Source organism: Myzus persicae, unplaced genomic scaffold (genome assembly GCF_001856785.1).
Source record: "Myzus persicae strain clone G006 unplaced genomic scaffold, MPER_G0061.0, whole genome shotgun sequence".
NCBI lineage: Eukaryota > Metazoa > Arthropoda > Insecta > Hemiptera > Aphididae > Myzus > Myzus persicae.
In genome coordinates, this window is record NW_019101384.1 from 47,207 (window position 1) to 119,295 (window position 72,089).

At 28.5% G+C, this 72,089-nt stretch overlaps 2 protein-coding genes across 10 annotated transcripts; one reads left to right on the plus strand and one right to left on the minus strand.

The window, feature by feature from the left end:
* Nucleotides 1-9,482: 9,482 nt before the first annotated feature.
* On the plus strand, nt 9,483-46,855 carry LOC111028915 (voltage-dependent calcium channel type D subunit alpha-1). Of its 9 annotated transcripts, none has more exons than XM_022307706.1 (40): nt 9,489-10,073; nt 19,445-19,800; nt 20,454-20,559; nt 20,644-20,783; nt 20,850-20,938; nt 22,000-22,152; nt 23,102-23,307; nt 24,642-24,745; nt 24,862-25,028; nt 25,404-25,500; nt 25,602-25,747; nt 25,851-25,924; nt 26,642-26,793; nt 26,855-27,065; nt 27,782-27,902; nt 28,514-28,599; nt 28,676-28,791; nt 28,867-28,949; nt 29,016-29,127; nt 30,177-30,306; nt 30,373-30,548; nt 30,599-30,701; nt 33,235-33,342; nt 36,734-36,786; nt 36,963-37,109; nt 37,190-37,391; nt 37,503-37,772; nt 38,939-39,022; nt 39,091-39,306; nt 39,407-39,512; nt 39,595-39,971; nt 40,104-40,308; nt 40,374-40,507; nt 40,573-40,674; nt 40,751-40,825; nt 42,353-42,391; nt 42,503-42,603; nt 45,300-45,481; nt 45,939-46,066; nt 46,293-46,855. In XM_022307706.1, the coding sequence occupies exons 2-40, from the start codon at nt 19,529-19,531 to the stop codon at nt 46,476-46,478; spliced, it is 5,559 nt and encodes a 1,852-aa protein (XP_022163398.1). In that variant the 5' UTR covers nt 9,489-10,073; nt 19,445-19,528; the 3' UTR covers nt 46,479-46,855. The 9 variants fall into 9 exon arrangements, 8 of the variants coding, with proteins under 8 accessions (XP_022163402.1, XP_022163400.1, XP_022163398.1 ...); XM_022307705.1 differs by lacking the exon at nt 33,235-33,342 and adding an exon at nt 35,009-35,116 and having other exon boundaries at nt 9,490-10,073; nt 40,751-40,855; XM_022307702.1 differs by having other exon boundaries at nt 9,490-10,073; nt 40,751-40,855; nt 46,293-46,478.
* A 5,907-nt stretch (nt 46,856-52,762) lies between these two features.
* LOC111028924 lies at nt 52,763-53,762 on the minus strand. The gene has a single exon (XM_022307725.1). The coding sequence runs from the start codon at nt 53,735-53,737 to the stop codon at nt 52,763-52,765; it is 975 nt and encodes a 324-aa protein (XP_022163417.1). The 5' UTR covers nt 53,738-53,762.
* Nucleotides 53,763-72,089: the final 18,327 nt, after the last annotated feature.

The window sequence follows — 72,089 nt, forward strand, 5'->3', positions numbered from 1 at the left end:
AACGTGAAAGTTCGAATACTGCAGGGAATTGTTGTAATACTTCACATAATATAATTATATTATATTATAATGTAGAAAAATACATGCATACTACCAAAGTTGGGCATTAACTTGTCAAAAAGTTAAAGTTAAATATTTTAAACTTTTTAACTTCACTAATCATTATTTTTGTTATAACTTACTTATCTACTTATTCAATTAAAATGTTTATTACTGAACAACCTATTTGAGAAACGACGTAAGTCCATAAAAAGTAATTATGAGAAAACAAGAAAAAATTGTTCATACGCTACCAGTAGTACATGGTTATATCTCTCTCATATACTGACTATTTACAGTGGTAAAATTAAATATTTTTTTTGAAAATGTTCACACATGGTACGTCTATCATTTGAAAACACATTCCATTCAATTTGAGATATTTTGTGACTTAAGTCGTTTCTCAAATAGGTAGTTATATTGTAACTTAACTTAATTAATTATAATTATAGCGCAGTTAGGTTAATTTTCTTTTCATATCAACGGACAATACCTGATTCGTTGACTTTTTCAATTCTGGTCATATATTTTCAAATAATACATCATAACAATCTGATGTTTGCAGTGTAAAACGTCTTAGTAAATGCTTGTGTAAATAATAATAATTGGGCACTTTATGACTTAAAAATATTTTTAGCTTATAAAAATAAAATAAATTTATTTTATTTTCTACCTTAACTTTAAGCTTATCAAGCTAAATTTTTTCTTTCTTGACTTTGTCGACTGAAGACAATTTTGAAGACTTTCTAAAATCAAAAGATTGGTTATGTAATTTCTTGTACTTCAAAAATAGCTCCCGAGAAAACAATTTAATAGTATTACATGAAAGATTACTAGACTGCGATCAATTGAGGCAAGACACGAGCGTCGCATCTCGCACGCAAACCCTGGGTGTTTAGCTTTTATATTATTATTTATCATAATATAGTAAAGGTTTGCGTAGGTATTGGTGGCATCGTCGTTTTAAAAATATCTGAAAATCTGTCCGTAACATTATAATCATCATATTACAAATTATATGATACCTACCCACACAATATTATCGGTAGTGCATTTTATTCATAATTATTTATATAATGTAGCAGGCTGAAATGAAAACATCACGACGGTGTTGTTATTCGAAAGTGCGAATAAAACGTATTTTACTTGGTAACAATAACCTAATAGTTTAATTGATCGTCTGAACTCTCCACGTAACGATCACAGACCATAATTTGTATTGTATAATATCGTGTACGACCAAATCGCTCGTTGCACACTCATCATGGCCGGTAAACGGACACCTTCGAAGCGATCGACAGTGAAACGGTCGGAAGCCAACCGTCGCATGGCGCTGTCGACGTCCGCGGTGACAGACGACAATAACCGGGAAGACGCTTTAGTACAAAGACGTAGCCGCCGTTCCTCGAATCGAAGGCAGTCGCGGCCGGACGTCCGACGTGCAGGCCAACACCGGAGCGGTGGCACAGGCGACGACGATTACACCGATGACGACGAAGACGAGTCAGACGACGAGACCGACGACGAAGAGTCGGACGACGAGACCGGAAACGCTTCGTCCTCCAGCAGCGCCAGAGTCGTGCTCACGGGTGCGGCAAGCCGGAGCAGCGGTTCTTGTGGCTGCCCGCCGAAGCGGAGAAGGAGGAGGAGGAGGAGCTGTAAGCCCGTGCGCAGGAAGTCTACGGGTTGCGTTAAGAAAAGGAGGAGGAGGAGACGCAGTTGCCGTGTGGCAAGTGGAGAGTCGACAATCGGCGAAATGACCGACGATTCGGCCCCAGCGGACAGCGGAACAGGATCGCACAGTCGCAAGGCAAGGAGTCGCAGCACACGGCAGGTTGCACGTTAACTATGAAGCTGTTCATCCGGCCCGAGTTCCGTATATGAACTGCACAACGAGCTCCGCCGCCTCACGTTCTCCGGACGTCACGATGTATTTTATTTCTCATAAACCGTTCAATAAATAAAAAATATCCTGTTAATAGTCGGTTTTTTTTTCGCAAAACTACGACCAGCTCAGAGTACACCGTTACACGGGTGTTAACAGAAATAACTTATAAATATGTGTACATCGAATATTGTCTGGTAAGAGTTATTTGGGTCGCGGGATACGATTGTGGTACTAAGGAAATCGCCCAAGACAGAAATTACTACCCCTTCTCTTCCCCCATGAGCCACACCAGCTACTTTTTTATATTTTACGCCTCTATCGATACTATTATGATAATCCGTAATGAACTTTTCTTTTAGCTTCTCGGTATCCATAGATTCACCCTCAACTCTAAGAGAAAAAAACGGAAATAACCGACTTACCAGGAAGTTATTTGATATATTACATAAAACGTTTATACTGTATACTGATTCTGCACGGCGTTTCCGAGACAAATTCAATGCGAATTGAACTTAAAAAAAAAAATTTACTCTAAACCTTAAAAGTAACTGTACTTTACAACCCACTACAGTAAAAAAATTCTGATACCTGTACGGAAAAATATAATTTTCTAACTCTAACTGGCATCGAAAATATTAAGATTTCCGTTTAACCGTGAAAAAAATATCATGAGTGAAACTCAATACATTTTGTACAGAAAAAATAAAAGTAATCAAAAAGCTTAATAATCTTAAATGTTTGTTACTGACCGTCTCTAAGGAGTTTAATATATAGATTATAGGTAATATTCTTTAAGGTAACTTTCAAAATAACTGGAAAAAAATAAAAGGTGGGCAAGTGCAGGGTACCGCTCTACTCTACAGTAATTAGCGAGCAAGCCATCATTGCAATGGATATATAATAATTAAATTCAACGTTAAAACATTGCAAAACAAATTCTGACCTTCAAATTTGATGGTTTAAAAAAAATTAATGAAAATAAAAAAAATCTCATTGTATAAAAATTCTCATTGCTATAAATAAAGTAACTTTCCGGTGAACTTTTTTTTTTAATCAAGGTAGGAAAACTTGTAAGGATTTTTCTATTAAAATGTCTTATGTTAGCTATGAAATGAAACTTTTATGAATATATAACTGGAAAATGATTTGTTAATTTTCGAGATTTCAATTTTTTCTTATGTAGACTCTTGCGTTAAATTGACAAGCATTTTTACTATATAAAAAAACCAGATGTTAATGACGGATAGAAAAAAAATCACACATTATTATAAATACAATACATACATAGCTAGGCTCAGAATTTAAAAATACAAGAAAAACGGAAAGCAAAACCAGAATTTGAAAAACCCAATATGTTTGGTTTAACTCAAAAATAAATAACTATATTTATATTTTCCGAAAACATTGCATTTGAAAATATTATTATGTCTATAAAATATAATTAAATTAATCCAAAAATAATATTTTTGAATCACAACAAAATAATTAAAATTGTTATTCTTTGTTCAAATAGGTAACTAATTTCATTCAAATTTTAACTTACCATATCTATAAAAAAAAACCTGCAATATTTTTAGATTTTTTGGTTTCAGTATGAATTACTTATAAGAAACCTTTTTATAACATTTTAATCCTTAGCTATAAAAATTAAACATCTTATAAATTACAACAATATAATAATTTCCGTTATTTTGATGAATTTTGTCGACATTTTAACTTTAAATACTTATAACAAAAATATGGCATATGTATTTTTAATAATTTTAACTGATATTATAACAACTTAGCTCGTATTGCATATTTATGTTGTTTGGCCCAACGAAAATTTCTCATACGTATAAATTGCTCAAAGAGAGTGAAATTATTCAGATATAGAAATATTTGCTGAATATTTCAAGTATCTAGGGTTATTCTTAAATATTATAATTTAAAATTAATTCCCAATTGAATACCAAAATGAATTGCACAACGCGTTCAATGAAATTGACTATAATTTTTATTTTATTGCTCATCAATGTGTTCTAATATGTTTGATTTTTGTATTATTATTCAGAAAATAGTGATAGTAAATAGTTATACATACATATTTTGTAAATTGATGTTCCCTTCTAATAAAGCGTATAAAGCTTTATACTAAATATCCCTATTATTGTAATATTATTACTACTATGTAGTATATGCCTACTGAATACCAAATCACGATTGGACAATTTTGTTTTAATTAATTAACTAATTCTTTATTTATTTGTATGATATTAATATTACATGATATTGATTAAAAATAGTAGAATAATTGTTCATGAAAAAATTGGATTTGGTTTTTTTAAATAATTTTGGTGGAGCTTATATTTGTTCTATGTTATAAATCCGTCCCTAAAATCGACTATCTACTTGAATATGAGTGGAATTTCTTGCTCTCCACCAATGTTCTAATGTTAAAATCTATTATAAAAATAGGACTATATTTTTTTTTTCTTCGGTAGTACAACTAGTGTAATAAATACACGCCCTCGGCCGCCTCGCCACCTCGGGACTCTAGAGAATCGAATCCAGGCGTGCACATTGTATAAGGTTAAACAATAATATTATAGTCAAATGCAGAAACGCACATAGTTATTATAATTTATAATACTGCTTAAGTTTCCAATATTCAATATCATATTTGGTTTAATATAATTATTCTAAACAATAATCTATATACGATTGTATGACTACTTAATATTCAGATTCATATATGACTATAGAACACGGATTTGTATGCAACAGCATATTTTTTTGGTTGTTTTTAAATGATCTTTACGAACTTTTTACTAATTTATTTTATTGACACAATTATAACTTTGCATATTTATTACAGATTTGAATACAATTGCATATATTTATATCATATTTCAATAGAAATTTGCTAAAAAAAACTCTGGCCAATAGTCAATAGTGTATCAGCTACTGCCCAAACAATATTTTTTGTAGAATAAATACTCACCCAAAAAGTGTACCTATAATCTTTATAGGTTTAAGTGTAACTATTCAGCCAAACAGACCACATTTTGTGTCAATTCGCCATAACAGTCTATTCCCGTTTAAAATGCAATAAATAAGTAGTTTTATTAGTTATGACTTATGACATACGTGAATTTATTTCTATTATTAACATAATAAAAAAGCAGAGGTATTTTCTTCAGATAGAAAAATAATGTTTAGTGGTGCATGGTGATAAACATAACTGTGAAACAAAATCGAAGGTAGATCAACATATACGAACACATATAGTATACCAACTATAACCTACTTAAAGTAAATAAATGAGTTGATGTCACGTAGGGATGATAGTAGAAATACAATACTAAGACAAATGGTCGTATAACAAACTGTGGGTGCCTACATAATATTATGTTTCTGTGCTTAAGTACTAAAGTAAATTTCCAAAACGACTGTGACTTTCGACTTCTTCCATCTCCAGCTCTACCAATGACCGTTTTTATATCCAAGTAAAAAAAGATACTCGTAAATTCTGCCCGGAAAAATAAATATTTTTAAAATAAGTGTTCCGTGACTGTAAGAAGCGACCGTACTGTTCGGGACGCGGCGTGTCATAAAGTATTTGGAAGTTCAAAATTTTCGAACATGGAACAGTCGTCAATCATGTCATATCTTATCAGTTATCACCTTTGACTACAATAATGTGGACCTAATTGTTTGAATCGCCTGAGTTTTGTTTAGAATTATGAGGTGTTTATGTTGAGTACACGTCCTTGAATCTAAAACAAAAACTGTTTTTGAGCGGAATTTGCATGTACCTTATTTTACCTGCAGTTCATTTTGGGCGGAATTTAGGTACATGCACCCGACAGAATACGTTTATCGTTTTTCATCCGTTCCTTTTAAGACATCATATACTTACATGTATATAAAGGTACCCTACAGCACGATTCAGTCTTTAAAAATAGGTCCAACGTCAAAATATTGCAAGAAAGTCTAACACAACTTATGGACTGAAACACTTTCATTACAGGGTCGTGTTTTAGCACGTGCAAGCGGTGCGTCCGCACTGGGCGGCAATTTCAAGTTGATAATTAAGTGTGGCATTTTAAACTTTAGATATTACGGAAAATGTTTAAAAACACCTAAGGCAGGCCCTTGAAACATCTTATAGGTATTCCTTTGAGATCCGTGTAAAATCGTTCACAATCCACGTACGACAAAGGCCATGGTTGCAGTGTTAAATTACAAAATTAAAAATATGATGTTGCCTCTACACAATTAGCATCTCAGGTCCTACCTATGTCAGTTGTTTACATACTAAAAAGGAAAATTATGATATTTATCAAAATAAAAAAAAATGTCTAGAAAATATGTACTTATGTTGTGGTTGATGTTTTGATGAGACCGCTGATTCATGTGGAATAAATATTATTTATTTACTTGTAAGTACCCCAAGTAAAGATTAAGCTAGGCAGCCTTATTTTTTGGCTCATAAGCAATTGATTTTAAAATAAATTACACAATTGTCAATTCATAAATGACTCTTTAGAATAATTATGAGCAGACGAAGGCACGAGATGACGCGTATTTCTCCTGTCGACGAACATGTTTACCTTTCAATTCATGAAAATCTTTTATATTATTCTGCTCTAACATGATACGCACGTTGCATGTAACTTGTATTGCCCACTCTTGCAACCATATTGTTGAAAAAGTTCTAGAATTATTTAAAATATTAATATTTGTATCAATTTAATGGTAAAAAAATATATAACCTAGCGGAATCTTAAATTGTTAAAGACGAAATAAAAAATATACCTTTAAAAGATATAGCCTAAAAAATATATCTTTATGTTTATCTCCCGATCCAGTAATTACATGATACGATGAAGTCGCTACCATATATTACGTAGAAAACTCTGTAAAACATCAAAAGATAATATTGAAAAGCTTGTGGAATACGACACTCAATCTTTTCAAAAAGCTCTTGACATTATTAAACACGGATTATTTATAATTTAGTAACGTTTGTGTCAACTCATTTGTAATTTTTAGTAATAACAATTAAGAAAATAGAAACTCAGAATATGCCTTAGATGAAAGTTTTACCTTAATTAATTAAATAATGAATTGTGAGAAAAATAAAATAATTTCAGGCCTAACTGCCTAAAGGATAGCAAAATTAAATGATATTTTATCTAAAACACAAGACTAATAGTATTATACACGTTATCTGGTGATGACGTTCAACTAAATAAAATTTACCAAGGCCCAGTATACATAATTATATTATATTGAGGTCATTTAAGTTTGTCCCAACAACTTCAATTAATGTTTAACAATAATTTCAATTAGTACCATAATTTATATGTCGAAAATATTGAATAGTAGTGATTTTGATAGTTAATAATGAAATATCATTTGAAATTTAAATATAAATGTTAAAATATATTTATTTATTTCGTAGGTATACGCTGCATATGTATACACTTTTTTTGGGGGGTTTTAAACATAAATGTAGAACACCTTATGTCCGCGTTGTGTCCGTCCCATCCGTAAGTAACTATAGTACCTACATAGTTACGATTGTTTATATTAAGATACGTATTTATTGATCATAGTTACTGTACATAGTTACAACTGTTTGTATTAAGATATTTAATTACTCGAATCTTTGGAGGTCATTATAGTTTAACATTAAATACCAAAGAAAAGCCATTAGCTATTAAACCATATGAAATAGTTAAATCAATGTCTCGTCGATCATCGTGGAGTACAACATTAGATTTTCTTTTAAACTACGTATAAGAGAAACTAAATCGTTAGAATTACAGAATTAGGATACTTGGGATTAAATAATTATTCTATATTCCTACCCGTTTTAGAAAACTAAAAAAAATTTAGTGGCACAAATATTATGACAGGGAATATGGTTGATTATTCTACTTTCGTTGTTGGATAGTTTCAAGAAGACTATGCGTATCGAGTGCTCTCTAAGAAATTCGTTAGATCATAGCAGTGGTGCCCAAATCACGGATAGCGTGTTATAGTAAGACCCAAAACATCTTAACTAGTCAACTAACATAATAATAGACGTATTGTATGAAGACAAAATTATCCAACACCAAACTTAATCTGACATTAATAAACATCAATACATTGTTTCACATTATACACACTATTACATTTTATTACGTTTGATATCTCATATTATTTACGGTAATTGAGATTTGAGAACCTTTTATTCTTTGTCTTGGTTCTTACAAATTTTTCATTCTACTGAAATACTGCAGTGTTTCTCACGACTACCTTATCGCTGAAGACCACCCCCGGATTATATTATTATTATATTTCATCATTAGTATCCTAAAGTCAACATTGAAAAATTGGTACACCAAAATATTAATGTTTCAATTCTTTTTGAATTGTACATGGAATTATAGCTTATTACGTTGTATTAAAATAGCAGGCTTTCATAACTTGTTTGTAAAGTTAAAATTAAATTTTTTTTAAATATTATTATTATTATTAAATATATTTTTGTTGTTTGTTGCATATTATTTAAAAAAAAAAAAAACATATTTTTCCAACTTTTACTGAACGTCAGTGGCTTATGGCACATTTCAACATTTTTAAATGCATCCGTGCTCCGCATAATACCGTACGCCATGTAATGTCGTTATATACATTTATACACTATTCGCGGCGTGTGGTACCGGCCGAACGAGGCCTCAAAAGATTACAACGAAAACTGGCCGGTGTGCAGTTCTGAAGTGTGTCGATTCGTTTCACCCAATACGATCTCAAATCGTAATCTTGAAAAACCGACGACAAACGTGTCGTACGATCGTCCTCCTCTGGAAGATCACGATCGCGTACGACCACTACGTATATTGTGATCGTTATCGAAAACGTGCACCATAATAATAATAACGCACAGCGAGTGCTGTGATTTTTACGGCGGCACGCGCGTCAACCGGCCCGGCGGCGGCGTGCGGTATTTATAAACCGTCCGGTAGGAGTTTATTAATATATCGCCGTTTAATTCCCAATACGTCGACTCGGAGGGAGCCCGTGCGAACGTCGTTCGGTTCCAGACGTCCGTCTCCAGATCGGCGGGGATGCTCAGCCTTTTGCGTCGTCGTCTGCAGCGGCGGCGGCGGCAGCGGCGGCGGCGTCGGCAGAAGTGGAGGCGACGGTGGAGGTGATGGTGACGGCGGCGCGAAGGGGTGTGAAGTGACTCGAGGCGGCGGAAATCCGGAGAGAATTCGTCAAAACGTTATGCGACCACGCATGCGCAACGCACAAGCGTAAAAACCAACGTACACGCGTAACTTCAGCGGTGGCCACCGGCGTCCACCCGCCCGGCGGCCGAGCGGTCCGGAGCAGCAGCACCGCAGCCGCTGTAACGGGGCCACATTGAGCACGCGCGCGCGCGCGCACCGAATGTTCACCCCGCCGCCACCACCCACGTCCCCCGCCAACGGATTAACGGCCACCCGATAGTTTTATTTAGAACTTTGCCGCCGCGCACTGTTGCGTCGACGACCGTTTTGCCGTTGATTTTATCGTCCCGCGGTTCTAGTCTGTCTCTATGATAATATTAATATATTTTATATCCACTGCCTCCGATTCCGCCGCAGCCCATGAAATATCGTAATGAGATAATCTGTAATATATTTCATTTTCGGGGGGGTTTTTCTGATTCGGTTTTCAAAAAGTTCAAACCCACGGTCGACTTTGCCGGGCCCCGACTTCCCGCGGTGGTGGTTTCGTTTTTACTCGCCACCGCCGTGAGCGATGAGATCGGTCCACCCCGCCGCCGCCGCGTTATAATATTATATAATTCATTCACCCGTGACGCGGACGATCTTCTCCTGTGTTATAATATTGTCATCGTCAGCGCCCGTCGGACGCGATCGCGCGCGCGCACGTCACTCCTCCGCGGAACGCCGTCGACGGTCGTCGCCGCCGCCGCCACCGCCACCGCCGCGCCGTGTACCCTCCGCCTCCTTTGCCGTCGCACGCGCGCCGCGACATTATATTGGACACTTGCCGCCGTACGACCGCCCGCGGCTGACGCCACTGCAGGACCGCCGGCTAGACGACGACGACGACGGTAGCTGCAAGCCGCTGCTCCGCCAACTCGCCGTTCCGAACAAGGGTAGGCCAAGTCGTGTGTTGTTTTTAAAAATTGTTTTATTTTTGTATTTTACGACCATCGTTAGACAACGACCAATCGTTTGCGTTCAGTTCTCGTTTGCCGAGTTTTGTCAAATAATCACATTTTATCGCATACCTGCGCACAATCGAAACGGAAGCTGCACCGTAGGTATAGTAAGACACACGATTATACACCACACCGTGTCGGGCACGATAACATTATTGTGCTATCATAAATATCGCTTTGGCGAATCGTTTGAACCGTCGAGTTATGATAATAATAATATAATCGTTATTGAATATTCCATGCTAAGTATAGGTCGAACGGGACGATAAAAAATTGCATACTGTCCGTCTGGCGCTGTAGGTTCGGATGATTTTCGCGTGTTGTGCACACGCCGCGACTTTGTGTTGGCGAGATATGAGTATGACCGCCGCATGCGCATGAGTCCCTTTTTCTCGAACGCACCGTGTCATAATAATCGCTAACTGTCTTATATAATCCACCTAATAATAATAATAATATAAATAATATCCATACGAGATTGATGTAAAGTCATGTAGACGATGTAGGTATAGGTGTATCAATAACATGACGTAAGTACAGCGAAATCCGACAGAGTTGAATACATTTTAATTTATAATCATAATAATAACCATATCGTTCGTCTCTGGTCCTCGCTTTTACGGTACACGGTATACCCACAATTTTGGAGGAAGTAACCACAAACAGCACGATCGAACTAACATTAAATACGACCTTTGACATTTCACTGATACAAATAATAATAATATTATGTAAGCGACAGTGCCGAAATTCGATCGATCGCTTAGCACAGCACCTTTTTTTTTACCTCTGATACGATCCCTCGTAATTACACGCAATTTCGTAATGTTTTACAGTGAATCGTCTGTATTTGTTGTTCTTAAGATCACTGGATCGTTCATCTCTTTCCCCGATTTATACTGGTACCGATTTATAACTCGATACCAATTAGTATTTGTATTATATACGAGTAATATGATTAAACCCTTAAACATTATCAAAAGCTATACTGTAATCATCAAAATTCACGGTGTGAAATAATACACTTTAAAAAAACAAAAACTAGAGTCACAAGGGTGGATGACTTTTATGTGATAGTCAACATTTTTGTATAGGTTTGATCTCAGGCAAATGTTTAAGATATTTGATCACAGTTGTGTTGTATTGTTTTCTTGGAATTTACTCAGAAGTTTAAAAAAAAAATACCTCAATCCTGGATAAATTTCGTATCTTAAAGGGTTCCCTCATGGAGCTTTTAAACTTTTTAGTGCCTCAAATAAGGTTTGAAATAACCCTGTTAGTCAATATAAAATCGATTCATCTTGCTTAGCTATAAATCTAACACAATATTACCTGCTACGTATGGTTTTATTTTTTAATCACTATTTTTTATACAAAAATGGCACAAGTGGTTTTATTCGCAATTACCGATTAAATAAACTTGTAACTAATATTATATTTTTCAATAACCTATGTTTAAAATAAATAATATATTTTATTTTCACTTGTATGCTCATTAAACATCATCACCAAATAGTATCTAGTTGAAATTCATCACGTACCTTCTTCTAACCAACCTATATAATAAATATTTATAATGGGTAGCTAAACGTAGCAATTGTATGAACATTAAATTTTTGATTTTATTCTAGACATACGCTAATGAAACTTTTTTATCAAAACTTGTGATTAGTATGAATCATTAATATACATTTATAAATCAAGTTATCAAGTATTTTTTAGGTAGTAATTAAAACTAGTTGTTTAAAGGAAAGATATTTATAAACCATAGAGTTGATGTAAGCTTTAATATACTTAGATATAATAATTTAAATATTATAATATGATTTGCTTTACCCACTGTTTAGGTTTTTTTTTTTTATGTTACAACTAACAACTTCCTCCTTAGTTCCAAAGAGAACTCTTACAAAGTGTTCCTTAACATTTTTATTTTATAAACTAATGTCGGTATTTTGTCTGTTATTTAATTTTGTCCAATTGATAAATAAGTAAAAATAGAAGATCATGTGAAAAATCAAGAAAACAAAATATTAGATACCAACTAGAAATTTAATCTCTGAAATACCTTAAGTATTAAATAAAAATAAATAGTATAATAAATAAACCTAAGAACTAAAAAAGAACCCAATACGCAGGATTATAAAGTTTTCATTTTTAATTGTAAAAAAACTTAGGTAGAACCATTGTTCGTGTAAAGTTCATCAAATGATTTAATAAAAAAATGTAAAGGCATCATAGGGAGGTACATTAAAAGTAATTCAGTATAATTTACTATACTATGTAGAAAATAGTAAAGATTATTAACTATAAAAAACACAACAATAAGGCACCGACATTTTTATACGTAGAAAATATGGGCAAATCGTAAATATACAAACAGTTAAATACCATAATAAAACAAAATAACTAGGTAGGTAATATATTTTATATTGTGTCCATTCTGTTAGGTAATACTTTTTCATGCGTAGTTTATCAGGTAACTGTTTCCCATTAAAACTGGAATATCAGTATAATAGTAGGTATTTATATAAATTATCAATTTTATTAAAAGTTAAAAACTGTGTCATTCTACCATTATTGTGAAAAGAAAAATCCTTTCGATGTATTTATGTACTGTTTCCAAATAACAATGTTTGTTTGTTTACAATGTTTACATATTATATGTATTAATGTATGTTTTTTTAATTTAAAATAAGACATTAATTTGGAGTTCATAAAAGTTAACTACTGTACAGTGTAGAATACTTGAAATATTTATAATTATTTTTTAAACTGTTATAACCTATACTTAACAGGCATTCCTGGCCATCATAAAACACTCAAATCACGATATTAAAAATAACCCACTTTAACTTTTTGTACAAATTCTGATTTTACTTCGGTAAAAACATTTCATTTCTGTGAACGTTGCACTATTGGAAATACTAAAGTATATTTTTGAACCAATTTAGTGGAAACATAACAATCAAAAGTATAGAATCATCGAATCGTGTGTGTGTACAAAACTATATTTATAAACAATTAATTCATGTATTTTAATAAGCAAAATTATCATTTAAAATTGCATAACGATTTAATCAATACAAATATGTAAGGTAAACATTGTTAAAATAATATATAATTTGTTAAAATATACTTCAATTTTGAATAAAAACAAAATATTTTCCCCAGTAATACTTCTGTGTAAAAAAAAATTATGAATTAGTGTTGTTTAAATTGATAGTGATTAATTTAGATTTGATAATAATTAATATGTATATTAAAACTCCAAGAAATAAGTATAAAATTGAATATATTTCAAAAAAGAACTTACGCATGACTCACTACTCACTAGGCTTGCCACTTGGCAGCTGGCACAGAGTATTGACATTTTAAATCTGAAAGCGATGAATCATCACATTCTGAACACTATTTTATATGAAGATCATCCGCTAATGATAAGAATTAAATTGAGTTGTAAAACAATAAAAATTATTAAAAAATAATTTAAGTGTGATTTTCAGGAAGATTAAAGAAATATTTAAATATGGTGAGTATAAAATCTACCTAGTAAAAACATCAAATCTACAAATTTTGAATTATTTTTTTTTATAAAATATTGTTTTTCAGTCTTTAATTTAAATTTGATATATTAGCTAATTTATGAATGTTTTGTAATGTGTATATAAAATATGCATAATATTTATACATATTATATTGTATTGACGACTGTTAAAAATATTTTATATTTTTAGTTATTTTTAACACATCACAAATGGACAACATATCCAATTTAAATTCAGAATTTTCAATTTTGAATTGTTCGCAAAAATATTAGGAAATTGGTCTATTCTCAAACTTAAAGGTAAAAACATTATATGCATTTTCTCGATGATTTTTTATAATATTTTTATTTTTATACAAGTTATACGAGCATTTTTAAATTTTAATGTTTTACACACTCGCATTAACCGCTTGAAAATTAAAATTATGTAAAATACTAACAAGAGGACAAAGATAATGAAGATCATTAATATCTTATGGTACGGCGATGAATTCAGTCTAATATTTAGCTGACAATAGCTACAAATTTGGAAATTCTTAACTTAAATATGATATTTTGTCCATTTGTAACTTTCTGTAAATTTTGGTATGTTATGCGTTAGCAAGACTAAAATAAATATTCAAATAGATAACACACAGTGACGATGTCCTCTTAAATTGAAACAAATATTTTTTCGACAAGACCACTAAAATTATTATTTTATGAGAAAACTCAAAATTCGTTTTAATTAGTTCTTAAAATGGTGTTTTTACTATGAAGGAAATGTATATTTTTATAAAACTCTTCCTCTAATCCTTATCTAAAGAGTGTATTACTTTAAAATTTTCTTATTAATATGGCATCAAATTCCTTTGTCCTAACAAAAACCCTACCTACATTACTTAACCATAAGTATGGTTTCACATAAATGGTAGGTATTTACATTATTTCTGCCATAAAATATAAAGTGGACTTTCAGAGTTTAAGATAAATATTCTCTGTAGACCTGGTGGTGGTCACTAAATGTCACTTCAATAATATAGCTGTTTTTTTTTAGTATCTCTAAATGATTACTGTAGCTCCAAAGTCATTTTAAAAAATACAGTATGAATTTATGATGAACTAACTGTACCTAACTAATATGTATGTAGTGTAGTATACTGAACTTTTTTCATGTGGGTTTGTTTATGGAAAATCGATTTTCTCTTACCTAGTGGTTAAAATAATATGCATGACCCTCCATAACATACTTTTTGATCACTTAAGAAACTTTTAGATCTCTCGAAAGCGCACTCCGAAATTAAAGTCTGCTCATGTAATTACGAATTATGACTAGTCAATTGTAGTGGCTTATTTGAGGGGGCGATAGAAGCAACCAGAAAGTTTTCTTACAAATCATATTTTAAGTAGTTTTTTATAAGTCTCTAGGTTTAATTACTAAGCTCTATCACAATGTTTTCCCCCTCCCCATCTCGAGGGAAACGTGATAACATTTCAGGGGAGGTACCTATGAACATTTTTTTTATGACATATTTATTATACATATTAACCTTATAGTGGTGAGGAGGTGTGTTTCAATCAATAGTATGAAACGGAGACACGGACCTCAAAATGTTGAGAACTCTTATGTAAGCTAATGTGTATAAATTGTTAATTACAATTCGTTCTTCGCATACGAGGTGTTTCATCGTGCAGCTTTTTCATGCTTAAAAGGTTTGATGCGCGTATCATGTATAAATCTTATCACTTAATAAAATTTAGGCTTTAGTTATTTGTTAGGCTCTAAGTCTATATTACCAATTTTGAAACAGTTTTCTTTTTTTTTAATGTGGAAAACGCTTTAAATGTTTATTTTATCATTGTATCTACTTTGGTTAGGTATAATAGGGTATAAATGAGCTCACCTTCTTCATTTCATTTTCTACTCTCCTGCACTTCTTTGCTTGAATGTCATTTTTTAAACCATCTCATACTAGTTATAGGTTTATTACTCCGTACACGCATGTGTTGTCTCCGTCTTACTATAACGCATGACATGCCAAAATATATCTATGTTCAGTAATTCTAATTTTGTGTTGTTAGCTTTAATATTGAAATGAATTGACTTACTATGAAACTTAAATGTAAGAACATTATCTGTGTTCTCTAGTTAGTTTTTTATTATATTTTTTGAGTGAGTTATGAGCATTTTTAAGTATTAATATTTTACACACTCACATAACTTGCTTAAAATCTAAAGAATCATGAAAATTCAAAAAGAAAACACAGATGTTCTTGCCATTAAGTTTCATCATATATGTCAATTCCCTCTAATATTAAAATTTAAAGCTGACAAGACAATATTCCAGCCTAAACGTACTTATATTTTGGAATGTTATATTTCAGTCTTACTGAAGACTACAACACATAGTACATACATTACGACTTGAGGGAAAGACAGACTAATTAATCTGTTTTTTTCAAATTTGCAAATACTTTTATATTGTTATATTATATAGGTTAGCTTACTTAGAAACTTTGCTGAGATAAAAAATGTGACAATAACTTTTAACGGATTTTTTTTCTATTACTTGTAGGTATTTATAATTCTATCGCATTATCTGTTGTAAATTTTATTGACAAATTGTCAAGCAAGGAAACAGGAAAATAGATTTTTGTTTTTTAAATAAAGTTATTTTTTGTTTTAGTGTGCCTTCCCTGCCTTCCCTTACTCCCAGAGAATAACACTCAAACACACTCATGTTAATTCCCGATCTGAAATACAGTAAAAGAAGAAGTAGTGAAATAATTAGTTATGTAAAATAGTTTGAGATAGAATATTACGCAGTTACCGTGGTATAATATCAATAATGAAAACAAATTTAAATTCTGATCAGAACGTGGAGTGTATTGATTTTACAATAATGTCTGCTATCTACTGTATTCGTTTTGTTTATTATTTACAGTGGTACTGTGGTAGATTTTTTACATTACATTGTTCTGTATTTTGTGTGTTCGGGTGTGTATGATATTGGAATTCACTTAACTGATTTTTTTTAACAAATACACTTGGAAAATATTTTATACGTGCCTGCGGGCACATATAATATATATTATATTGGCATTTTATTTTTTGTTTTTTTATTTTTTTATTTTCCTCGCGCACACAAACAGAGTGTAACCTATTTTTTAGTGTTTTTTTTAGTTTTTCATCATTTAACTTACAAACTTTATTGGCAATTTAAACTAGGTAAATAGATGATAATGTAGGTACTTTAAAAAAGATGATTTTGAAATTTCTGAAAACATTTGAAGATATGTGAAAGTCACATTAACGTAATTTTTGTAACTTTGTTGTAATTTAAAAATAGTAGGTGCTTAAAGATACTTGAAATGAAACAATAATAATTTATTCAAATATTCCCACACATATTTTAAATTATTGCCAACGCTTCAACAAAAAGTAATAGAAATATAGAAGTACATATTTTCTATTTAAAAAAAAATAATAATTATTGTAATATGTAATATCGAAATCAAGGATAGGTAAAAGACGAAATATTTTAATATTTAAAGTATTATATTCTGAGGGTAGCAAATGAATGTATTGTATTTACGATATACATTTTTTTGTCTTTCTGTCATCAATATTTGGAAAATTTTCCGGTTTTGGACATAAGCATTTTTCTGATAGAAAAGTGAATCTAGTTGATACTTTTGAGAGTTCAAAATTACAAAATTTCCAGTAGTTTTTGTGAGCGTCTTGTAAAACACAACAAAAGTGAAAAAAATGTATTCATTTTACCAAAACCAATTTTTGAAAAAATCGAATTTTTTGATGTTACTAGAACTAATAAACGAGGATACTTGAAATGTTCATCAAACATTTGTACTACCATTTTCCATAATACAAGGTAACATCTTCGAAATTTGTTGACTCTTTTTAGCTATTTATTGCCTTAAGAAATTTTTCAATATTTTTTATTTTTTTAAAGTTATTATTGATAAAAACTTTTTCACTTTATAAAAAACTTAAAAAAATAAGGCATTGTGCCTCTTAAGATACTTTAATAACTGATCAAAAACATTAAAGATACATAGAGTCGATTATTTTTTAAATGCCTTTAAAGTTCAAATGTTGACATACCTAGTTCATCAAAATCTCGAAAATTTTAACATTATTTTTCTGTTAGAAATTCACTTGTTTGTCTTTTCATAGCTAACATTAGAAATGTTAATAGAAGATTTCCACACATTTTGTTACATTAAATGAAAAAAAAAAGTTTATTGGAAAGTAACATTAGTGTTTAATGAGAGTTTTAATTTAAAATTAAAAAATTGCCATCAATCGATCTTTGATATTTTGTTGTAAATCAAAAACGAGTAACTGTGGAACACTCGAAATGTTCATAAAATATTTAAAATATTAGCATTTTCTATATATTTAGAATTTATATTATAACATTGTCAAATTTATATTTTTAGGTATAAAAATATGTATTAAAAATGACACAGACATGTTAAATAATTTTTTTCGTTAAGAACATTTTACAATGTTATAAGGCCAAAAATTTATAAATTGCACTGAATCTCTTAATACTGTAATTACACATCATCGTTATAATAATTTTAAAAATTTAATTTAATATATAAAATGGTCAATAGTGTGGGTCCATACACTCTGTATAAATGTATAATTGGTAAATGGTAACTCATCATAAATAATTTTAAAAATGTTTCTTGAAATGTATGAAATCAACTGGAGGTAAATAAATCAAAATATTATTTTAAAGTTTCTATCTATTATAAATGTTTATAGAATTTCGAATCATTACATAGAAAGATCCACTTTTTATGAGTACGACTTGAGATTGAACACATTTTTGTCTATGTTTCAACTTGAATCTCCATTAATATTTGTAGAACTATATGTATTAGTGAGTGAGCACTACAAAATTGGCTGTTTTACGTTTTTTATGAGAATTCTGTACAGTTTATTGTTTTTTTAAATTATTTCGTGTTGTTTAGTTGTATACTTTTATGCTACTGTAAAATTCGTAAAATTTGGCAACACCACATTACAATAAAATTAATGTAACTGACGGAATCGTGTTACGAAAAAGGTATACCGCTGATAAGCAGCGTGCGCGGTCGTACTCTATCATTTATATTAATTAATTATTTGTTATTAAAATCGATAACTGACAGTAGTACAGTAAACACGATAAATTACACAAAATAAATACCTATTACTCATATGATGTTATATTATATGACACCGAATATAAATATTTAAAGTAGAATGATGATTAAATTGCAGCCAAACGAAGACAAAATAAACTGTGGTAGAGAATATTATTCATAATAAAATGAAAATCACTTAAATACTTTGTATACAATATAAGTCCTTATAATTATATGAATCAATCAGTTACATCTATGTTTTTTTCAAATGGAAGTTAGGTACCTACTTAAGATTGCAATTTTTAATTTAAAGAAAAGTTAGTTTACAAATAGACCACAAGGCACAAAGTAATAACTCTAATTACCTTTTCTACAAATTTAAAAGAAAAGAATGTTCTTTGCATGCGCATATGACAGCATGGTAGACAATCAACAAATTAAACTAACTGATTAGGTTATGATATGTTTGGGATACCGGATACTGGATAGGCCACTAAAGTTGATGTGTGAACGTTTCGGTTACAAATTGAAAACTGCTTTAGAAAAATGTATATAATATAATATATATTAAACTTGAATAAATATACGATTTAAAACTAATTACATTTTATATTTTTAGGTAAAATTGTGGAGCATGATTTAAGTGGGGTAATATTTATTACTTATTTCTGTGTTGTTTGAAATAAATGTTTGAATAAAAACTATGAGTGTTGTAAATGACAACAACGTCGATCCTAACGGGGCATCAAACAATAATAGTAGCAACAATGCCACTACAAACACCAATAACAATAACACCACCAACAACAACACCAATAATAACAATCCGGCGAACAATAATCAAACCAAACAGGTAACAAAAAGACCTATCAGAAGACCTGGAAAACAGCTCCCCGACAGACCACAAAGAGCATTATGCTGCCTAACTCTCAAAAATCCTCTTCGGAAATTATGCATTGGTGTAATCGAATGGAAGTATCCTTTTTATTCAATACGTTTACTAAATAATTTGAATTATTATTAATATCTCAAAAATCTTATTACAATATCGCTAGGTATACAATATATATTTTTTTAATTTTATAATCGTTATTCGTCATTCATATATTTTAATATTATACATAACTATTTAAAGACTAAGAAAATATACTTAAAGAAAAAGGTGTTAGTATTTGATAATAAATAAGCCACCTAATATCAAACAATTTAAATTTCGATGGTTTTCTAAAATATTTCATAATGTAATACTACTATTATGGATGGCTTATAAATTATAGGTATCTTTAATATTAAAATTGTTTTTATTTTAAGTTATAATTAAATATTATTATGTACAATTAATATTTAATAAAGCCACAACAAAAATAATTTATTTACAAATTCCCATTGCGTATAATTCTAGCTTTGTAAATTGTATATATTTTACACAGAACTCTTATACAAAATGTAATTTACCATTACCAAGTTATGCCTATTTCCTATTTAATAATTAATATTGCAATTATTGAAATATAATAAAATATAAAGTAGATTAAAAATTAAAATATTCTAAAAAAAAACAATTCCTAAAGAAATATATGATTATAATTTATACTCGCGCAATGTATTTCCTTAACAAATGTATTTAGACCATTTGAATATTTAATTTTGATGACAATTTTTGCTAATTGCGTTGCTCTTGCAGTATATACACCATATCCATGCAACGATTCAAACACAGTGAATGGTTATTTAGTAAGTTTAACAAATATTATGTATTTTTAAACCAAGTTGTACCCAACAAAAATTATATTTTAATATAAATATTACGACTTTTAGGATAGAATTGAACGAGTGTTTTTAGTTATATTCACTGTAGAATGTATAATGAAAATTATAGCATACGGGTTTGTTGCCCACCCAGGCGCATATCTAAGAAACGGCTGGAATTTCTTGGATTTCACAATTGTTCTGATGGGGTAACTTGGAAATTAATACCTGATATATTTTATAGTTTAATAAAATATTTCATTACTATTTTTCAGAGGTATCAGTATAATCAACGGATTCGATGTAAAGGCGTTGCGTGCCTTTCGAGTCTTAAGACCACTGAGATTAGTTTCAGGTGTACCAAGTAAGCATTTTATCTTAACTCTTAACAACAAATTATGTATACAAATAAATAACAAATTAATTATTCTTTTATAAAATGTGTATCAGGCGAGAACCGAAAAAGCCATAAGGGATCCAGTCCCTGAATTTATATCAAATAGTGTTGCTCTTTTTTCTTTATCTATATTATAAAGACAATCTTACAAACCTCTTGACACTGTACACTCAAATAATATTAATACTTTATAATGTCGTCTGTTGCTTAACTAACTTACTATATTACATAGATGTATTTCGAACACCAGTAGAACAAAATAGAATGAAATAATAGAAAAAAATATGTTTTTTCAAGGTCCTATAGTTACGCCCACCTACTTTTACTATGAATCAGATATTATATTAAACTAACGTTATACATTATGCGTAAGTACTCATAAATTTCTTTTTTAAAAAACTTGGAAATAAATATTGTACATAGTATTATGCACATAATGCATTTATGCATGTATGAAGTACATAATGTATAAATAGGAACCAGGTATTAAGTATCTATACTTGATGAAGTCGAAAATAGGTTCTGACAAGACGATATAAACTTTTTTCTTTGAACCTCATGTCAAATACATTAAAGAAATTACATGGCATTGGACTCTTGTTTTACTATCTTCATAATTTTCAATGTATAACACAAGTAAAAAGTGCATTTTAGTGTCTAAAAAAAAATCATACGTCATATTATTATATACACTCACGTTCAATATATCGCATGATATTAAAGTGATTTTTTTAAAATTATTCAAGCTACAAAATATAGTTTTAAAATATAGACATACAATGCTACACATATTAACACAATAGAATAAATACAAACTAGTCTTTATGATAATTTCAAGTTTCAAAAAACATGATACAAAAAGTCTATAACTAACAACTATCAAATATATAATTACTAAAAATAGTATTCTGGTAAAAATTATGAATACATTTAATATTACAAAATATTTAATGAGTAAACTGTTGAATGAATAAAATATTATGTTTAATATTTAATAATATTGATACCTATTAATTGTTTATTTACAGGTTTGCAAGTCGTATTAAATTCAATTTTACGAGCCATGGTACCTTTATTGCACATCGCGCTTTTAGTTATATTCGTCATCATCATATATGCAATTATTGGATTAGAGCTATTCTCTGGGACTTTGCATACCACTTGCTATGATAACGACACAAGTATTGTTAAATATTTTTAAAAAACTTGATTATCCTTTCTTAGCTTTAATATATAATTGAGTAGTTTTACTCTAGTCTATTACTGTATTAGGTAGGTATAATGTTCATAAGAATATTCCAAACGTATAGTGTTATGTGTTTAGTTTTTATTTATAAAAAAATTATTGATAAAATTATTCGAATAAATTTATTTAAAATTTTTTTTTGTTGATTAAAATCCCTGGTAACGAAATTAGGAAGTGAGGCACTTGAAGAACAAACACTTCAAAGTCCCTTAACATATTGTTGCAGATATAAATACGCTTTTAGTTTAATGAACGCGGCTACTGACGATCAAATAAACTAATAATAATTTAAAAAAAAATCATATTTCATATATTTACTATGATAAACACGAAACTCGAACTCGATATTAAGATACTTTCGATGACTTCCCATATTGCTATGCTACCCTATAACGCTGTATTAATATCAACTCTTGTAAAGTAATAAATAATAATAGTTAAAAAAATGAGGTAAATACTAAAAAAAGTCTACAAAGTAATAAACTAATCATTAATATTATATATAAATATTATATGGATGATTAAATATCAAAATTGGATACTATTATTCTATAAATAATAAGTATCAATGTTTAATCCATTTAATCGGTATTATATAACTCAACCAAATATATGTGCGTACCATGTAGTTACTAATAAAAAATATTATATATATATATATATATTATATCCATAAATCAGTCGCATAACAAGGAGATCTAGAGGACAAATCGCAATCCTTGGACTTATTAATTTTTTTACTCTAAATTAGATCAAAAATAATTTGTTTTAACATTTATTAAATTAAAATTGAATTAAAACGTAGGCTCTTCTAAGATACATAGTTTCAAATTATTTATAAAGAGTTAATACCAATTATAAATACATTTTACTCTGTATTACAGTGATGGACAGTCCTCATCCATGCGATGAAGGTAATTATGGAGAAATAAGTGGATTTAATTGCGCTAGTCTTGATGGGAATTACACCTGTCGTGGTCCTTGGGAAGGACCAAATTCTGGAATAACCAATTTCGACAATTTTGGCTTGTCTATGTTAACCGTTTTTCAATGTATTACTCTTGAAGGATGGACAGACGTTTTATACAGTGTAATTATTATAAAATATATAATTGATAATTATTTTACATACATTCAAAAATATGTATTAATACAAATTAACTTTTTAGAAATTAACTAAATATACTTTTATTAACGATGATCACGTTGAACTTAATAATATAGTGTATTATTGCTTTTTTACTAAAACTTCGTTAGAAACACGTAACGAAGTTGGTGCTGCTTTTATTTTGACCATATTCTACGTTATAATACCCTTAAAAATCCCGATTTATCACTTGGAGTATAAGTACCTATCCAACATTTGAAGATAGATAACGTTACAACGATATGTGTGTGAAGGCTGTAATATTTGTAAATCAGAGACTAAATTTGATGGTTCATTAATCAATTATGAACTATTCATATTCAGTGAGTGAAATACCTAATGCTTCAATAAATTCTTAAAAGAGCTCATGTGTTGTACCCACAGTATACCTAATATATTATATATTAAACACACACAATGAAAAAACATGAAGTTAAAAACTAAAAAGTTCAAGTTCTGGTTTTATTTTAGTAAATTAATTAATATAGCATTAGATAATATTTTTTTTGGTACCCTAATTTTTAATAAAATAAAATAGTAAACTCATCTAAATTATCAATTAAATTAAAAAAATCACATAAAAATAGCATTCTAAAATATAATATTTTACCTTAATCATTAGTAAGGTGTTTTGATTTTAGAAAATATTGGATTGTGATTTAAGCACTGATTCGGAACAGCGTAAAGAATGTAGCATCCCTACTTATATGTTATTGAATTAAATGTTTTCATTCTTGTGATTCTCACAAATTATTCCTTCAATCTACTTTCAGATTTGTTTGTAGTTTTTGGTTTTAAGAATTGATATTGTAATATAAGTTTATTTAAATAATATCTATTACTTGATTCAAATATTTTAATACATTAAAAAAAATTGTTAAATCATTTTCTAATAACCAAACCAATATGTTTGTACTTTGTTTGTTACATTTCTACTGTTTTTAGGAATTCTTATTGTATTTTAAGTTAAAATCAAGCTTTATAAATTATTTCATTTTTTTTAAAAGTAATTTATACAATTTTATGTCATTTATCTATGTTTTATATGCATTGAGAACTGCTACTTAATTATGTACCTATACGATATGTATCATAAACAATAATTGACCCATATTATAAATTATAAATTGTTTAGTAGGTACACTTAGTTATATAAATTTAAATCAGCATGTTATAGCATACGATTAATTAACGAAATTTTCTAAATATAATATTAGTTAAATATTACATGTACCTAATATAATATTTTGATACGTAACTCGATTTTATATATTTAGATTGAAGATGCTTTAGGAAGTTCATGGCAGTGGATATATTTTGTTTCAATGGTCATCTTAGGAGCTTTTTTCGTAATGAATCTTATTCTTGGTGTGTTAAGCGGGTATGTTTGGTATTTTTAAGTTAACACAAAATAATAACTTTGCAATATCTTTATATTAGATATTAAAATCGTTTCAAATAATAAATAATATTTAAATTAATGTTAACAAATCTTAGAGAATTTTCTAAAGAGAGAGAAAAGGCAAAAGCTAGAGGAGATTTTCAAAAACTTCGTGAAAAACAACAGCTTGAGGAAGACTTGAGGGGTTATCTGGATTGGATAACGCAAGCAGAAGATATTGAACCTGACGCAGACGATAAAGATGAATCTTCTAATCAACAGGGTAAGTTATTATTTTTAAAATAATTTTAATATATGAAAATATTAACAATTTGTTTTACATCTAGTTGATTTCTTAGACCCTCTCGTATATTTTAATTTATTTTCCATTGATAAGTAGTCGTTTTAAAACATTGAACTTAATTTTTATTGTACTGATATCAAGTGTTAATGTAAAACAAGTTTAATGAAACATATCTCTGATAAGATTTGTAAGTTTATTTGACATTAGGTTTTAGTTAAATAAACTTATATTATTGCAGTACTTACCTAATAGTGGAACTGTAATCCTGAATTTATGTGATATTTATGTTTTGTATTTTATAAATTGATAAGTGGCGAATTCGTAATGTTTATACTATTATTATATTACAAATAGATAATAATGCAAATGAAAACAAATCGACCAATGTGGAAAGGGATGAAGTCGACTCTAGTAAATCGTGGTGGAAAAAGAAGCGAAAAGACTTTGACAAGTTTCGTATATAGTTTTATAGATTGACGATGTTTATCAATCAAACTTAAAATTGCTGTTTTATCATTAATTTATAATTTATTTATTACTATTATTTTTTAGAATTAATCGTAGAGCTAGACGAGCTTGTCGTAAAGCAGTAAAATCACAAGCATTTTATTGGTTAATTATTATTTTAGTGTTCTTAAACACTGGCGTTTTAGCAACAGAACATTATAAGCAACCAACATGGTTAGATGATTTTCAAGGTGTGTAATCTAAGATGGCTAATATCACCTACATAAATAAAACAATTTTTTAAGACTCAAATAATAGATTGTAATATGTATTATATTTTTTTTTTGCTTGTAGAAATTACAAACGTCTTCTTCATTACTCTTTTCACATTAGAGATGTTACTAAAAATGTATAGTCTCGGAATACAGGTAAGCATATTTTATGGAATAAATTTTACATTATACACTTCGTAAATATTAATTATGATGTAGTGAGTGAGGTGAATAACTTCAAGTACTTAGGATCGGTGGTGCAAAAGATTGGTTGTTATAAGGATGACGTTAGAAATTAGATTATGTGTGAATGGATGAACTGGATGAAGTGTAGAGAATCGTTGGTATTTTGTATGGTAAGAGGACGTGGTTGAGATTAAAAGATAGATCTTATAAAGCAGTTGTCAGGCTAGTCGATGTTGCAAGCAGCAGAAATTAGAATGTTTAGATGGATATGTGAAGTGACTGAAGGTGATATAAAAAGGGACAAATTAATTAAGGGTAGTTATAGCTATAGGATGACATCAATTATACACAAAATGAGTGAGAATGGGTTGAGGTGGTTCTGTCATGTTATGTGGAGAGATGACTCGGAGGCATTGAGAGTAAATTATAGAAACTAATGTAAAGGGAGTGAGAAGAAGATGAAGACCGAAGAAGAGATTACTAACACAGAATAGAGAACGACCTGAAAATAGCTGGTGTGGGTAAATAAGAGAGGAACACAGCCCAATGGAAATGCAGGGCAGGGATAGCCGATCCCATATGGTTGGGAGCAATTCTCGAAACAAAAGAAGGCAATATGTGAATAATATAAAATTACCTTAATTGTAAAAACATAAAAATCTTAACAAATTATTTTATTATTTTTAGGGATATTTTGTTTCGCTTTTTAATCGTTTTGACTGTTTTGTCGTCATCGGCAGTATAACAGAAACGATTTTAACGCGAACGGAATTAATGTTACCACTTGGAGTATCAGTGTTACGTTGTGTACGACTACTCAGGGTTTTTAAAGTTACAAAGTAATAATTTATTGTACCATAACGTGAATATTCAATAATTTAATATTCATCTATTCGATAGGTACTGGAGGTCACTTTCAAATTTAGTGGCCTCGTTGCTCAATTCGATACAATCCATAGCTTCTTTGCTGCTTCTGCTGTTCCTCTTCATCGTAATATTTGCGTTACTAGGGATGCAAGTATTTGGTGGAAAATTTAACTTCGATGCCACAGATTATAAGCCACGTAGTAATTTTGATACGTTTTGGCAAAGTTTACTGACCGTATTCCAAGTAAGTAATTAATGACATTATGTTCGTCCATAATGCATAACGGACCATAATGCACTTACAATCCACATAGTTTATGAACGCTTACATCCATAATTTAAATACTACCTAATTAAATATTAACTAAAACACGTAATTCTACAGTTTCCACTCATTATTTATTACAAACCTATTTTGACTTGATATTCGGTCATAATATATAAATTTTTATATTTAAATTTATTTTTATGTTCTATTAATATTATGATCTGACAATATTAATTAAATTCTTAAACATAGGTCTACAATATTTCTCATTTAAATATTTTATTTCATTATTTAGTGTGTAGGATAATACTTCCTGAGTTATATTTAAGTAATTTACAATTATACTTAAATTCAGTTAAAATGTATTAACAACTTCAAAGTGGATTCATGCATAGTATAAGAAATACAAGTAACAATAACATGGTTTTAAAAAAAAATTGTAAACGTCGTAAATTTACCTATAACAAATAATTTGGTTTTAAGAAATCCCGATTTGGTTTTCTTACTGCTTATTAATGTGTCTATATTTAGTAACCTATAATCTATAGTTTATTAATTATTTAAAATTTATTAGCATTAATTAATTCAAATATTTCATCAATTACTAGCGATATTTGTAAGCCTTACTTAACATAAGTCATTACCATTTTTTTTTAAATTAGTTTGATAATTTTAATTTTAATATTTTTTAGATATTGACTGGTGAAGATTGGAATGTTGTGATGTACAATGGAATAAAAGCTTACAATGGTGTATCATCGCCTGGTATTTTAGCTTGCATCTACTTCATAATATTATTTATCTGCGGTAATTGTATCCTTTAACAAATATTGAAATATATTTTGTGTAATCATGAATTTATATCGGATTCTAATTTTTTATTTATTTTCATGAACGAATTAGGTATTTAATACTATTTACAAGATAGGTACATTTTTTTATCCAAAAGTAAAATAAAATATTATTCAATTATTAAAACTGCGGTTTACAATAAACCTATTATAATAAGCCAAAGGCTATCTTTACGATTACATAATCCATGAATTGTATAACATTTTTCTATGTAAGTGATTCTCTGTAATCTGAGTAGTAAATAATAATTTAATATAATAGGTATGTCACCGTTTACCGATAAACGCTCTTTGTCAATATCCATACATAGGTATATACCTACATTGGAAACGTTTACTCTCACAAATACCCTTCCAGAATAAAAATCTAATATTTTTTAGATTCTACAAGAATCGGTTTAACATATTTACCCAAGCACATTTTGAAGTGATCAAGGAACAGCTGAAAAATGCTTTTTTATACAAACTTTGATGACTCGTTTCAAATGTATTTTTCGGTATGATTCAAATACAGAATTTATGTGACAATTAAAATCGAAAAACTTCTAACTACCTTAACTAATAAAATACCAGATATACTGCTAAATGTTTTCTTGGCTATCGCCGTAGATAATTTAGCTGACGCAGAATCTTTAACCGCAATAGATAAAGAAGAAGAAGTAAGAGTTTTCAAAATATATTTTTCTTATTAAATACTTAATGAAAACATTTATTACATTTATTTTCATCATTAAGCAACCTGACAAGCAACAAAAATCTCGAAGTAATAGTCAATCAAAAGAAAGAGAAAACGAATATCAAGGGGAAAATTCTGAAGGTATATCTGCTGAGGAAGAACTTTCAGATGAAAGGTATATAGTCTTATAATAGGCAATATCCTTATTAATATTCACTTAGTCTAACAAGGTTTTGTATTTTCCATACAGTTCTTCAAGAAAAGACTACGAAAGCGACAGTAACATCAAAATCGATTTAGAAGGATTCGATTTCGAACCAAATGGAAACCCAGGTTAAATTATAAAACTGCATCATTTTGTAGCCAATAAATAATTATAATAATACTGGTTTATTCTAGAAAACGAAGAAAATGAAGATGGCGTCCGTCCAATGTCAGAGTTCAACAATGCAAATAAAGGCATGCCTATTCCTCCAGCTTCTTCATTTTTCATATTTTCACCGACCAGTCGGTGAGTAACTTTTATAACCTACATAATTTTTATTCAGCTATAATATACAAAAGGTACTGGCAGTGCTCCAGTGCAACGAATAACTGCAGTTTTCGACGACTATGATATATTTACAGTTGTCTTTGCTCTACATAAACGCAGATTGAATACATTTAATATTTTATCTTTTTTGTTACCTTTTCTTGGTTAACTTGATTTAAAATAGCACATTTATGTATATATATATATATAAACATCAATGTAGGTATTTGAAAAAATAACCAAAATTGAATTTAGTGCCTATAACTTTTGTTACTTATGAAATCATTCACTTCAAACTTACATTATTAGTCCTAAATATTATATTATCAACAGTGATCGGTAGGCTGTTGGTAACATGTTTATAGTATTAAACTTACTATATAATATACACATAAATTAGGTATGTTTCGGAACTTTGTGGGAATATAAATACATATACCTAATTGGTTTTTTATGTAATAATTCGAACACTGGGTACCTAATTTATTAATCAATTTTGTTTTTATTTTTTATTCTAAACAATTTAACAATTTAATTTTATATAATTTTATATTTCACACTTAAATCGTTGTCACGTCTTGACGAGCGTGAGTCGTACAAAGACGACAAACTATAGACTGACGATAAAGCGACTCGATGTGGCACCACCTACCTATAATCATATAATCGCCTTTCTCTTAATTACGTTGACAGATATTTTTATAATTAACATAAAATATTATTTGATATCGAACAGTTTAAATAGCATAAATAGTATTGAAGGTACTTTAAATGTAAAATTACAAAAAAAAAGGAACTCGGCCACTCGTTCTAGGGTCAGCTTTAGACGGTGCAGACAATTGTATAAACGTATAATTATCAAAGATAATTAGTTTTAATAAACCACGAATAAATTGCATATGTCTAATGACTACTGTCCACCAATGACATATTATATCTATAAGAATAACCAATAGGTACTCTGGGGATATTTGATTTTTTTTATTGATTAATATTATACGAATGGGTTTTTTGTATAATTTGTTTAGGGTTCGAACATTTTGTCATTGGTTGCAAAACCATACATACTTCAGTAATTTTATATTAGTATGTATCATGGTTTCTTCGGCGTTATTAGCAGCAGAAGATCCGTTAAAAGCAGATTCAGAAAGGAATAACGTAAGTAAAGCTATATATACTGAAAACTATTATGGTTACGAAAAATGAATTTAATATTTTTCATAGGTTTTAAAGAAATTCGACCATTTCTTCACGGCAGTTTTCACTCTGGAAATAATTTTTAAAATAATCTCATATGGATTTGTTTTGCATGATGGAGCATTCTGTCGATCGTTCTTCAATCTCTTAGATCTTTTGGTTGTGGCTGTCTCATTGTTGACGGTTATTTCTAAAATGGCAAGGTATGTAACTTAAAAAAATTTAAACAGTATATACTATTTTAAAATAATAGTACGCAAAATTTTAGCGCGGGACCAATGTCATTAGTAAAAGTCTTGAGAGTCTTGCGAGTACTCAGGCCTTTACGTGCTATAAATAGAGCAAAAGGACTGAAAGTAAGTACAAGTATTACAAAAAAATGTTTATGGATTTTTTTAAACTATAATATTTTGTTAGAGATCATTCCAATATTTTTTTTATATTCTCTTCAAAGAGTATATTTTGTAAAATAACATCAATTTTTCTTAGATATCTATATAATATCTAAAAAAAAAACCTGCAAGACGCATTGTCAATTTATTATTATTTATAAAATTTGGTGTTAAATATTTAAAAATTGATGAATTCGAGGAAATGTTGTACATTCCATTGATGTATAAAGGTATTTCACATATTATATTATGATGTACCAATGGTTTAATGGTACATATGGATAATCAAAATAAAAACTATATAGTCTTAAAGTTTATTATTGATATACCTAAACACTAAGTAGTTTTAAATAATCTGTATTTTGTGTAGTCAAGTTTTGTATTTTAATTTAGAATGAATACCTAATATTGTTATAGCTTTTAAGTAATGATTAGAAAATAGTAGAATTTGTAATCGTTAGTTTATATGAGTCAGTCCAAGTTTGTTATAAAACCTATGCTATTTAATACGTCTAAAATAGTATAGGTACCTATAGTTAAATAATAATACACTTTTTATTGCGTTTATTAATTTTGAATTGTCTTTATCAGTTTTACCTATCCTTAATGCTTAAATAATAATAATAATAATAATAATAATAATGATAACAATAATATATCAATAATGTTAATACTAATTATAATTAGCTCTTTCCAATAATTTATAGAATCGGAAAATCGACCAAGTGCCTTATTAATAAATTTGATATCTCAAACATACTATTTTGTTCACTAAATGGGTGAACAATTATTATATAGATTTGTTTTTTATTAAATATATTTTTATGTTGCACAAATTTGAATGGAATAATTTAAAGCGATATTATTCATATTGCAGTACATGCATTATGAAATCAAAATGTTTTTGAAATAATAAATGTTGTCTCTATATTTTTTTTTATAATAATATGCACTTATACCAGAGTGTCTCACAATGTTTGTCCTCGTTACCACCCGCACACCAACTGAACGCATATGTATGAATTATTATAAATACTTGCTCATTCTAACCTACCCGCCTTGCGTCAAAATTTATAACTTGCGTAGGTACCTACGTGAATACTCAATGCAAATGTATAATCAATCAGTTAGTTCTATATTAGTCGGCAGTCCCGCTTTTTTATGAAACACCAAAATTAGTATTTTAATGTTTACATCGTGAGATGAGTAAACCAACAAATTACAGTAAATGCGAATAATTGTACCCCTAATATTAACTTTTAAAAATAATATTAATTAGAATAATAGTTATTGACGAATACAGCATAGAGACAATGTAGGTATAAAACAATTAATAGCCAGAAAAAACTTGTGCAATAAACTGTTAGTGTTAACTTTCAAAATGTAAGTAATAATTTACACAATTCGTTAGGTAATTATAAATTTTTTTGATTTTATAATTGTTACAGCGTTTAAATAACATTTTTTTTTTTTAATCTGTATAGGTTTTAAGTACTGTACAATATTATTTATTAACTTTTTACCCTCTAACGTGCTCATTATATTTATAATATTAGTAAAAATTATATTTAATAATTATCGTATAATATTGACCTACAATTTTTATTTCTTCTAGAACTTCTACAATTCATAAAATCAAAGATAATATTTGTGTAGAAAATAAATAAAATATGTAGGTACCTATAATTATTGAATAATTTTGGTGAAAATACTAAATAGTACTACTACCTACTCGTGTAACTTATTATCTTGTGCCATTACATAATATACTAATTTGTTTTTGTTTACTTAGACTTATATAAAAATATATTTTCAGGTTTTTAGATTCTGAGTGATGTGATATATTGATTGTACTTACAATGGTTTTTTTGTGATACACACGCTTTTTATAAACATTTCATATTTTCAAATATTTTTAGTTTTTTCCATACATATTGATCAACTCTTATTCAAAAAGCTTGAAAATATTTAGCCAAGGTTCCTTATAATTTTTACTAATAACAATAAATTTAAAAATCAATATATTACATTACAAAATCTAAGCTCAATCATATAGTAGTTACATTATTAACTATTTATTTATCATTGTTTAATTCTTGTTTGATTAAATTATTATATTACATTTTTTTTAAACGTGGAAATATGTATGTGTGTGGTGAGATCCCCACCCCTGGGTCTGTTCCTGTTACAATGACCTACTCAATGACGAGGTACACTCGAAACCTACTGTACAACAGAGTGGCTTCTCCAGTGATTTTATATTGTTTTCATAAAACTAAAATGAATTAGTTTCATTATGATTAAAATATTATTGCTATATTTACTATAATATTTTAACATTTCAAAGAAATAATTGTATAATCGATGTTATCCATCGAATACTGACTATCTGTTATGATAGTGCATTAATTTTTTTTAAATATTTATGCTTATCAGCCAAACGTTATGAATTTTAAGTTATAAGTTTATAAAAAATGAAATAATACGAAATGTTTAGCATGTAGTGCAGTGTGTCATTGTTGCGGTCAAAACGATCGGGAACATAGTGCTGGTAACATGCCTTCTTCAGTTCATGTTCGCAGTAATCGGAGTTCAATTATTTAAGGTACGACCGATTGGAGGCATAATACTTGAGTACCCAAATTTTCGTTCCTCGTAATGTTATTGTACTTGACCCACCATCCCTAATATCCTACTTCAATTTTTATCTTATGGCATTTTCTGAAACAAAGATTTAACCAAAGTAACTATTTTATTATTTACTTATTTACTTATTTACTTATTAGTTACTACCTATAAGTTGAATAATTAACTGACGTCGTGGCATTTGAAACCTCCTAACAATTAATGTTCTGTTTAAAATAATATATACATATTTGACAATTTACATAGATTGTTCCGATATAAATTTTGTTTTTTATGTAGAATTGTTGTGTTTTTATTTTATCATAAATTTAGTGAACACAACAAAAAAAAAAGTGTTGCTATTAATTCATAATTATCTACACGATATTAAAATCTCAAGTGAAATCATATTAATAAAATGTATTCTGAAGCTCATAAAATGTTTATCACACATTGAAATATTATGAGTGAATTAAATATAGATATTTAAATATAAATGTAAATTTTTTACCATTATCAATTTTTTTTTTTTTACCATAAGTTGTTTCTTATTAAAAATGTTTTTTTTTTTGTATAAATATTATATTTAATAGCTAGTCGTACAAGTAACACATTAATGTGTTAATTTTTATAAAATAGAAATCATAAAATTGTATGTAAATTGTTTAATTCAAGTTGAATAATGTATATTTTAGTTTATTGGATGGATTATAATTATTATGCAGTTGTATGTTTATTTCATAAATATTATTGTGTAGCTACACATTATACATTTATGTATGTATGGTTGCTTGGTTGCTTTACTCTTATATCAGTAGGACATTCTACAACCAGGTTTTTATAATCTAAAAATTAGAACAATTTTAATTTAAGAATTATAGTGTGGCAATAAATGTGTTGTTTTATTTAACACTTAATAAATAATAATAGAACATTACCTGATGAAAAAGTGAGATTAAGAGGATTCGATCCCGGCTAGGTTTTCTACGAAAATATACCTAATATACCTAACCTAACCTATCTTACGACAATAAAATTTATATTTAAGTTAGTTTATAAAATTATAAGTGTGTATACTGTGTTTATTTTAGACTTAAAAATTGAATTATTTTTATTTAATTTTTTGTTTCTGAAACGAACTTATAAAATAATATTAATATTTATTGTGTATAAGTATGTACTCTACATAAGTATTTACTTTGTTTTATTTTTACTTTTCATTTGTATTTAAACATAATGATAATTTTATATTAATAGGATGTTTTAAGCTTAATTTTTAATTCAACAGAAATTTCTATTAAGACTAAACAGATTATTTATTAAATTGAAAATATAATATTTATTATTATAAAGAGCATTCTGTTAAAATACTATTATTTGCTATTTTTGTATTAATTTTAATTTTAATTTTTTGGATTGTTATACGCTATTTATTATTTTGGAAACTAAATTATTAATTACTTTTTAGGACTCCTCTTAATAAAGGTTTAAAAAGTACTCATGTATTTATATTTTTAATTTTATATGTCTAGAAATTAATGGAAAAATTGTTAGAAAAATGTATCTAGGTATTATATTAATATTAACTTGAAACTTGTAGACCACTAGTTAATTATATTTATTTGATAGTTTTCCTTTTTTTATAGTATGTAGTGAAATGCGTGATAGTTGCAATTAAGACCATTGGAAATATCATGTTGGTTACATATTTACTTCAGTTCATGTTTGCTGTCATAGGAGTTCAGCTTTTTAAGGTAATTCCATAACATTCTTGTACAAATAATATACTCTATAGAAATTGTTAAAATTTTAATTATTTTGTAATGAAAAAATTTATTTTGTATACAATTTTATTATACTTAACGTCTTATATACTTGCTATAACCTACTAAAGGTTGGGTAATATTTATTTTATATTGTAGTTCTATCGATGCATTCGTATGTAGTTTAGTTAATGTATGCATTTTTAATAGCTAATATATATATATATACAATTTGGCTCATGTGTATTGATTTCTGATAAGCAAAAGTGTCTAATTTATTATTAAACAAAACATGGCAATTTCAAGTAAATAAATTTACGATTATAGTGATTATTATAAATAAGACTTCTCTTATGTTTTGTTTAATTTTCCATGCAAATTTTAAGTATTGAATCATTATTTTCAATTGTTTTCATCACAAAGTAAAGATATAAACCGAAAACCATGTATCTTTTATTTAACATATTACTATAATTTATAAGTATAAATAACTATTTTACACAACACTTTTGCATAGCAGATAGAACATTATTTTGTAATTACTTTTTAAATTAATAAAAATAGTTAAAACAATTTGTGAATACTATAGACAATGTAATTTTTTAAGTAAATTGCATGATCATATTTTGTGCACATTTTTTATATCATTTAATAACATTTTTTTTACATTTTTTTTACACGCTATATTTTGATACCTCGGATAATGTTTCGCAAATACTACAATGAAGTATTTTGCCAACTCCACCATAATTGTGTGGTCTATTTATAATATATGTTTTAAGTGTACCTATATTGTAATTTTAATATCGTGTAGAACCAGTTAGGGAGCATGTAACTACTGGTAACACAGTTTATATAATAGTTTACTTACAGCACTGTTGTCAACATCTATATTTAACTATAACCCACTCACCTATAAATTATGATACATAATCTGTAACTTAATTTGTGATAACTGCAGAAGAGATACCGTTGTAACGAGGATTCGACTACGATATTATGGATTTTGTTTTGCATCTGTTCAATTGGAAATCATTGCTAAGCTAATCAAAACTACCCATCAAAATGAAGGGATTGTAACAATTTTATGGTTGATTCTACAACCGTAAAAATTGAGTTTTAAGTTTTTAAATCGCTAATTTCAAAATGCGCTTCAATGTCTATTTTTTGACGCTCCGATTTTGTTCAATAATAATGGTCAATTTTTACAACATGATACAACAAATTAAATAATAATAACTTCTATTTTTAATGACATTTGTTGTGCATATTAATCCTTTAAACATCACTACTTACATCTAATAGGTATTTATATGAGCTATGAGTTTGTGACACTTACCCACTAATAACTAATAAGGTTAGTTGTCAATTGCATGTTTTAATTTGTCGAACGCACGTTGCTAGTTGTTTAATTTATTCACATCCATTAATATTACATTTTGTTCACAACCGTTTGATTACCTTTACCCTTTAGTTTGACTATTACGACTTTAATACTTCAATACTTGATTCCGTTGTTTTCAATCAAAACACTATATACGAATATTTAAATAATTACCTATGATATGTATGATAAAAATGATGTTTGAGATTTTTGTATGATTATAGGGGAAATTTTTTTCGTGCAATGATCTTTCCAAAACTACAGAATTTGAATGCCAGTTAGTATAAAATATAAATTAATTTTTACAAAAATAAATATTTTATATCGCGTACCTATTAAATTTCAGTAGCATAATTTGTATTGCAAGATACCTATAGTATCTAATGCTTAAAATATTATTATTTATTAGTACCAAATCGCTTCATTACTAAGTCAGTAGCTTTTATTTTACAGAGGCTTGTACCTAACGTTCGACCATGGTGATGTGGATACTCCTAAAAAAGAAGATAGAAAATGGGAACGTAACTCGTTCCATTTTGATGATGTAGCCAAAGCAATGCTCACTCTCTTCACTGTATCTACATTTGAAGGATGGCCTTCGTAAGCATCCGTTTATTATATCCATATAACACTGAAAACATAGTTTAATTAATGTAATGTTTGTGTACGGTGTGTTATAGACTGTTATCAAAATCAATAGATTCTAATGAGGAAGAAAAGGGTCCGGTGCACAACTATAGACCAATCGTTGCCGCATATTACATCATATATATAATTATAATAGCGTTTTTTATGGTGAACATATTTGTTGGTTTCGTTATAGTAACGTTTCAAAATGAAGGAGAACAGGAATACAAGAATTGCGAACTTGATAAAAACCAAGTAAATTATACGAAATTTTATAATTTTAGCAAACGCGTACCTACAACTATAATATTATACACCCGTCATGTACCTATTCATAATTTGCTTTTACTTGTAACATATTCTTAGAGAAACTGTATAGCATTTGCACTGAAAGCCAAACCAGTCCGTCGTTACATACCCAAGCACCGATGCCAATACAAAGTGTGGTGGTTTGTGACGTCACAGCCATTTGAATATACCATATTTGTGTTAATTATGGTAAATACCATTACACTTGCAATGAAATTCTACAGACAACCACAATATTACGACAGCATCTTGGATATGTTAAATTTATTTTTCACTGCAGTATTCGCATTGGAATTCGTATTCAAACTAGCAGCTTTTCGTTTTAAGGTACTTTTTTTCACTCAAAAAGTCTAAAGAAATTTAACAATAATTGTTTTGAAAACTTAAAACTATACTATACACTGTCTAGGATTAAAGTTTTTTTTTAATTTAACGATTTTTATTTTGATGTAGGTACCTCCTACCAATATTATAATTGATATGCAATATCCACAAAAATAAATTGCATTGCTTTTAAGCTTGTGTATACTTGCATCAATATTTGAAATATTAAATTATAAATATTTTATTGGGTCATTCTTTTTTAAAATTAATTCAATTCTTTAATGGGTATTTCTATATTTATTATTAATATAATAGTGATATATTACTTAATAATACTAAAACTAAATTTATATGTTTTAAATTACATCTAGATATCATAATATTAATGTATCAATACCCACCAAACTATCAAAATTAAAAAATACATTTTTTATAAATATCTAAAATTATATCATCCTAATTATTATGTATTACCTACTCAGCCACTTAGTCCAGTTTCTAGTGTTTTTGTAGACTTATTTAATGTTTACTATAAAGTGAAAACATTTTTATTAATTTGTATGCTTATTAATCAAAAAAAATATGTTTGGGTACCAATATGTAATATAACAACGTAAACCAAAAGTAAGAATCAAAGAATAGATTGACGTTATATTTCGTATTACATCATCAAGCAAAATTAATGACTTGATTTACTTTTAACATTGAAACAAATAAATTTAAATATTTAAATCATGATTTAAATCTAATCATAAACATATTATACCGATTCAGGTGTAGTACAAAAAACAGTTAACTATATGTAGGTACCTATTGGTATTACATTAGTTAAGTTAAATGGAAAATATTGGTTTTTTTACTAACTTTACTTTGCATAACATAAAACAAAGATAGCCTACTAATAATAAAACTTCCCACGTATAATAAGTATATTTATAACGTTATATTTTAATTCTAATACATGTATACCTTTAAAAAAACTATAAAATAAATATTACACTCAATAGTTAATATTAATAAGTTCAATACTAAAATAGTGTTCGAGTCGCTCATGTTTTTTAAGCACCCACGTTAAACAATATTGTTTTATGCATAAAATAAATAATATAGATATTTTATAAACTTATGTACAGAACATCTAATTTTTAATCATTTGATTTTTTTTTTAGAACTATTTTGGTGATGCGTGGAATGTATTTGATTTCATAATTGTACTGGGAAGTTTCATAGATATAGTTGTTGAAAATTTGTCTGTATGTATTTGTGTATTGTGATAATAATTTCCCAATAGATATACTATCGACGATTTTTCTTTTATTAGCCTCCTAATATCACTAATGCTCCGAAGAAAAAAGAAAGAAAATTGTCGATTAACTTTTTTCGACTATTTCGTGTTATGCGTCTAGTGAAGTTACTAAGTCGTGGCGACGGTATTAGAACATTGTTGTGGACTTTCATAAAATCGTTTCAAGCTCTACCATATGTTGCACTTCTGATTGTGATGCTGTTCTTCATATACGCAGTCATTGGGATGCAGGTAATAATTCCATTTATAATTATAATGTTTTTAATTTTTTTATTATCTACGAATACCTATATATATTTTAAATATTGTGTAATAAAATATGTTGTGACAGATTTTTGGGAGGATAGCAAAAGATACTGAAGATTCTGCAATCCATAGAAACAATCATTTCCAAACATTTCCTCAGGCAGTTCTAATTCTTTTCCGATCTGCTACTGGTAAATTGATTTATTTATCTATAATCTTACATTTTGACGTCATGGCGTAAAATATGAAGAAAATTAATTATTTCGTACATAGGTGAAGCTTGGCAAGATATTATGATGTCATGTGCTTACCGACCGAACGAAGTTTTCTGCGATACTGGGGCTGATAAAACAGATGATAATTGCTGTGGCTCTGACTTTGCTTTTCCATATTTTATTTCATTTTATGTGCTGTGTTCATTTCTGATCATCAATTTGTTTGTCGCAGTTATAATGGATAACTTTGATTATTTAACAAGAGATTGGTCTATACTTGGGCCTCATCATTTAGACGAATTTATTAGGTTATGGAGTGAATATGACCCTGATGCCAAAGGTAGAATAAAGCATCTGGACGTTGTTACTCTTTTGAGGAAGATTTCACCCCCTTTGGGATTCGGTAAACTATGTCCACATCGAGTCGCGTGTAAGGTACCTAATCTTTATTATTTTTATTTTTGTCAGTGCTTAAACTAATCATCACTCATTAGTCATTAGTCATTACTCTTGAATTAACTATAAATGTTTTGAATATGACACAAATATTTTTAAATCAACATTTAGAGACTGGTTTCAATGAACATGCCCTTAAACAGTGATGGTACAGTGTTGTTTAATGCAACATTGTTTGCTGTTGTTAGAACATCATTACACATTAAATCTGAAGGGAACATTGATGATGCCAACGCAGAATTAAGAGCTGTCATCAAAAAAATTTGGAAACGTACCAGTCCAAAACTCTTAGACCAAGTGGTGCCACCACCGGGAGGTACAGTGTTTTCAACTTTGTTATAACCGTACACAATATTTATCCATCAAAAAGTGTTGTAATAGTTGATGACGAAGTCACTGTGGGCAAATTCTACGCAACATTCTTGATTCAAGATTATTTCCGACGGTTTAAAAAACGAAAAGAACAAGAACTAAAAGAAGGCGATAAAGAAGCTCGTAATACTGTTACTCTTCAGGTAATAATATTTATATAGAAAATGTACAATTATTTTACACACTGAGCAAACATTTTTTTTCATAGGCTGGTTTACGAACTTTGCATGATGCTGGTCCTGAAATCAAACGGGCTATATCTGGTAACCTTGATGAACTAATCGACGATAATCCGGAACCAACACATAGGGTATTTATTTTAATCATAAATATTCATAGTTAATAAATTTGAAAATACAGTTCTTAAACCGTTTATAAATTTGAAGAGAAATCATACGCTCTTTGGCAGCGTTTGGTCATCGATGAGACGTAGGACGGGCAGTTTGAGACGGTCATTTAGAGTAAGCAATACTCATTCGAAAAAGAAGCATGTAAGCTACGCACTTGATAGACTGTGATTTCGGTTTTTGATCAAACTTGATAAAAAAACTAACAGTTTTTATATTGTCTTACTAATTAAAGTTAATAAATATATGCGCGTAGTTAAACATTTTAGGCTTAAAGTTGAAAGTTAGGTCCTGAAGTAGTTGCTGCTGTTGCTAGTGAACTAATAATATTATATCAATCATATTGTAATTTAGGCGGTATTGATACATATCATGGCAGTTAAATAAGCTTAATAATATATAATATTATACTGTATAGTTATAAAATGCTTGATAGTTACATTTGGAATAGATTTTAGATCCTACACAAATACGCTCCTAACTTTTGCTATATTTATTATCTCGACTAATTGTGTGAATAATGCAAACTGTTCATTTATACCTAATTTATCATGAATAATAATCAAAAAAGTAGAAATTGTTTGTAGAATATACTGTTATAGGTATTAAAATTTAAAAAAACAGTTTTGGTTATGGGTACTAGATAGGTACTATTATGATTAGATAACTGAAAATACTGAAAAGTTTAAATTAGGATATTATTTTTAGGATTTCAGTTTTTATAATACTGATTACTTTTTAGTAACTTGAAGTATTAGGACTAAAATTGTAATGAAAGGTTCATTGTACTCCCACATAATAACATTTTATAATGAATTCAAATTTTTTTCAAAATTTAAAATTGTAAATGTGTACCAATAAATACCTGTTATATTTGTAATATAAAATTAATTCCGAGCTATAAACTAAATTCATTAATTCATTTTTTGATTGCATACATTATCAATTAAAATAGTATGAAAATTCACCATTACCAATCAGCCATTAAATTAGTTACCTATATGAAACATTTATGTTGACTTATTTTAGCAAATAATCTGGCATACCTAATACAAAATTAGTCGACAATTTACTTAAAATATATATTTAATAATTTATGATTTTTCACTAACTTAATTTTCATAGCAATAAGTACCATTATGAAACTTTCAATTATTTACATAAACAAATAATAACTTAATTTTTTTAGTACATACTGAAATAATATATACCTACAGTGTATACCTATCTATATATTCATTTATACATCACTACAAATAAAGAATAATATGTATTTAGATTTTAAAATGTGCAAGTTTAGTCAATCTAAACAAGTCAGGTATCAATAGAAATTATAATTAGATTAAATTCTTGTATAACTTGTGCATAATATGTGAATAAATAATTTTTAGTCATTATCGCGGTTATTTAGATAACATTGGTTATTACTAAACAAATGTATGAAAATCTTCTAATGTACTAGGTAGTGGTTATTATTGTTGAACTAAAAACTAATCGTTTGTTACGTAGCTAATAATAATAATGCTAACTCACCTGTGTCCAATATGGTTGCATATTGGTTGTTTATTTTCAAATATTTAATATTTATATAACTACCTACCTAATTATTTTCTAATATCACAGAAATTATGCATTTTTCAGAAAAATTATTTACAAGTATCAGGAAGAAATGTGACAAAGGTACTTTCTATGATCTATATTACAATACTATTAATTTCGTGTTAACTTTATTACTTATTTATATATTGACTAAAAAAATAAAATAATTGCCCATGGGTTATTCTACTTTAGCTATCTCCGTCGAGTTCAATCGAAGTAGATTATTTACCGGGCAGCTATGCAAAACAGCAGCGAGATACCAAAATTCAAAATGGATCTGTTTCACTACATAGGTAAAATGTTATTCAAATTCATAATATAATACGATTTAATGATACGAAATTTATTAAAAGCCAATAAGTAGATTATTAAATGTTATAAATTATAATAATACTAATTTTCAGTGTTGTAATGGATTTCTGAAAACGTAGGTAGGAGGTCACCTTCCCGACGTTTAAATATTTCTGTTTACGCATATTGTTTCTTCATTCGTATATGTACCTACTACCGTTTAAAGATTTAAATTAAAAAAATATTTAATACACATGGACAGATTATTTCTTTTTACATTTTATAAGTTGAGTACTCGACTAGAATTTGTATTGATATTAAATGTAAATATTAAAGAGTTATTATTTACTTATCTTTTATTATGCCAAAAAAATGCAATAAATTATAATCAATAGTTCTCAAGATATAAATTAAAATATTATTTTACATTAAGTTAAATATTATTTTAAAGAATATTTAAGTATTCAGGAATGCATCTAATAAATTTAATACACACACTCAATACATACAATAAGTACCTTATACTAAACCAAAATTCTGTGGGTCATACAATGTTTAGAGTTATAGGTGACTCATTTCAAAGTGGTTTTATATTTTTTTAGTTACGTGACCATATATATATAAATATAGGTACTAAATCCGAAAAAACGATAAATCACTTTTAAATTAAGTTGTTGGAAAAAAAACCAACGCAACAAATAATTTTCTCATAATTAATTTAAAATGGAGTTCTTGGTAATATATTGATCCAGAGCTACAGACCTACGTGTTGGTACTACAAAAAGATACAATCTGTTAACGACGTGTACGAATGTCGGAATGTATAATGAATAGAGAAAACAAATCGTCTGAATTAATGTTTCATATTAACCTTAACAACATCGTTAATTGAAAAAGTCAATATGATTACCTATACAATACATAAAAAAAAAATATAATAATATTATATTACAGAGTTCTTTCAATTTTTAATAAGTTATTTATTAATTATTTATATGAAGTTAAAAAAGCTAACCTCAGATTAAGTCTAAAAAAATATGAGGTTTTAAATTTTAATAAGCCAATTTTATAATTAATACTATTTTAAAAAAATCAAGTAATTTTTACTTATTTTAACTTAAAATCTTATCAGCCTAACATATTTACAATATCCTAGATTTATAGAATATTTTTATAAAATACAAAATGTATTATGATTTCCTTACCACCCATAAAACATGCCTATCTTATTTTTAAACCCATTTAAATGAACCTATTTTGGACAACGTGAAGAAAATAATATTGTTGGATATGTATACAATTATGTGCAACTAACAACGTTTATTAAAAATAAAACCATGAACAAAATTAGATATTATATAGTATAATACAAGGGTCGGCATTAGGTGACCCGTGGTCAGAATTCTGACTATACGGAGAGGTAATAAATGGACCGCCCAAAATATTTTGCTTTAATATGATTAATTATTATCATTATTTTTCTCTGTATAGACCCAGAAAGCATGCGCAACAAAAAAGTTCTCTGGAACTCCAACAATTTTTTTCAAATCTTCCGAACCCCCATAGAAACTACTTGCCGACCCCTGGTATAATAGGTTATAGCCCATAAATAGGTATATAGTAAAATATCAATGATATGCGATATAAACCATTGCTAGGTATATCGTTAAGTTTAGAAGACACTCTCAATTCTCTTAACCAAAGGCACTTTTGTCTTTTAGCCAAAACAAATAATGAGTATGATGTACAAATGACGCAAGATTATATATGTATGTATATTTCAGACGTTTACCCGTTCAAATGCGTAATTTTAATGGTAAGAAATATGCTGTTTATTAGGGATCACAATAACATTTATAACACACAATTAACTCGGAACAAGTGATTCTTCTTTGATTTTTTCTTTACGTAGTTTCATAAACAAATAACAAATGTATATTAAATGCTTTTATTGTTACACTATAATATTATATTATCGTATTGCCGCCGTTAAGGAGTCAACCAAACTTATTGTTTTTATCCTATGAAAAGCAAAAGATATAACATGATTTACACTATATCTATAATCTATATACTATTTACCTATTTATATATATATATATATATATATATATATTTACCTAGATACAACTTACATTATGCTTAACACTATATTATTCGCTATAATCCTTTAAATATTTATTCATTTTCTGTTGCGGTTATAATAAATACGGTTAAGTAAAATTCGTATATAAATACTTCATTATACCAAACTATATAATATAGTGTAACTACGACTTTACCTAGCTACTTCTTGTTTAAAATATAACTTATTTTAATTACATCGGTTTTCAAAACTGATTGTTATGCTCTTTGGCTGTTGACATTTATTTAGTACATAGATACATAGACGTGGTTATAGCAGCTTGTATTATCTACCTATATAATATATATATATATATATACTTATAAATATACTATGTAATACGCGTAATAGCCTTATATAGCTTTAATATTATTAGTAACCATTATTATTATTGTTATCGGTTTTTTGTTTTTGCACTATAAACCTAACTATGTTTTATTATTATAATAATGACATTTAATATTTTGTATTTTATTTTTAATCTAATATCATAATAAATAACTACTGAATGATGATGCACGCAACGCTAACATTGACATTTCTGTTGCTTTTATTTTGAAACGCTACCATTAGAGGATACCCCTATAACCACGATTGGCTAAACAGAAGCCCCGAAACCGATGATAACATATCAAACTTCAGTGGAGATAACGTATACGTGCCCATGCGAAAACGTAATACTGCTAGATTGCTATACGACCAAAATAACCAGCGAACTGTGCATATTATCCATCGCGCTTCATTTCATTTCAAAGGTACAACTAATCACATTTTTACTGTGCTGCCGTGTAGTTTGTTTAAAACAAAATGTATACTATACATTTCCTCGCTACAATATAACACATAATTAGTAGTAATTGAGTAGGTGTACAAAATTTAAAGGCTTTTAAAATTGTTGATAAATTACGATACGTTGTATTATAGTAATAACATTTTTATAAATTATATTTTGTTGCATTATATATATATTTATAATGAATAGATTGAAGTTTCGAACTATTAACTCTCGAATGTAACATTTCATATATTTTCAGCGTATGGACACTAATCGCCCTTTTCGCATTGTTTTAGTTTAAACAATTTTCACATGTTAAATTTTCTTTTCTATTAAAAAAAGCCTTTTTTTGTACGCATTAATTTCAATCATGACCTACGAAAACTAGTTCGTGGTGACAATCATTACAATACACTTTCGATTGATTTAATATACAGATAGTAAAGAAGAAATGAACGGAGCTATGCCCTTAACCAGGTTATCACATTCTGTACCTGGAAGCCCCATAGAAGATAGACTGAATTCAACCGAAGTTATTGGATCTGCAGAAAGCCTCGTTGGACGGGTATTGTATTTAAACTATTTGTTTTCGGCTGCAATACTTTTTACTTTTTAGGGAATATAAAATGTAATATGTATAGGTATACAAATCATTAGGTAACATTTATATTATCATTTAGAATTTTAAAATCATTCTTATTTTCAATATTTTGTTCAGTTTTTTTTTTTGAGATGTATTGGTTACATACTTATATATATATGGTTTGGTTTTGGTGTACTCATGTACATAGATATTGGCGGAGCAAGGCCTTGGCAAATACTGTGATGAAGTGTTTGTGCAGAACACGTCCAAAGAATTACGCGAAGCTTTAAATATGACCAAGGAGGAAATGGATTCTGCTGCACATCAGTTACTCACCAGAGAACAGCATGGCCGCCCCATACCCTTCCACGAAGAAGACAGTAATTTTGTCTAAGATATTTTTCCTTCCTATAAGTATACTAATTATAATTATAATAATTAATAACATTAATATAATAATAATAATTATCATTATTCAATTCTCCGAGTCCAATTCAAGTGCCTCACAATATAATTTTATTTATGGGTGTTATTCGGCACGTGTGCCTAGTTATAAAGTTTATTTATATTATTATACATTGGGTTTAGTTATTTTATTTACACATTAAGATTTTATCGATAAACGTTTTTTCTATGTTAACTAATTATGTAAATATTTAATTTTTATTAGACGTTATACTAGCTTATATTTTTTGCTTAGTCAATACATATGGTATATTCAATTTTTTTGGTGCTGACATTTTACGGTTAATATATAAATGCTATGTTATATTATATTACATTTTATTATATTATATTATATTATATTATATTATATTATATTATATTATATTATATTATATTATATTATATTATATTATATTATATTTATGTTGGGGCTATATTTTGTACTACTTTTTTTCAATTACCTAAGATTAGTTTAAAAGATATACGAGTATAGATAGATTTATCAACAATTTATAGGTACCTAATTTTATAAATTCAACCGCTTAACAACTATAAGAACATTGCAGAACATTTTAAAAATCATTATTTTTTATGAATTTTTCACTTAAAATTACTGTCAAGTTGATAATATTTAATAAAAATATGAAATCTTAGTGAAAATATCTGTTGTGGTATCACAAAAACCAAAATTAAATTAAAATATTAGTATCATCTACAGCAATAGCTATTAACTGTGGTAACTGGTAACAATTGCTGATACACAGAAATACTAACTGCTGGTGGCTATAAAATAAAATTGACACATGGCAAGCATTCAGTACCTATCTATGAAATACGAATATTAAAATAGGTACTTTGATGATATAAAGTATCAATGATATAATCTAGTTCGAAATAAATGATTTTGGTTTTAAGTGTGACTCTAAAAAAATTACCATAGATAGATGCAATTTTCACTGAATGTTTGTGCTAGCATTTTCTATATACCATAAAATTTTCAAATATTTTGACTCGTATTGTACTATTTATAGACATAGGAAATTTCGATTATTATTTGTTTTTTTTTAAACTAATGTCAATAAAAAATGTGTAGCTCGATCAAAAAACTTGATAATATAAAACAAGGTATTCTCATGTTAATAGCGGAAATGAAAAAAAAGTTGAGCGTAAGTCCACAATAATTTTTTATGACGTCTGAATTTCACAAAATACGTAGAAATCACGAACATTTGCAAATTACTTTAAGTTAGAAATTAATAAAACATTTTCTTTTTATAATTAAGATTTGAAAATTTAATACAAGATTTCTTATAAATTTGTCTACCTTTATCAAACAAAATTCTACCCGAAAGTCAAGTATTAAATTTTTCTGAGAGTATGAAGTTGACATTTTTACAACATTAGATATTCACTAGATTTCTCATGTAGCGATTTTCTTATTTTGTTGTAATTCAAAAACGAACAACTATTGAAGTTGAAATTTTCGCCATAAAAAACTCAAAATAATCATAAACACAGCTTTTTTTATAGTTATTTTAAATTCAAATTTAGATGAAATAAAATATTAACACACGAAAAGAATTTTAGTCATTTTATGGCAATTCGGTTCCAAAGCAGCACAATTTTACACAAGTATACATAATATTTTTCCATCATCACTGATAATTTAAGAATAATTTTGTGAATAATATTAATTCAAATTATACCGGCTACCGCATTAACAATAAGTAATAACAATAAAAAATATTCTAGACTCACATACCGTCTCCGCTAGGAATCGTTTTTCGTATACAATATGACATTAGGAAATCATTAAATTGTGACGAGCGTGAATCCACACGAAATTGGTTCTCCGATTACCTGCGTCTAATAACACAATTATTATTGTGAAACGAAACAATATCATTTAACAGTGTCGTAACTTGTAAGCATATTTAGCACGGTCATTGATCGCCATCGAAGATAACCCATTTTCCAAGTAACTAGTATAGGTTAATTTTTGGTAAAATAAAATAGTTCGTTTGACAAAATATGACAAGTCAATAATGCGTAGCTCACACCAATAATATTATAATCATTGACGACTGACACAAGTGCAACGGGCGGCGGCAGAGAAATCGCATATTGCCTACACATTGCCCCTTATCGAAGCAGGCCATGCATTCGGACTAAATAATTCGAAATGCGCGCGCTCTCTGTTTTACAATCAAAAGACGGAAACATTCGCCACCGGGATCGTGCGCATCGGCGGCCGCTGCACGAGAATGTGAGATCGTGATCGTGAACCGTACCGCCGCCGACCGACCGTACAGACGCCGCGGGGCCTTGTGACGCTCGTATCAATGAAACTGCACGGAAAACAATCATTTTCGGTCCGCGGTCAAATCGCGTTGACCGGGAAAGTAAGCGCAGGGATATACGTTACGGAGTCGACGGTACCAGGGCCTCATGCACTAGTCGCCACTGCTCTTCAGTTTCGGCGGCGGCGGCAGCGGCGACGCCGCGGTCGGTGATCGCGACGACGGCGGTTGTACTGCTCGTACGACTACAACGGGCCATCGCGAACGCGGCATGGGTTCCTGTTCTACGTATTCTCAATGTTCGCTGTCACAATGCTCAAAATGTTTCCACAATATTTCACGACGTTTCCACAACATTACAATATGAAATATACCACTGCGTAAAAAACAAACCGTTAGTCGAGTTAAGCGACGTTTTCAGCAACATTTATTATTGAAATAACGTTCGTTCCGATCAAATTAATGTGCAATAAAATATATTGTGATAATGTTCATTTTGATTGTGTAAATTCAATATTTTAATTGTCGAACTGTAGTTAAAAAAAAAACCAAATTTAAAAAAAATAGTTACAATAAATAATTAATAATTCAATATGCATGCCATCCCCCACCCCCGGGGCATGGCAGAAACCTACGGGTGCCCCATTCGAAATTCTGCCAAAAACAAACACACACGTGTTCCCCCCTACCGTACCAAAAAATCTACAAACCATCAATACAAACCTACAAATCTACAATACCTACTAAAAAGCTAATGGCCACAGTTGCCGGGCTCAGGATCAATAAAAAAAAAAAATTCAATATGCATTTATTAAAAGGGAGAGCAAGCTTACCTATAGTTCAACTTATACGTGGAAGTAGACGAAAATATTTTATTTTTAATTAATGTTAAAAAATATTATTTTTTTGTTTGTAAATGCTTGTCTTAATTAGTGGCCTAGGTACAATAAGTACAAATTAGTTTTCTTCGAAATCGATTTTGTTTTATTGCTGCAGCAAAAATATGTAATTATATTATGCTGTGTAATTCAATAAACAAATAACTGAAACTGAAACTTTAATATTATCATTTTCTGTGAGTGATAAAATTTCCATAATATTTTGATGTTCTTGGAGACAGGTAGGTACTTATGTAAACATTTAAAATTGTCGGTTGTTTTTATTTTTTTTTTTTCTAAAAATATCTATAACATGTTTTCTTTGGTTGTTTATTTCACAAAAAAAGCGAAAACCAAACAAAAAAACTTGTTTAAAAATAGTGAGTAAGTGAATAACGCGTTGCTGTTCATTAGTCTGGAGCAGTGATGCTCAACCTTTTTTCCTCGGCATGCCAATTCGGTAAACAATCAAATATCAATCAATATTATCTTTGAGCGAATCTTAATAGATAATCTATTTAAATAAATTTGTTACAAATAGTGTGAATCTATACAATATACATTTAATAAGTACATAATATTGGACTAATTGTTTTCTTATGTTGTATTGACTATTGAAAGGATTAAAAATTCAGGTTAAGTAATAATTGTTTGAATGTTCTGTTTTATTTTAAAGATTTATAGGGGGCAACGTACAATACCTTCGCTAGCCATGTGTGACGGTCACTGTAATGGATGTGTTAATATAATGAGTTAATGCCGTAGTGATAACTGATAATTATGATTTATGACTCCAAATTGATATTACATAAAAAATAATTATCACATTATCTATGAGATATTGTTTTTATTTTTTTTTTGATATGTTTAACATTTGTAAAAACACACGCGAGTCTTCTTAAATTTTAATTCAATGATATAAAATCATTATATACGAAAAACGATTCTAATACTAAGTAGGTAGGTATACCTATTATGATATCATTGTGATCAAAGTAATTTACTTTACCATTAAGCATTACTCCGCATTAGTACTACAGTAGTCAGAATAGATATTAAATTCATTTTTGTCAAAAAAATTGCGTTTAATCGTTATTTTTGGTTTTAATATGTAATTTCGTCAAAATTGAACTTAAAGTAACTATGAAAAAAACTGTGACTAAACATATTTTTTTAGATTTTAATTTTTGATACATTTTGCCAACATTTGAACTTTAAATGCTTATGAAAAAAAATCTTGACTGTATTTTTAATATTTTTAAATTTATGTGCAGCCTTCTATTTTTTTTTATCATTTTGATCAAACAAATAAAATGTTAATGACATTTATAGAAAAAAAAAAAATTAAACTATTTAAAACAAAGATATGATTATTTTTTATTAGCTTAAGAAGTTCAAATATTGACAAAATTCGTCTCAATATCACGAAAATGTGTAAATTATTTTGTTGTTAATGTAACTCATAAAGTCATAACATTTTAATAGCTACGACTTGAAAATTGTAGGTGAGGTTCATCATAAATGTTTCACACTGAAGCCAAAAAACTAAATAGGTACTAATGTTATAATAATGTTATATGCAATGTTTTCGACAAAATTTAAATCAATTTACCATAAGACTAAAAGTAAAATAAATTTCTAACGGCAATATAAAAATAGAATATAGAATATCCTAGGCTCGCTAATACCATAATATGATATGATATTCTAAGTAATAATATTGGCTGATGGGCTCATTCCACTAAGAATCATTGTTCGTTAGGTTAAACAAATTTCGTATACAGACTATAATTATTAATGTTTTGGTCAAAGCTATTAAACGCGCCCAAACGACCTCTGTCTATACATACAGTAGAACAAGTTCCCCTGTTTTTTATAATATTTACCATTGTATTTATACTTTATTTTATGCAATTTCGAATAACATTTATGTTTATGTCAACAATTATTCATACAAATCTTTGTATTCTACGAATCTCAATATATGATATTGCTATAAATAAATAAATAAAACAGTCACAGATGCCAACAATAATACTTTAAATAAATAGGTAATGGAAAGATGCACATACCTTAAAAAAAATATCTGAAAATAAAAACGTATGCCTTTTTATTGTTCCTTATAGTCGAATCATAATAACTTTACGACCGCGTCATATCGTGTTTAAGTTTAACGAACCTAATACAAAATATATTTGCATAATACTATGCTTTGTGCGTGTTCGTAAATTCACATTTTTTTCAAATAGATTCTTCTTCGCCAATCGTCAGATATGCCAGTCCATACCTAACACTATTGTATTGCTTTTACGTTATCTATACCGAATAATAGTTTATTAAATGACTAATATTTTGAAGAGTAAGATATCTTTTACTTTTTTTATAATTATATACATAAATACCCATCAACAGCGAACGAAATGAATCAACAATAGCGTTGTCCGGGTCTAAACTCCAAATTATGAAGCGTATAAGTTCGGAGCTCAATTATGTAGTTGCATAAGATTTTTTATTGTTAATGAATAGCTCATTTAAACAAAGTGTTTATCGATATTTAAATGTTTGTGGAATAAATTCTGATATTTTTGATTTCATTCTAAATATTTCCATATATTATGATTATTGATTAATTAAAACGTATAACTGTTTAAGTAGTAAATAGTAAATAGTAAAACAATAAATTATAATGATACCAGCTTTGAAAATAAAATGTATAAGATTAATTTTATTATAAGATTATGATTGTGAAACAATTAATAAGTTTTTGTTTTAATATTGTACATTAATAATTAACTGTTTAATAGTATAATAGATTGCATGAGTTAGTTTAAAACAATTTTATATAATTTCAAACAACGGAGTTAAGTTAAAACTCTGAATTAAATATTATAGTTAAATACTATAGTCAAACATTCTCCACACCTTACGGCTACATCATTTACATTTCAAAATTGAGGTAACATAAAAGTATGAAATCATTTTTCTTTATGTGTTTACACGTTTAAATAAAACTTAATACTATACATTTTATATTTTGTACATGTCCTATAAAATTATATAAGACTCGAGTCATCTTCAAGTTCGACACAAGAAAACTTTTGTTCTAATTCGTGTTGTCTTTCTTTTTCGTCCCACAACTTGACTGCTTCTTGAACTTCTTCTGTGGCAGTTATTTCATTTTCCCCTTCCACGATTAATTCATTTTCTTTTAAAAACTTTATTTGAACATCATACTCCATGTGTGATCCATTGATAGCTGCTTGAGTATTCACATACACCTTAGAAATTAATTCATTTTCATCATCAACTGAGGAACTCGGACTCTTTTGCGATATTTTAGCATAAAACTGGTATTGATGAAGCAAGTGGGCTTTTTTTAAAAATAGACAAAATTCGTCTTCTTTATTTGGTATTAGATAAGCGAAAGCAGACGTCATCATCACTCTAGGATAGTTTTTACAAATAGTCTCCATAGTTTCAAAAGATACAAAAGGATTTTCAGCTTCATTTTTAAGGTTTAAGCATGTTATTATTGGGACGCTCTCACATATTCTGGATAAAGTCAAGGCAGAATTTGAATTTTTAGCTTCTGAGACTAATTTATATTTTATTATAAGTCTTTCAAGTTCGTATTTAAATTCTGGTGATGATTTTATGACGATTTTTTCCAAATCGTTTCCTCTCTCAACCCCCAACTTAACCAACACATTAATATCTCTGTCCATAACTTTTTTATCAGAATTTTGTTCAGCAATATAAGATAGAATAACCTTAGGGTCAAATTTCTGTTCATAATTTTTTTTCAGTAACCACGATGGTACATATTTAGCAAACTCACTGAATTCCTTGGCTACTTCGAGATTAGGAGAGCACTGCAGCTTGTACATTTCATTCAATTTTGTTTTTAGTTCATCATCGGACAATAAGTTCATCCCAGCAATTATTTCTTCCATAGGTTCTCCAGATATGGGCTCAGATAATTCGGGTGTAGCACCTACTTCAATCTCTAGCACTTCTTGTACAGACATATTTCTCTTAACGATAGATGGAAGCTTAAATTATATATAATATACCTGACGAACAGGTGCTCGATATCAAAACGAGTAATATAAGTATTACAACTCAATTACATAAGTAAATTATTAATATAAAGCACGTAGAAATACAAAAAATATATATGAATTTGTATATTACGGCGCAACTATTATTATTTATTATCATATATAGATACTCTCAAACGTAAGCAATTTTAACTGACAATTATAACATTATATACGGACAGCAGCGGCTGTACTATACTGAAGACTGTTGTGGACTGTCGAAGCGAAGCAAACCGAAAATTTAAAATCATAATTGACGTATTTATCGATTTCTGTGCAAATAAATAATAATTATGGTAATATTAGGTAATTCAGTGGGCAGTAGCGTACGCTACTAGTCGATCGCTAATAGTTGATAGATGAGTAACATATAAATTAGTCAACATCGTTAAATGTTAAACTACAATATATTTAGTCTACAATAAAGTGACAGTATATTATTGTCTTCAAAGTACGTCCATTATTAAGTACACCAATTAAATGCATTAATATTGTGTGCGCATTGTTGTAATACTCGTAATTATATTATAATGGCTCGTTATTCTGTAATAAAGTCTAATTCGATTTCCGACTAGGTACTTTTAATATTGGGAAAGTGGAACTGACTACAACTATAATGAAGATAATATAACAAAATGTAAGGCTTCGCTCGAATTACCAACATTAAAATTTCATTATAGATAATGTTGGAAAATTATTTGGCTTTTTTTAAAATAAATTTTAAATAATACGAGATTGCCTGTAAATATAGCTCGAAAAGAGTCAAAATATTTTAAACATTTGCTCATAATTATTTTTTCAGTACGCCTACGATGATTGAAATAATTGAATGTTTTGAATTATTCCAATTCAAAAAAACTGTATACGAAGCAGAAACAAGCTCACTAATTCGTATAATTTATTTTTTAAGAACGACAGTCGGTTGCCATTCATAGAGCAATACAAGGAAAACAAGGAGCTTTTTACAGTCAAAATATTTATGACTTTAAAATAATTAAGCTTGAATTCGTGAATTAAAATCTGCAGTTTTTTACTTCACATAAAACACAAAAAATTAATCGTGTCGTTGGATTTAGATATGTTTGTATCGAATTCCGGCAGAATATTAAATTAACAGTATTTTAGTTTACACTATAATTGTATATTAAATGTATCTTAGTTTTTAGGTACCTACCAGTATTTATTACTTACTGTACATTTTTCGCTTATGGACATGAATAGCATTTCTAAATCTATATTATATTATACTATATAGGAGTATAATTCTCAAAACCAAAGTTACAAGACCTATAGTCTACAAAAATGAAACAATGGTAATAACTAAGAAGATTTTAAGTTTTAACTGTAAATTATAATTTAATTTATAGATAATATTTTGTATAATTTATTATTATTTTAGCAACATGTTAATACTATTTTTAATGTATAATGTTTCAAATAATAAGAGTAAATAGTATTAGTAGTATTGTAGTAAATAGTAATGTTATAACTTATACATACGTACCTTTTACCTAGTAGTAGTTTATACTAGTTACACAAATTAGTAAATTACCCATGTGACCGTGTGCTCAACGGAAACCATTAAATATTAAAACATGTAATATACAATTATTGGTAATAGTCAGTAGATAATATTAAATTACTATTCAGTATTATGTTGTTTAAGTATTATTAAAAACAATTAGTAACATTACATCTATCACAGAATATAATAATAAACCGATGCCGATGGTCATGACGTATTATTAATAATTATTATAATAATACAATTGATAACCGATATTGAGCTGATACGGCTGCTAACTATGCGTCTATACTCTATACTTGGTCGATTTAACAGTATCTAACTATCAATAAGTGGATCCACCAAGGAAAGATGATGAAGTTCCGGTTTGAAGCATTTTGATTTTTCTTAATACTCCAAAAGTGTTGGCAGGCACAAAAAATAAATAAATAACACACGTCATTTTTACAACAATCTTATCATTGCTCCACTCAGTCCGCTTAAAATCTAATATCAAATACTTGAGAACAATTTTTTTTTCAGGAAATTCAAGTTAAAGTGATGACTATTGAACACGGTTTTAAATAGTAATATTGAAATTAATATATTGAATGTTTCCACAAAAAAAAAATGATTTTTTTTAAAGGTGTTGGCTATTTTCTTAAAATATTTGAAACTTATCAGTTTACAATAGTATCTCATAGCTAAAAATTAATAATAATATAATTTAATATTATAATCTGTTGGGCACAGTGAAATTACCTATATCGCTGAAACAAATATAAAAACTAAATTGATGCTTGATAATGATGATTATAAAACAAAAAGATATGCCAACGGCACGTAGTGTTCCCAAGCGGTCACCCATCCAAGTACTAACTACGCCCGACGTTGCTTAACTTCAGTGATCGGACGAGAACGTGGTATGGTCGTTGGCGAAGTTTCGAAGACTGCACATAACCAAATAACAGATGGATAATAATATTAGGTATGTACTAAATAGATATTACTCATATTAGGTAAATACCTATACTACCTACTAATTATTAGTTTAAATTTGTCTTTTGAAGTATTGAATATTGAAAAGTAGTTTAAACGTTTGCAAGACAAAAAAAAATAGAACGTTAAGTTATAATTAGTTACACTTATTTAACAGATCTATTACGTAATTCTGTACTTAAATTTGTAAAAATAAAAAGGTAAAGTTTCAGGTTAAAAACAAATAAGTTTGACAATGAACTATTTATCGTTGATGTGTCAAACGATTAACGGGGAATCTTTAAGTCATGAAAAATATTCAGATGACTAGATGAGTGACAAAAAAACGATGGAAATCGGTAAACCGTTGTATCGGAATTCTGAAGTATCGGTAGCACGTCATAAACCTTAAGAAATACTTACAAAATTAATCAAAATTTGGACTCTTAGAAATTAAGTATCGAAAATTCATTGGCACGATATTATTCTGTAAGAGCTTATAAGGTTCACGTTCCTGACAAATCTACACTTATACGTTTCAAATTCAAATTTTGACGAAATTGAATATTCAAACAAAAAGTAACGACGTATTGGGATGTCATGTGCCCACGTATAAATATAATATTATTATTTATTATATACATTATACACGACATTTTTAAAACATTTAATACCACGAACCTATTCAAACCGCTCTACGGTACCTACGTGGTACGCCGATGTTGACTATTTTAGTTTAACAGCTATTAATAATATATTATTAAATATTAAATAATATTAAAATAATTAGGACCAATAATTTATAATAGGTATAATATAAAATATGCAATTCGCATTTGCAGGTGGCAACGGACAACGGTTGTAGGGTACCCCACTATATAGACTTATTAAATTAAATTACGTATAATATATTATGATTATTTTTATCATATTTCTATAAAGCATTAAATAAAGGTCAATTGCTAAGACTTGAATCATTATATGTTAATTGGCATGTTTAGTAACTAAGATAGATGTAATTAAATTAATTAATAATTATTATAACATTATGTGATCATATTTTATATCATTGCACCTTGCAATACTATATTGGCTATTACCGGTGTGGATAATAATAGTAATACTTATTATTATTACCCACCTCGCCTATTACCTAAAATTTAACTGAACTCTTTTAAACATGAATGGCCAGATGGTGTGAACTGGAAAGTGTGTGGATTTGTTTGATTATATTTGAATGTAATCTTTGTTAAAAAATAAACTTTATCTAAAATTCGACATTTTCGGCTATAATATAAGGCCGCTGGTCGATAGATTTTAAACTTTTCAAACAATTATAATAATAATCTTTCTCTCCCATGAAACGAATAAACGGGAAAGAGGAGTAGGTACCAGACATCATCTCTGAAGGCCTGAAGCCCTCCATCCATGCAGACATCACAAATAACACAATGACATAATTTATAATTAAGACTAATTTAATTTATCATTTGTAACTATACTACAATAATATATTAACGTGTTTTAAATATACATATTATGTAAATCTTGTACAATTGTTGCAGCCAATAGCCTTAGATGCCGAGGCTATAAATAAAAAAAATAATTTTAATCATCTTTTCCTAGTAAGTTGTAAAGGCTAGCCAGTCGTTTGTAAAAAAAAAATTGACAAGCACGATAAATCAATTTAATATCAATTAAAATGTATTTTTTAAGTATAAAGCAAGATAATAACAAAACACAATATATATACATAGGTATTCCAAATCCTTAGAAATATAATCCTCTATGTCTATAATTTTTATAATAGATGATTTTACTTTAAGATTGCTCAAAAATCGTAAAAACTATTTTATTTAGGTATGTTGTGCGTGGGTCTGAGAGAAAACAAATATTGCGACATCCTCTTAATAATAAAATGTTATCGTTCCATACATCGTTTTATAATCATTAGGTACGCCAAACGCCTACAACTGATATTTCGAAAAGAATGAAGAGACGCCCTCACATTCACACATTTTTTTTGTTAATTTTCCTGTTACTATGAGTAAATTTTTAGTGTTATAAAAAATTCTGTTAAAAACTACATATTTCAATTACTTATTATTCAAAATTAGTTTTGTATTAATTTGTATTAATTAGTACCATACATTTCCTAATTTTAAATATCACAAACGTTTTGTTCTAGAGTTTAACTTCTGAATTAGTTATTCACAAAATAAATTGTAGTTTAAAATAATTATTATTTGTAGTAATATACTACTATAGGTTTATAAAATATCATATTATAAATATTGAGATAAGTACCTATAACTTGTTTGTAGTTCAAGGCCTTATTATTTAATACAAATTAAAATAATATCAACAATAATAACAATATCCAATACCTATTAACTACATAGGTACTATTAATTGATTAAAATTTAAAATAATTATCAAAATTATGGATAAACATTTTATAATGAAGACAATTTTATTGTTTTTGGCGATGATAGTTTATTTTTACAATTCAAAACATTTCAAATTTAAAGAAAAAAAAAGCAATCAATACTCTACCGCTAATAACGTTCAACCATTAATAGTAGCAATAACAACATTAATAACACTGTTCTAAATAATGTCCTTTGGATACACCAATCGTAAAGTCATTAAAGATACATTATGATTTATGATTATACAATTTAATTAATCTTTAGACCCTCGAAATTCGATTGTTTTTATAATAAAATGTAGGTATCAAGTCTTTAATATAGTATAAAATGTAGGTAATATATATTATAATTGGTTGGGTCATAACAATGTTGTATGTTACCTATATTTCTTTGGATATTGAAAGGATTTCGCCAACGACCATACCACGTTGAATACACCAGTTCTCGTCCGATCACTGAAGTTAAGCAACGTCGGGCGTAGTTAGTACTTGGATGGGTGACCGCTTGGGAACACTACGTGCCGTTGGCATTTTTTTTTATTCAATATCTATCATATAAAATGTCAATTTAGATCTGGTACTTTTTATATTATACAATATTTTGTTTCAGCGATAATAGCTACATAATAATTAAATAATCACATAAAAATATTCATATTATTTTTATGCTACGTCTTTACCGGTGCTGTAACTTAACCTACTTACATAATATGCAAGTATGTGACCCTGGTATCCGTGGACGCTAAGTGATGTAGACATGTAGTCCGTGTTCATAATTTTTTATCTGGTCATCTTGTTACTAAATAAAATAAAATAGGATTATAAATCGATTTCACTATTCACCCACATAATCACACAGCGAAGTAATTGAATGTTTTCAACTATTGAGTATACCTTTGTATTTAAATTAAAATTTGAACTTAAAAAAGCATATAGTTCATAGTTTTACACACATAGTTCATGGTACCTGACGAGTAACGATAATATTTGTACTAGTTACCTATACTACTATTTAATAGTTAGTACTTATTGTAAACTACTCAAATACAAATTTGTCTTGGTATATTTAAACCATACATCAAATAATATGTTTGGTAATGTAAGGAGTCTTCAAATTCTTTTCAAATAAAAAAAATAACATTTCATGCAGCATAAATACCTCTCACCTAATGTCAATTGTATTACTTAGTTTACACACATAAATATTTTTTTAAATAAGTCATGTAATTTGATTATGTTATGTGCTGGAAATATTCATCCGTATACCTATAACTAATTATATGGAAACTATTTACAATAAATTCTGTAATTTTGCAACTATAAATAAGAAAACACTATAGCACGATCATTTACATTGAAGATTGACTATATGTATATTATAAGTAGGGCAGAGGACTTGTAGCTCTAAAAAATCACCAAATATACACTTAAATGCACAAAATATGCATTAAAAATTAAGATTATTTGTATGAATATATTTTATTTAAATTGTAATGTCTGCAACCGACGTCCCTGTGGCCCATTTTGATAATATTTTATACAGTGAACAATATTTGTACATAAATAAAATTAATAACCGGAAATAAATCTTATCGGCAATCCTCGAGAAGTGTCTCTAGGAAAAACATGCGTGTGGGAACAGTCAACAACCATATTAATATGATCAAAATTTAAAATAATTTAAAATTCAACATTATTTTGGTTGTATACTGAAGATTTAAATTAAATAAAAAATATTGATAAAATGATAAATTATTGAAAATATGCACCTTAACCTATAGAATCGAAGAAATATGCACTATAAAACCAAAAAAAAACTTTAAATATGCACTTATATGCAAATAAAAATTCAAAACTATGATATGACTATATATATATTATAGCTTTGTTTTAGCATGAAACGTATTTGTTTCTTACTCTGCTATTTTTGTGATAGTGCAAAACAAATATGTGAATACTACAAGTCCACTGCCCTAATTATAACATGGATAATTAAAAATTTGGGCAAGTGGATATCGCTCTGCTATATATAGTGATGTCGAGAGGTTTATTGAAATCATTCATTACAGTAATGGGTTTATTAAATTTGGATTCAATGATATAAAATCATAATGAAGGAAAATCGATTCTTAACAAAGACCTAACTATATTACTAAGTTTATGTTATGATATCATTATTATGAAAGTACCTAATTTATTTTATTATTAGACATTAGTTATACAGTAGGTAAGCTTAAATAAATTATACTTAAAAATATCATCAAATTCTGATATAATATATTAATATACATAAAAAGTTATAAGCACTTACCCAAAAATGATGTATTTGTAAATTACAAACAAAATAACTAAAATGTTTATTCTTTGTTTAAATATCTTTTTTTATCCACAAAGTATCTATAAAAAAAACCTATTATTATATTATTTAAACTTATTTTTAATACAATAAGAACTAGTTGCTAAGAACACTTGTTTTAAATATTCAATCCTTATAGCTATAAAAGTTGAATATTTTATACATTTTCAACTTCAATATTTTTAGTAAATTTTCGTAACTTTGATGAATTGTATCAAAATTTAAACCTCAAATGCTTCCAAAAAAAAAGTGTGTGTTTCTTTAATTGTTTTTAATTGCTATATAATTACAAGTGACTAATTTCATGAATATAGCTAAAAAAATTTAAATATTTTGAAAATATTATCTTGTATAAAAAAAACAAATTATATAAACATCTAGTGGAAATTTGAAGTATCTGTTTATTGGTTTTTGATACAAAAATTTCATTTTCAACACCTCAAAAGTTCCAACCATTATCATAGGCCATGGGCATTATTTCACTAATTGTCTTAATTATATCGTATTATCGTGTATATCTATGTACACAGAAAAACAAAAAACCTCATTGTAAAATCAATAAATTCACCCATCAGTGAAAATAACAAAAATTTAACCATTTGATAATTACTGAAAATGTACTTTTGTCTCGTTGTCAGTAGTTGACGTTGAATGCTTCTGACATGTGAAGCGCGTTGCTCGGCATAGTCTGTTCAGAATGAGATCGGTACAGGCGGCCACCTACAGCGCAAGGGCGTGGGAGTGGCTTGGTCATCTGTACCGATCACATTTTGAACAGATTATAATACGTCGGTGGACTACTGAAGTCGAATTAATGTCAACATCTCGAGTCTAACTGACTTTATGTCAATTTATGTTGGTGTTATTTAACACAATATTATAATTCAGATTTCAGGTGTTATTGAGCTTAAGACCAATTTTAATATTTTATAGTTCATCTCAACAAAAATAACTATTATTTTCATTTTATAATACAATCACTAGAAAACGGACTCGATTTTCATTAGTCAGATGTTTCTGAGAATATTATTATCAAGCCGTAAGATACGGACTCTTAAGTTGAATTTTACATCGAATTTTACGACGTGGTAAGCGAGCAATATCACAGGTACGACACCATTGTTAATAGACGTGTTAAAATTGAAGTATTCAATTCATATTTAACTTAATTTAGGATACATTCGATAAGAACAAAAAAAGTGGGAAAGTGGACGTCACTCTGCTGAACATTAGGTGTCTAGAAGGTCGCTGTATCGGTTTTAAATTTGAATTCAATGGTACTATGATACCATTAATGTATACGAAAAAAGGTTCTAAGCGGACACGGTGACAATCTAAGCTATTTTATACTGATATTACTTACTATTAATACGGTAGACGGTAAGTTGAATTAATATTATTCATAGATAATTCTTAAATTATCAGTGATGCTGGAAAAATATTAAACATACTTTTGTAAAATTGAGCTGTTTTGGAACCGAATTACAAGAGAATGGTAAAGTTATATCTTTGTGTTAATATGTAATTTTGTTCAAATTTGAACTTAAAATGTCGGTAAAACATAACTGTATTTATATATTTTTTTTATTTTTTATTTACCATAAAAACTGCCTGAGTGGGGCCTTGTTATACATTTTCAATCCTTAGCTATAAAAATTAAAAATGTTATACGGTTTCAACTACAAAATCATTTTCAATTTTCAATTCGATAAATATTGTTGTCAAAATTTGAATTTTAAATACTTAAAAAAAAAATCATGTCTATATATTTTTCATACTATTCTGTATTCATCTACTAATGTAACAATATATCAAGAATCTTGTATTAAATGTCCATGCTTTTTGACTCAACCAATACAATTTTATTGATATTTATATAAAAAAAAATTTTTGATTAAAATGTCTGTCAACAGCTTGAAACAAGTCAAAATATTTTGAACATTTTATCAAGTATTTGAATTGATAAAATAAACGTATGGTGTAAATTTAAAATGTCTACAGTTATTGAATTACAACAAAATAAGAGAGTCGCTATATGAGAAATCTAGTGAATATCCAATGTTGTAAAATTTCAACTTCAAACGCTCATAAAAATTTAATTTAAATTTCCGGTAGAAATTTTTTTTTCGATAAAGGTAGACAAACTTATTAGGTATCTTGAATTAAATTTTTAAATCTTAAATATAAAAAGAAAAATGTGTATGTATTTCTAACACAAAATAATTTGATAATTTTCGTGATTTTTACGAATTTTGTCAAAATTCTAAATTCAAACGTCCCTAAAAAATTATTGAGGATTTAACTCTCAACTTTCTTTTTTATTTCCACTATAAACAACTTACAAGAAACATTGTATTACATTTTCAAGTTTTTTGACTTAACAAACAATTTTTGTTTTAAAAAAACAAATAAAAACCGAAAATTTCATATGCCTGCAAATAGTTCAACACGAGTCAAATATTTTGATAAAAATGTTATGGTGTATAAAAAATGCTAATACAAATATTCAGTGAAAATTGCATCTATCTATAGTCAATTTTTTTAGAGTTACACTAAAAACCAAAGTCGATTTTTTCGGAACTGGTTTTGCGTAAAAAATACCATTTTTCCTTAATTTTTTGTTTGTTTTTCCCGTCGCTTTTAAAACTATTGAGAATTTCAAATTTTGACATTCCGAATGCACCAACTAGTTTCACTTTCTTACCAGAAAAGTCTACAGATTAATCTACCTATTATGAAACTTGATGGTAAGAACATTATCTGTTTTTTACATAGTTCAATTTTTTTGCAAGTTTTACTTATATAATATAGTATAAATTAAAAATGCTCATGACTCGCTTGAAAACTGTATCATCGTAAAAAACCTATCTACAAACACAGATAATGTTCTTATTACCTCCAAGATTCGTAGGAGGTCAATTCACTCCAATTGTTAAACCAACGAAGTTACTCGTGATCTGCTGAGCGTAAATTTGGTACCTATATGTTACGCACTTGTAAAACGGAGACAACAAATTCCAGTGTTACGTCCTCTTAATATTGTGATTTGTGGATACATACTTCGTACGAGTTTATGACTTAAGTATAACGTATAAGGAGTATTCAAACATCAGACCTGACTTTTCAAACCTAGAACAGATTAAAAAAATAAAATAAAAATAAATATAAATAGATCATTATCCTATAATATTCGACATTGATATTTTATGAACATCTGCATCAAAATAAAGAGGAACATACTGTTATAAAAAAAATGTTATGCTTATTTGAATGTCTACATTTCATTATTTTTTTTTTTGTTCATTTTTATGACAAGAGGGGACGCTCTTACTCTATGATATTTATTTTGAACTTCTTTAGTTTTCTAGTACTCTGACTAGGCCCGCGTAAGAATTAAATTCCAGTTACGCCCATGGGCGACATATTACTCACGCGGTACTTATCGTTCTCTCGGATAAGCTATATTTTATACTACGTGTATTATGCGTACAACGATTTTGTATTGTCGGCGTGTTTTTTGCCTCTAAACCCCAACGCAGAGGGTATAGGGCATATTATAGGTTATATATACCTATCTGTCGGCATAAATAATTATACGAACGGGCAGACGGCCGCGGTCGTGTCCAGAATTCACGATCGTTTTACTCGGCAGATCGTCGTCGGGCTTCGTCATTCCGTCCGTGTTCCATAATATAATATAATAGGTAGGTTATATACATAATGTACAATATCATATTATATACATTATTGAACGTTCTGCGTGTGAGACATCACGCCATAATAATATAGCTGACAAACCTCTCGGTGTGACGTCCTCTTAAGCGGTGAGAATCGATCGTCTGCGTTAGAGTACAATATAATAATCGCCTGCATATTATAAAAACGACCCGACAGTCGCTCCGAACATATTGTGTCTACATGTATACATATATACATTTTCTATTATGTATATGCGACGAATGTATATATATATATACTAATATATGTATAGTGTCTGCGATGATACGTCGTGTGTATATATATTATATACATATATATATATATATATATATATGTACATGAAAGAATACACGCGCACAGCGTTCATTGTCGAAACCCACAGGTATCGGACGACATATTATTATTGTATAATGCATATTAGAAACGGGATCAAAGCAAACACCATTAGCCTGCACCTCCCGCGGACAACCCCGAAACGCGCCTGAAAGGACTCGAGCACAATATTGTTTACGGAGTAATTTTTCTTCCTCGTTCCGATGTTGGTGCAATAATAATAATATCATTATATAAGAGGCCGATCGGCTGAGATTATATATTTTTATATTGTTATATTGGTTTAGAATTACTATAGTCGTGAAACGAGGAAAAAAAATCACCCTAAAAAAATAAACACTATCGTGTGTGTCCAGTGTCCACAACAATTTATTATCTACATCATTAGGAGTAAGACGACTTTAACGGAGACATATATTTACCATTTTTAGTATTATATTATTGTTATTTTTTTTCTCCATGTGTTTACACACAATACAAATAACTGGAGAAAAGGAATTATCTTTTAAACGTTCAGGATATCCGGCTGTCCTATTTATTTATTTTTCCCTCATAAAGTTCCCATAATAATTCATGCAATGACAACTTAATCCATAGTGATAAATTTGCTATTTATTTTCACAACACGAAATCGGACAAAAACCTTTACTACCTATGTCAGAACTATAGCGGTTTTCTTCCACAAATATTATACTTTGTTATTATTGCATACGTCATACGGTTATACGATTGATCAAATTTTGGGTGAAAAAATAATAAATCATTTTGATACAGAACTCCAAGAGTAGGTGCCAACATGATTTATGCTATTTAGGTCATGCTGATTTATCTCGTATTCTGCCAACGTTTTCCCGTCAGTACTTTTTTCTATTAATTATCATCGAGATGACATTTTGGCCGAACAAATACGTATTTCCGCCTTGTTGTGAGACAGATTTCACACGTATTCTGCAAACGTCTTCCTGTGTGGCTTTATCCTTCTTTTTTTCTACTTCTGAATAGACATACTATTTTCTGCAGTTTTTTTCATTATTAAGAGCATGTCAGCGCACTGTTTGTTATCTCTCTCTGGTCCATGCGCAGTAAATACAAGACGCATTCAAGCAAAATCATTTTTTATGTTTTTCAGTTCTCTTAGACTAAAATAATCAATTAAAAAAGTTAAAGAGAATAATATAATACCAGTTTCTCAAAATATTGTCTTAAAACAATGTAATATCCATTTAAATTAACACCATTTATATTAAAATTCGAATATAAAGTCAAATAATAATACAATTTCAACCTACATATGTTACACTCTCAAAAATATTATCCTCCATAGTTTTACTCTAAGATAACTCACTAGTCATAAAAATAAAAAATCGTACAAACTAGAATGCAATTGATCTCTGTTGCACGTGGGTTTGAGAGAGAAAACAAATATTGCGCTGACATCCTTTTAAACGTCTTAACTGAATGACCCGCTCTGATTTTTATCTCGATTTCCTTCTGGTTTTATTTATAAATCGTATTATAATAAAATATAGTTGGTAAATAGTGAGACAATTTCGATTAGAAAACTGTGCTGGGTGCTGAAACTCCTAGTTTTTTTCAGTCGGTTAATTAATTGATTATTAGTATTTGTACATTTGTATACCTACATAATATTATTTATTAACAACAGTATAAAAATAAAAGAATTAACCACGAATGACGTACATTATGAGTATGCTAAATTTAAGTCTGGAGGTGCTAAGCACATCTACCGTTGTCGTCTTGATATAAAGTATTTAAGTATTTACAGGCGTTATTATTATAACATTATGTACTCTTATCATGCAGTCATACGGGAGACAAAACTTTGTTACATTAGCACGTTTGTATTATGGGTTTTTGAAGATCCATTGCTATAGGAATAACCTATATGAATTCATATTAGGTTTGATTTCACATTTTTACGAATAAAATATCAAAAGATTTTAGTGCAAATTTGATGATTTATGCAATATTTTTTATACTAGTAAGCAGATTAGATATAAATGCAATGATTCGAGATTTTAATCTCGAGACTTTTGGTTGTGTCATGAATATTTATTATCACTATTTATCAGTAATATTTCATTATATACTTGGAAACATATAAAGTTATCTTATAAATTATAATACCAACATACATATTATTATCTATTGTAAATAGATTGTAAATATGATAAGTAAAAGATAATATTAATATTTTTTATTATTTTAATTAAACTATAAAAATGATATGAAAACATAAAAGTCTGAGAAACTAAAGATAAATAAAATGTTCATAATATAATATATGTTTGCTCATCACGACCGCGTATACAATATAATATTTAGTACCTACGCATTTTTAGAGAATTTTTGGTGTTCGCGAGCGGTACCTACTCGTAGTGGTATATCTAAACCAAAAAAAAAAAAAAAAAAAAAAAAAAAAAAATACCATGAGTTATTGTATAGAATACAGCTATACAGGTCGTCGTGACTCGTGGCTCTCCGACGCGGTATACCTACCTGCTGTAATGATTATAGAAAATCGTACTTATCGAAAATATTAATCAGAAAAATGTTGTTGGCGTGGACCAACGCTGCAGTGAATGATGGTGAAATAGACACCCTGTACACTGTTCGGCGTCGGATCTGGTCTCGAGGCGGTACGCCTCCGACATGATAATATATAATATACTGTACCTATGTACACGCATATATATATATGATGAATACAACCAGGCACGACAAGACGTATATAATATATGATGTATCGCGCGAGAGACTATACGTATATAGTCGTACGACACCCATGCGTACATATATTATTTTGTATTATTATTGTTTTGTTTTTTAGATTTTAGTTTTTAACAATATTCGCCAATATATGTGTATACATATCCGACGACGACTCCCACGCGCGAGTTCCTATTATAATACAGGGTGATTCACCGACCATGCCATGATATATATGCTCACCAGTCACTGCGGCCATTGCTTTCTAAAGAATTCATTCAAATTCTAATTTCTGAAATTTATAAGTATTGTTCCTAAGGGCCGTATTTCCAATTATTTAAATTCTTATACTATTCAAGGAGTGTACTGAGGTGGTAATAACTTTTTTTCAAACTAAAATCAAGATTTTTAATGTAAATTATTAAACAATAAACAGGTCACTTTGTTGAACATGTTGAGGTATCTAAATTAAAATCTGAACGAGTAAATAGTTTCTGAATTATTAATATACCTGTTATTGTATTAAAATAAATCCTTAAAAATGGTTTTACTAAAATTTAAAATGTATGTAATATTGGATTAAGTATTGACTAAACAAGAACTTGGCCTTTTTGTTTACAAATTACAAAATATTAATGGATTAATACTAATTAAATATACTATGAAGTTTTCGAATCTTCACAGCCACCATATCTTCCAATCCCATTGATTGTATATTGCGGACTTACTATCCTTATTCCTTAGTACTCGTGTACAAAGTCAAAAATAATCTGAAAGACGATATTCATTTGAATTTCGATTAAGTTACATCTCACATCATCAACGTTTCCAAAAGAAAAATAAAGCGGTATCGCCAAAAGGACGCTCCTCAAACGGTATAAAAAAACCCGATTATTTGAAAATATACGGCCCATTATGACCTCACTCTTTATTAGTTGTAAAAGTTCCGAAAATCGGAATTTGAATGAATAAAAAGGAAAAATATGGTGAATCACCCTGTACAATATTATCGGTGGTGTATACTGCGTATAGTAATATAATTATGTATACCGAAACGCGAGGCCAGATAGTTTTGTGCGTCGTTAATTTGTTGTAACAGTCGGTCGTCCGCCCGAGAACCCGCGAAAGAGTGCGGCTGGAAACTAGCGTGCGTGCGAGCACGAAACGCGTATACCTACGCCCGTCGCGAAACGATTAGCTGATAGATAGGCGCCCCCCACCCATCCACCCACCCACTGCACCCCATGTGGACCACGTCGACGGATTCCGTCAGACCCGTCCGGGTCGTATATTATAATATATTATCATGTCGTTTATTTAATAACGTTTTCTCGACGAGCGATTATTATTATATCATCATCATTATTTTATAATAATAATAAAATATAATATATTATTATATTATACGCACTACGCACATTTATTATACTATAAGTAATTTATACGCGATATCGCTTCGAACGCCATCGTTGGTAATTATCAATAACGTTTTTTGTTAATTATTGTTTATTATGAAACACATATTATTATAATATTGTGGTGGAAACATGCAGGTACCTACCTTTTTAGTATATATAATATTCAGGCAACCTAAATAGTATACAGTGATGTTAGTCGGATATATACCACGAACGAATAATATATTTTAATAACCTATGTTATTTAGAACATAATTTAAGTATAGGTATATTTATTTAGAAAACTTATAGATAATATATACCAATTTATAATAATATGTTACGGTTGTATATAACACACGTTTGGTTCCTTATTTTATTTGAATTATTGCCTTTACATCGCCACAATACTAAATGATTTCTCTTTCAGGTAGGTATCAAATATAATATGAAACACAGACGGTAAAATAATCACTACTGCCTATTGGTTTGTTAAACATCCAATACAGCTAATTAAAAATAGTAATAATTTATTAAAGAAAAAACAAATTTAAAATGTACTCACATGTTTGTACATCATAAAATATTTATATTTATACATAGCCAAAAGCTACAAAAGTATAATAGTGAAATATGGCGTGTACGGTACTCTTAAATGTTTTGGGTCAAAAGAACCCACCCTTGCTTAAATCTGTACATTTAAACATAATAATATTATATACTCAATAGTAATTCATAATAATAATATCTGTAATATGTACCATACGAGTATACAACACTAATATAACTATACATTTATACTTATCTAAAAATTATTTTTCTACATTAGCATAAAATATTTAGATGTAATTTGGATGTATCATTACGTATGTAATAAAAAATAGGGCTCCAATTTGCCCAAAATTCCTTCTCATCAGGCCGCCCTGCTCGTATGCTGAATTATATCACATTATTATTGTTTAAATAATACGAGTATAATGTGTTTGGCTGTTGATGAAGTGTCTGTAAAGAACTGTGAGTATAAAAAAAAATGTTAAAACGCTATTCTTATTGCAGTATAGTTATAAATTTATAATATATAATATTATTGTATGATGAGTGTAGAAAAATTTATAATATGCGTCTATGTTGTATTATTGGTATTTGGTACGCCATGAGGATAAAGCGACTTTGAGTTGGTATAAGTATATAGTCGTAGATATATATATATATATAGTATATGTATAATATGTATATATCTAAATACCTATAAGGTAAATCTTTCACTTGTGCATAAAACGCTATATAGTTATAGAACAGAAAGAATTTAACCGACCTACATAATGCCGCAAAATTACATACCTGCTATTCTAACCGTATGGGTTTTTTATACAACGTGTATAATATATTATACATTGTAATACAATATGATAATAATTATCTCCGTGTCATTTTTTTTCTACTATACTACACACATTTATGTTGAGTGTGCAATGCAATTTAATGAAGACTGCGGCGTATATTATAACGAACAGAGATTAAAACATTATTTTGAAACGAACGAATCTATAAATCCTCATTATTATTATACTATGTATTATTTTAATTGTACTTTTACAATCGAAACGCGTTACCCCCCTCATATCCCCCCGTTTAAGATATCATTCAAATGCACATTACACGTGCGTTAGATAATATTATTATTATTATTTATCTTCTGCAGCCATGACCAAAATTAAATGATTTGAATTTCTTTGTTATATTTTTATTTCATCTTGTTTCGTTTCTCACGCAATAAGTACGACACAGATAATAAGCCATAAAAGTGAATAGCTTTATATTATTATACTATAACTAGTATAATAGTATACCTCCGTATAGAATCGTCTAGCTCGTTAAATAAATAATTTGTTTATATTAAAATACAATTATCGTTGTATCTAAATATTATATTATATTGATCAAGAAAAAATACCATAAATGATTTATATGGATCTATCAATTTAATATTCTTAAACATACTTATTTTATTTCATATAAATTGCAGCCGCTTTGTTACCTTAACTTTATTTTGTTACTCAAACTGTAATTCACATCTAACACAAATTAACTGTAAAACGCTAAAACTTTAAAACGTAATTATTGTAGTACAATTACTGTGTATAGTCCATATACGGATAATGAAATAAAATAAAATATTTATTTAATTATTATATGATAATTGATAATTATTTAAATTTAATCCCGAATTTTATTCTCTCGATTTGTAAATTTTAGAACGCATTAATATGCGTAACCAGTGTGAACTTACATAGTAGTAAATACTTACTGCAGTTGTTTATATTGAATCCATTCCATTATACGTTAATTGCAATAAAAAAAGTCGTAATTAAAAATTTATATTAAAATATTTATTATTTTTTATTTATAAACTATAATATTAATGTGTAATTGTATAATATTTAAGTCCATAAAATATTCAAAAATAAGTTTAATATAATTTCGTAGATACTTAATGGGGTCGTCTCGAATGAAATTTGTATCCCAGGAAATTTCGAATTCTAAATGAAATTTAACAATGAACTGCAAAATCATTAAATTCAGTGATTGTTGTAAACTCATACTGATTATGCCTACGTGATTATAACATGACGTAATCCATGCAGTTATGTAGGTATTATGTTATTAATATGTTAATATTATTGTAACATCACAAAATATGTTTTATTAAGTGCCTAATTTGATTTACCCACCAACAATAAACTATGATATGGTTAGCGTTTTCTTGATGTTTATAAATTATAATAATATATCAAATGCGTGAACAGCACTAATCGTACAACACCATTCCA

Bases quoted from the DNA above. Each gene is read 5' to 3' on its own strand.
- LOC111028915 (XM_022307705.1), top strand. From the start codon at position 19,529: ATGAGTGTTGTAAATGACAACAACGTCGATCCTAACGGGGCATCAAAC. The intron at 23,308-24,641 runs GTAATTATTATA...TTATATATTTAG, and splicing joins GGACAGACGTTTTATACAGT to ATTGAAGATGCTTTAGGAAG. The intron at 39,023-39,090 runs GTATGTATTTGT...TTCTTTTATTAG, and splicing joins TAGTTGTTGAAAATTTGTCT to CCTCCTAATATCACTAATGC.
- LOC111028924 (XM_022307725.1), bottom strand. From the start codon at position 53,737: ATGTCTGTACAAGAAGTGCTAGAGATTGAAGTAGGTGCTACACCCGAA.